Source organism: Spinacia oleracea, chromosome 3, assembly GCF_020520425.1.
Source record: "Spinacia oleracea cultivar Varoflay chromosome 3, BTI_SOV_V1, whole genome shotgun sequence".
Classification (NCBI taxonomy): domain Eukaryota; kingdom Viridiplantae; phylum Streptophyta; class Magnoliopsida; order Caryophyllales; family Amaranthaceae; genus Spinacia; species Spinacia oleracea.
The window spans coordinates 100,610,074-100,682,162 of NC_079489.1; the positions used below are offsets into that span (position 1 = coordinate 100,610,074).

At 37.1% G+C, this 72,089-nt stretch overlaps 3 protein-coding genes, 1 long non-coding RNA gene and 1 pseudogene across 10 annotated transcripts; 3 read left to right on the forward strand and 2 right to left on the reverse strand.

Annotated features, from left to right (window-relative positions):
• Positions 1 to 19,611: 19,611 nt before the first annotated feature.
• LOC110776660 (uncharacterized) lies at positions 19,612 to 23,967 on the forward strand. 7 transcript variants are annotated; one of them, XR_008930801.1, is made up of 6 exons: positions 19,733 to 20,464; positions 20,641 to 20,778; positions 20,855 to 20,925; positions 22,126 to 22,207; positions 22,436 to 23,431; positions 23,562 to 23,967. It is a non-coding gene; the product is annotated as an uncharacterized lncRNA (long non-coding RNA). The 7 variants fall into 7 exon arrangements; XR_008930798.1 differs by lacking the exon at positions 22,436 to 23,431 and adding an exon at positions 19,612 to 19,726 and having other exon boundaries at positions 20,369 to 20,464; positions 20,855 to 22,207; XR_002530225.2 differs by having other exon boundaries at positions 20,855 to 22,207.
• Positions 23,968 to 31,405: 7,438 nt separating this feature from the next.
• On the forward strand, positions 31,406 to 33,692 carry LOC110776658 (uncharacterized). Its single transcript, XM_021981208.2, has 5 exons — positions 31,406 to 31,900; positions 32,014 to 32,117; positions 32,198 to 32,369; positions 32,451 to 32,576; positions 32,861 to 33,692. The coding sequence occupies exons 1-5, from the start codon at positions 31,715 to 31,717 to the stop codon at positions 33,275 to 33,277; spliced, it is 1,005 nt and encodes a 334-aa protein (XP_021836900.2). The 5' UTR covers positions 31,406 to 31,714; the 3' UTR covers positions 33,278 to 33,692.
• A 121-nt stretch (positions 33,693 to 33,813) lies between these two features.
• Positions 33,814 to 36,311, reverse strand: LOC110776659 (homologous-pairing protein 2 homolog). The gene is made up of 6 exons (XM_021981209.2): positions 36,180 to 36,311; positions 35,968 to 35,993; positions 34,883 to 35,150; positions 34,654 to 34,724; positions 34,348 to 34,536; positions 33,814 to 34,266 (listed from the first exon to the last, which is right to left on the reverse strand). The coding sequence occupies exons 1-6, from the start codon at positions 36,205 to 36,207 to the stop codon at positions 34,168 to 34,170; spliced, it is 681 nt and encodes a 226-aa protein (XP_021836901.1). The 5' UTR covers positions 36,208 to 36,311; the 3' UTR covers positions 33,814 to 34,167.
• Positions 36,312 to 43,360: 7,049 nt separating this feature from the next.
• Positions 43,361 to 46,426, reverse strand: LOC110776663 (uncharacterized; annotated as a pseudogene).
• A 10,377-nt stretch (positions 46,427 to 56,803) lies between these two features.
• LOC110776662 (protein FAR1-RELATED SEQUENCE 8-like) lies at positions 56,804 to 58,653 on the forward strand. The gene is made up of 2 exons (XM_021981210.2): positions 56,804 to 56,866; positions 57,286 to 58,653. The coding sequence occupies exons 1-2, from the start codon at positions 56,804 to 56,806 to the stop codon at positions 58,651 to 58,653; spliced, it is 1,431 nt and encodes a 476-aa protein (XP_021836902.2).
• Positions 58,654 to 72,089: the final 13,436 nt, after the last annotated feature.

Here is a 72,089-nt window from a genome sequence, read left to right on the forward strand (position 1 = left end):
TCGAAAATCTCCGTGGGAGGCACCATTTTCTTCAAATAGGATAAGCGATAATTAAACTAATTACAACTATTTGATGGTACGCAGACCATATTTGAATTGAAAAACAATTTTGGTACTTTAGACCAATTACATTCAAATTAATGGTACGCACACCATATTTTCTATCCTGTTTGGGCCATACTAGTCACTTCATAACCTGCAAAACAGTACATATACAATATATACCATTCACCCATTCATTATCATGAATGGCCCACATAGCTGGTTAGTAAAACATGTTATGCATCACATAAATATTTGCAGAAATTAATCAAGGGCACCAATAATCTACAAATTATTCAGTCCTTATTAATTCTAATCAAGTTGTTTTAACCTTAAGGATTTGTAGACCTAATCAAGAGTTTATGACTAAAAGGGCTCCCACTTAAACCAATAAATTCATAAGCTTTACTAATTTTAAACATAAAAATATATTTCTAGTCTAACCGGAAACATACAAATTTAATTAAAATTTAAAGCTCATATAAATTTATAATTGAATCCACATATTTAATTTATTTTCAGTCGTATTTAAATTAATTCATGATTGTAATTTTAGTAAAATAATTAGAATAAATGAAATTTATTATAATTATAATATTCAAAATTAAAATCCAAGAAAATAATTTAAATTATTAATTTTAAAATTAATTCAAATTACATAAACTGAAAATTTCAAATTAAAATTTTAAAACGATCTAATCGTAACACAAGTTACGCAACATCACCATGCAACGCACAGCCATAGGCCACACGCACGCAGCCATCGATGGCCATGTGCGCGCAGACTATGTGCTGCGTCGCATCTGCTGCTGCTCACCATCGCAAGGCATCATCGAAGCACGCTCGCTGCTCACCATCGCTGGGCGCGCGCCAGCGCTCGTCGCACGCGAGCCAGCGCTCGCTGCGCGCGAGGATTCGATGCGGTCGTAGCGCTCGTCGCACGCGAGCGAACGCTCGCTGCGCGCGAGGCTTCGATCGTTGCGCGAGGCAGTGCGCGTTGCACGCGACTGCTCGCTGTCTTGCTCTCGCCCTTGCCCACTCGCCCATCACACAGCATACGACACAAGGCAGGGCTGCTGCCTTGTGCTCGTGCACCATAGCCTTGCTCATTGCATTCGTACCGCATGGGCGACGAGCTCCCTTGCTCGTCGTCGCATGCCCGCACTATACAACACCCCTTAAGGGTAACACGTAGCGTCCATTGCTTTGTGCGTGCAAGTTATATGAGCGAATCGCAAATTAATAAATCATATTAATTTCATAATTTTAGGGCGAAAAATCGAAAATTTATTAATTAAATGATTTCCGATTAACATGGATTCAAGTCTAGGTCATAAAAATTTAAAATTTAACACAAATTTACAATTTTTATGGTGGTTTTTAATTATAGGTATCTAATTAAATTATTAACTAATTATGAAAATCAAATCAATTCTAAATTATTCCAATTTTCAACAAATTAATCATAATTACAAATTAGATTGCATAATTAACAAGGCTAGGCATTCAAACTTGTTAAACATATACAGTAGGTCAATCAAAAATTCAAGATTTAATTACAAGAATCGCAAATATTTAATTTAACATCTTAAATTTACAAAATTTTGCGTTCGAAAAACTAAATTTAGTTAGGCTTCGAATTTGAGAATTCTGGGTTCGGCCGAAATATACTATTTTTGTCAAAATTTTAGAATGCCTTTTATATGCGGAATTGACACAAAAATCACTCGATTTGGATGAGTAACGAAGAAACTGCCGAAAAACTGCGTACATATAATTAAATAAACGCAATTTGCAATTAATTAACAATTACGAAAATTAATCACCCCTTTTAATTCTTGCAAATCTGTAATATGTAACCATGTTTATGCAATTTAGATTATGAAAATAATAAGAGGCTCGTGATACCACTGTTAGGTTATGATACATATGACAAAACATAAATCATGCGGAAAACCTTAATGCCGGGAAACATATTATTGACACATAATCATTTAGCATAATTTAGGAGCATACACTTTGTAGCGTGCCCTCCCTAGCTGCGCCCGAACCGAACAAGAACAATCCTTTAGGACTCCAAATGTCGTCCCTCCGTAGATAGTCCACAGTACGTCCGGATCCGCCTCAAGTTAGACCAACTAGAATCGCCCTTAAGGTTACTAGGAATTTCGGCTATTGTGTTTGCAAGTGTATGGCTGATTTTTCTTTCAAAAACATACCCTTTGAATACTTCAATTGTGTCTATAAATTATGACCCTAGGCACTTATTTATAGAGGTATGGAAAATGAATTATAATCCTATTAGGATATTAATTAGTTTAATTAGAATCCTGCTAGGACTCTATTAAATAATCATTATCTAATAGTTTTAGGATTTAATCATATTTCGAATCTCGATTGCTTTAGGATTCCCGCACGAGCATTGCACGAGCACCGTACACCCGCGCAAGCCTTGCGGCCCACGCTAGGCGCACAGCGCTCGGCCCACTGCTGATGTGCTCTCGCGCGCGCCCCAGGCCTTGGCTGGGCCTGGCCTTGCGCTGGGCCTGGTCGAGGCTTGGCGTGCGATGGTGCGTGTGGCTCGCTGGGCGATGGCCTGGCTTCGTGTTGGGCCTTCGTCTAGCAGGCCTCGTCCGATGCTAATTCGTACGATACGCTTCCGATTAAATTCCCGATTCCGGAATTTATTTCCGATACGAACAATATTTAATATTTCCGATTCCGATATTAATTTCCAGTTCGAACAAATATTTAATATTTCCGTTTCCAGAATTATTTTCCGATTCCGATAATATTTCCGATTCTGACAATATTTCCGTTTCCGGCAATATTTACGATTCCGGCAATATTTCCATTTCCGATAATATTTTCCGATACGTACCATGTTTCCGTTTCCGACAACATCTACGACTTGGATAATATTTATATTTCCGATACGATCCATATTTCCGTTTCCGGGAATATCATCGTTTCCGGAGTATTCACTTGCTTGTGACGATCTCAGCTCCCACTGAAACCAAGATCCGTCGATTCCGAATATCCATAGATAGAGTATTTAATGCCATTAAATACTTGATCCGTTTACGTACTATTTGTGTGACCCTACGGGTTCAGTCAAGAGTAAGCTGTGGATTAATATCATTAATTCCACTTGAACTGAAGCGGCCTCTAGCTAGGCATTCAACTCACTTGATCTCACTGAATTATTAACTTGTTAATTAATACCGAACCGCATTTATTAGACTTAACATTGAATGCATACTTGGACCAAGGGCATTATTTCCTTCAGGCTCGCCATCTTTAGCCGGCGGGGTCTGCGTCACTAACCACGCAGGTCCTTAGTCGCTGCAGCGATAACTTTTCTGGTTTTCCGTTTTTCCAAAAAAAGAACGATGTGAGTAGCTTTCCCTTTTTCCAAAGATTGGTTTTCCGTTTTTCCAAAAAAGAACGATGTGCTGGATTTTCCTTCGTTTTACGTCCCATAAAAACAAGGGGGTTTTCTCATTTAGCTAACCCTGAAAATGAGAATCTTTAAAAACATTTTTTACCTCGTGATTGGGCTTGGCCAGGCCCAATTACACTTTATAGCTTTGATTTCGAAAACATCTGTAGCTACTCCCAATGACAAAGTGAGGGAGTTTCTACGCACCTTTAGATCCTTCCAATGACAAAGTGAGGAAGTTTCTATACTATCCGTTGACAAATCCCAATGACACGTGAGGGATATGTCGACACTTCAAGTGATGACCCTTAAGTCAAATGTTATCACCCGGGGGCTCGTGAGACCCTCTCAAAAACAGGTCACCATGGCTTGTGCGACGCACTCCGTCTAATACTTTGACCATCGTCTTACTCCAAGACTCAGTCAAAGTGGGGGCTAACTGTAGACACCTACTTTTGTCCCCATTCCCGAAAGGGGAGGTTCGATGATGAAAGCATAAATCTCCACTTGACAACGCATCTCCTATAAAATAACGAATCTCGATCACCCCTTTTCATTTCACCCGAAACCTGCTATTTATAGAAACCTGCTATTTATGGAAACCTGCTAAAAATAGTAACTGCCGTAAAGGGTAGCTTCTAAAAGTGGCAAGTCATAAAAGATAGAAACCTGTCAGAATTAGGTGTTGCACTCCAACATAAATCCTAAATGAGATAGAGATTACGAGAGAATCCTATTCCTAATATGATTCGAAAATAAGAGTCACGTATTAATTAAAATCCTAACGAGCCTAGAGTTCGTAACTGGCCCAGACGCATTCCGTCACAAAGTTAATACGCACTAAAAGACTCGATTAAGTCTCAAACACTCCGGATTCTAGGAATCCGAATCTGACTAAGAAAACAGCCCAGATCCTATTTTCAACGCCTGGCTCTGGGCGCCGAAATCTTCGGCGCCCAGGCCTGGGCGCTGAAATTACCTAGGACGTGTTCTTTCCTAATTCCCCGTGGATTAGAGCTCTACAATTCTATCTTTCCACGAACTCTTTTCTATAAATATAGCCCAAGTTCGACGTGAAAAAAGGACACACAATTATTATTCCGAGTATTGACTCTAAACCCCTAAGCCTAAGCCTCACGCTGCAAAAACTGATCACGCGTTCTGTCGCAATCGATCCATAAATCGAACAGAACGTATCCTGTCCCATAACTTGAGATTCGTTAAATAAAAGGAGAAATAGCAAAGTCAAAGTGGTTAGTTTTCTGAGAACCGTGACGCACCTCTCAAGGGTGCGTCGTAATGTGTCCCTTTTCTATGATTTAATTGCTTTCCTCGCCCTTTTTATGAACTGTTAAACTAACTAAATCTGATTGTTCTATCATGCCTAATAAATATGATATTTTTGGGAAATTGGATTATCATGCTAGGTCCCTTAATACAATTTAAATCAGATAATCGCGCTCGATCTAGTACTATATGTTGCATATTGTTAAAATTAACTCAGATTAGTTTAATAGTTAACGCATGTCCCTTCAATTATTTATGCTGAGCTAGTAAGGATATCCTGCCTCTGGAGTTATCGAAGAGCGAGTACTCCTCTCGGTAGTTACAGTCCCCCGAACCCTCAATCTCTACCTTGCGGGTGTATGTTGAGAGATCCCCACACCAGGGATCACAAGGGAACCTACGGCCGTCGTGGTCAAACATAATTGCACTCCCTTTATGTCACGATAACCGGGTTTTGTCAGTTTTACTCATTGTCGTTAAAAACTGAATGGCGACTCCTATATTACTAGTCAATTGGGTGTAAACTCACAGGAAATCCAATTACACTTGATTTGACAAAAAGAAACGTCACACCCACGAGGGACAAGGTCACGCATTAGCCTCATGCTTTTTCGACCCCCTCACACCATGGGAGGCGCCATTTTCTTCAAATAGGATAAGCTATAATTAAACTAATTACAACTATTTGATGGTACGCAGACCATATTTGAATTGAAAAACAAACTTTGGTGCATTAGACAAATTACATTAAAATTAATGGTACGCAAACCATATTTTCTATTCTATTTGGGCCATACTAGTCACTTCTTAACCTGCAAAACAGTACATATACAATATATACCATTCACCCATTCATTATCATGAATGGCCCACATAGCTGGTTAGTAAAACACGTTATGCATCACATAAATATTTGCAGCAATTAATCAAGGGCACCAATAATCTACCAATTATTCAGTCCTTATTAATTCTAATCAAGTTGTTTAACCTTAAAGGATTTGTAGACCTAATCAAGAGTTTATGACTAAAATTGCTCCCACTTAAACCAATAACTTTATATGCTTTACTAACTTTAAACATAAAAATGTATATCTATTCTAACAGGAAACAAACAAGTTTAATTAAAATTTAAAGCTCATATAAAATTATAACTGATGGAAATAATGCCCTTGGTCCAAGTATGCATTCTATGTTAAGTCTAATAAATGCGGTTCAGTATTAATTAACAAGTTAATAATTCAGTGAGATCAAGTGAGCTGAATGCCTAGCTAGAGGCCGCTTCAGTTCAAGTGGAAATAATGATATTAATCCACAGCTTACTCTTGACTGAATCCGTAGGGTCACACAAATAGTACGTAAACGGATCAAGTATTTAATGGCATTAAATACTCCATCTATGGATATTCGGAATCGACGGATCTTGGTTTCAGTGGGAGCTGAGATCGTCACAGGCAAGAAATGAATACTCCGGAAACGATGATATTGCCGGAAACGGAAATATGGATCGTATCGGAAATATAAATATTATCCAAGTCGTAGATGTTGCCGGAAACGGAAACATGGTACGTGTCGGAAAATATTATCGGAAATGAAAATATTGCCAGAATCGGAAATATTGCCGGAAACGGAAATATTGTCAGAATCGGAAATATTATCGGAATCGGAAAATAATTCCGGAAACGGAAATATTAAATATTTGTTCGAAACGGAAATTGATTCCGTAATCGGAAATATTAAATATTGTTCGTATCGGAAATGAATTCCGGAATCGGGAATTTAATCGGAAGCGTATCGTACGAATTAGCATCGGACGAGGCCCGCTAGACGAAGGCCCAGCACGAAGTCAGGCCGTCGCCCAGCGAGCCAACGCGGACCATCGCACGTCAAGCCTCGACCAGGCCCAGCGCAAGGCCAGGCCGAGCCAAGGCCTTGGGCGCGCGCGCGGGAGCACAGCAGTGGGCCGAGCGCTGTGCGCCTAGCGTGGGCCGCAAGGCTTGCGCGGGTGTACGGTGCTCGTGCAATGCTTGTACGGGAATCCTGAAGCAATCGGGATTCAAAGTGTGATTAAATCCTAAAACTATTAGATAATGATTATTTAATTAGAGTCCTAGTAGGGTTATAATTAAATAAATTAGTATCCTAATAGGATTCCAAAACCCTTTCCATAACTCTATAAATACGTGCCTAGGGTCACATATTTTCATATATAATTCAAGTATTCAAAGTGAGTTTTTGAGAGAAAATTCAGACACATTTCTTGACTATAAGTGCCGAAAATCTTTAGTACCTTAAGGGCGATTCTAGTTGGTCAATCTTAAGGCGGATCCGGACGTGCTGTGGACTATCTACGGAGGGACGACACTTGGAGTCCTAAAGACTTGTTCTTGTTCGGTTCGGGCGCAACTAGGGAAGGCACGCAACAAAGATTATGCATCTAAACTATGCTATATGATTATGTGTAAATAATATGTATTCCTGGCTAAATGGTTTTTCCGCATGATTTATGAATTGTCATATGTATCATAACCTAACAGTGGTATCACGAGCCTCTTATTATTTTCATAATCTAAATTGCATGAACATGGTTAAATATTACAAATTTGCAAGAATTAAAAGGAGTGATTAATTTTCGTAATTGTTAATTAATTGCAAATTGCGTTTATTTAATTATACGTACGCAGTTTTTCGGCAGTTTCTTCGTTACTCATCCAAATCGAGTGATTTTTGTGTCAATTCCGCATGTAAAAGGCATTCTAAAATTTTGACAAAATTAGTATTTTTCTGCCGAACCCAGAATTCTCAAATTCGAAGCCTAACTATGACTTTTCGAAGGTTTTAGTTTTTCGAATGCAAAATTTCGTAAATTTAAGATGTTAAATTAAATATTTGAGAATCTTGTTGATAAATCTTGAATTTTTGATTGACCTACTGTATATGTTTAACAAGTTTGAATGCCTAGCCTTGTTAATTATGCAATCTAATTTGTAATTATGATTAATTTGTTGAAAATTAGAATAATTTAGAATTAATTTGATTTTCATAATTAATTATAATTTAATTAGATACCTATGATTAAAAACCACCATAAAAATTGTAAATTTATGTTAAATTTTAAATTTTTATGACCTAGGCTTGAATCCATAATAATCGGAAATCAATTGAATAATAAATTTTCGATTTTTCGCCCTAAAATTATGAAATTAATATTATTTATTAATTTGTCAATAATTTTTAAATATAAATTTTAAATTTTTATGCGATTCGTTCATATAACTTGCACGCACAAAGCAATGGACGCTTCGTGTTACCCTTAAGGGGTGTTGTATAGTGCGGGCATGCGACGATGAGCAAGGGAGCTCGTCGCCCGTGCGGCACGAATGCAATGAGCAGGGGCATGGTGCACGAGCACAAGGCAGCAGCCCTGCCTTGTGTCGTGGGCCACGAGCTATGGATGAATGGGCATGGGCGAAGGCAAGGCATGGCAGTCGCGTGTGGGCAGCAAGCGAGCTGCGCCACAACGCGCACTGCCTCGCGCAAGCGCGCGCAGTCTCGCGCGCAGCGAGCGCAAGCTCGCGTGCCACGAGCGCTGCGCCCAGCGTTGATCGCGCGCAATTGCTCGCGTGCATCAAGCGCTGGAGCGCGCGCGGCAAGCGCTGGCGAGCGCGCACAGCGAGCGATGGCTCGCGTGCGTCGAGCGCTGGCGCGCGCGCAGCGAGCACCACTTGTGCGATGGGAAGATGCAGCAGCTATGCGACGAGCGCATGGGCTGCGCGCACATGGCCAGCGATGGCTGTGTGCGTGTGGCCCATGGGCGTACGATGCGTAGGGTGTTTGCGTTGCGATTAGATCGGTTTGAATGTTTAATTTGAAATTTTCAGTTCACATAATTTTAATTAATTTTAAAATTAATAATTTAAATTATTTTCTTGGATTTTAATTTTGAATATTGTAATTATAATAAATTTTATTTATTCTAATTATTTTACTAAAATTAAAATCATGAATTAATTTAAATACGACTGAAATTAAATTAAACTTTTTGGATTCAATTATAAATTCATATGAGCTTTAAATTTTAATTAAATTTGTATGTTTCCGGTTAGACTAGAAATACATTTTTATGTTTAAAATTAGTAAAGCATACGAATTTATTGGTTTAAGTGGGAGCCCTTTTAGTCATAAACTCTTGATTAGGTCTACAAATCCTTAAGGTTAAAAACAACTTGATCAGAATTAATAAGGACTGAATAATTAGTAGATTATTGGTGCCCTTGATTAATTGCTGCAAATGTTTACGTGATGCATAATGTGTTTTACTAACCAGCTATGTGGGCCATTCATGATAATGAATGGGTGAATGGTATATATTGTATATGTACTGTTTTGCAGGTTATGAAGTGACTAGTATGGCCCAAATAGGATAGAAAATATGGTCTGCGCACCATTAATTTGAATGTAATTGGTCTAAAGTACCAAAGTTATTTTTCAATTCAAATATGGTCTGCGTACCATCAAATAGTTGTAATTAGTTATAGCTTATCCTATTTGAAGAAAATGGTGCCTCCCACAGAGATTTTCAAGACGGACTTTGAAGTCAAAGCTTCAAGATGAAGTCGGGCCATACTAGATCACATTTATCTTATGCATGCTTTAAGTTATTTATTGCTTTAAATATGTCTTAATTATGCATAAGATTGTGGCTTGATTATGTTGCATGATTAAGGATTTTAGTTCACTTAAAATCTAACCAACATAGTAAGAGCCTTAAGTTCCAAACTTAAAAATTGAGTTAAAAGGTGCCATGCCAAAATATACACTTGCTTGGATATCCTTTACATCAATCTAGTAATAGTTTTCGCTCAGCGAGGTGTTACTTATTGGTCCTAAAGGGGCAAGGTACACAAATAATTGTGAGTACATGTTAGTTTTGGTGAAACTCAACGATATAAGTAAGGAGTCCTTTTATGTCGTGGCAAAATCGATAGGTTTACCTAATAAGTTCTTAGACGTACCTATCAACCAAGAATAGTTTCTAGACTATTAGAAAAAGGCTTTTGCTTACCTAAGATGTTTTAGGATTAAGTCGACAAACTGTGCTTAGTTCTTCAATGATTTTAGGATCTTGGAATCATTTTATTCACACCTGCCGGAACACATAACTTGAATAAAATGCTTAATAAACATTGAATTATGCATGTATGCTAGAATTTAAGTTTATTAAGAGAAACTGTGAATGGTTATTTATTTGTTTATTCTTTTCAATTGTAGTTTTTAATATGGAAAACAACAATTCATTCAACATTCGGTCAATTCTCGAAAAAGAGAAGTTGAACGGGAAAAACTTCCTTGACTGGCAAAGGAACTTGCAAATAGTTCTTATGCAGGAAGAAAAGGAGTATGTCCTAGATGAGGCGATGCCCGAAGCTGCAGGCGACGGGGTCACTCAGGCAGCCCTCTATCGTTGGATTGATGCCAACAAGGATGTGAAATGTCTAATGCTCGCCACCATGAGTGCGGATCTGCAGAAAACGTTCATCAACTCAGATGCTTTCACAATCATCAGTGAGTTGAAGAACATGTTCCAAGATCTGGCTCGAGTCGAAAGATTCGAGACTCATAGGCAAATTCTTGAGACCAAGCTTAAGAAAGGCGAGCCCGTAAGTCCACATGTTCTCAAAATGATTGGACTCATTGAGAATATGAGTCGGCTGGATCAGCAATTTTCTCAGGAAATGGCTATAGACACCATCCTCCATTCTCTTCATAGCGGGTATGATCAGTTCAAACTGAACTACAGTATGAATAGTCTGGACAAAACGCTCACTGAGCTTCACGGTATGCTGAAGACCGCTGAAAAGACGCTCAAAAGTGATAAGCAGGATGTGCTTATGGTGCGTAGGGGCAAGTTCAAGAAATCTGGAAAGAAGAGAAATGCTAAGAAAGGTGGCGACAAGGCCAGCCCAACTAAGCAAACTGGCGCCAAATCTGTAAAGAGGAAGGTCAGTCAACCCACTTCTGAATCCGAATGCTTCTACTGCAAGAAGAAGGGGCATTGGAAGAGAGATTGCTTGAAGCTAAAGGAAGATCAGAAGAACGGAACAGTCGTTCCATCTTCAGGTATTTTCGTTATAGACTGTATACTTCCTAATTCAACTTCTTGGGTATTAGATACAGGTTGTGGCTCACACTTATGTTCCAATCCACAGGGACTAAGAAGAAGTAGAAAGTTAAGCAAGGGTGAAGTCGACCTACGAGTGGGAAATGGAGCACGGATTGCTGCATTAGCTGTAGGAACTTACTATTTGTCGTTGCCCTCCGGGCTAGTTTTGGAACTGGAAGAATGTTTCCATGTTCCAAGTCTTACTAAAAACATCATTTCAGTTTCTTGCTTAGATGCTAAGGGATTTTCCTTTTTAATAAAAGACAATAGTTGTTCGTTTTATTTTAAAGAGATGTTTTATGGATCTGCTAGATTAGTCAATGGACTTTATTTATTAGATCACGACAAACAAGTATATAACATAAATACCAAAAGGCCAAAAAGGATGATTCAGATCTCACCTATCTGTGGCATTGTCGATTAGGCCATATAAACTTGAAACGCTTAGAAAGACTTCAAAAGGAAGGCATTCTAGAACCATTTGACTTAGAGGATTATGGTAAATGCGAATCATGTTTACTTGGCAAAATGACAAAGCAACCTTTCTCTAAAGTTGGAGAAAGAGCAAATGAACTATTGGGTTTAATCCATACAGATGTATGTGGACCAATGAGTACAAATGCTAGAGGTGGTTTCAGCTACTTTATCACTTTCACTGATGACTTCAGTAGGTATGGTTATGTCTACCTAATGAAGCATAAGTCTGAATCCTTTGACAAATTCAAGGAATTTCAGAGTGAAGTAGAGAATCAATTAGGCAAGAAGATTAAGGCACTGCGCTCTGATAGAGGCGGTGAATATCTGAGCTATGAATTTGATGACCAGCTGAAAGAATGTGGAATTCTATCAGAATTGACTCCTCCTGGAACACCACAATGGAACGGTGTGTCGGAGCGGAGGAACAGAACCTTGCTAGACATGGTCAGGTCAATGATGGGTCAGGCCGAACTTCCATTAGAATTTTGGGGACATGCACTAAATACAGCTGCACTCACTATAAATAGAGCTCCGTCTAAAGCTGTCGAAAAGACTCCATACGAATTATGGTTTGGAAAGCCTCCAAATGTGTCTTTTCTGAAGATTTGGGGATGTGAAGTATACGTCAAACGATTAATTTCAGACAAACTTCATCCAAAATCTGACAAATGTATCCTTGTGGGCTATCCAAAGGAAACAAAGGGGTATTACTTCTACAATACATCTGAGAACAAGGTGTTTGTTGCTCGAGATGGTGTCTTTTTGGAGAAAGATCACACTTCCAAAATGACAAGTGGGAGAAAAGTAGACCTCGAAGAAATTCGAGTCGAACAACAAACTCTAGAGAATGCTCAAGATGACATTCAGGATGAAACTCAGAGATCTTTAGAAGAATCTAGTGAGAATCATGGTCAAACTAGAAATGTTACCCCACGTAGATCGCAAAGATATAGATCTCAACCGGAAAGGTACTTAGGTATTTTGACGAACGAGAGCTATGACGTTCTATTACTTGAAAGTGATGAACCTGCGACTTACAAACAAGCTATGACGAGCCCTAGCTCCAAGCAATGGCAAGAAGCCATGCAATCTGAATTAGACTCCATGTCTGAAAATCAAGTATGGGATTTGGTCGATTTTCCAGATGGCTACCAAGCCATTGGAAGCAAATGGGTTTTCAAACTGAAAAAGGACAAGGATGGGAAACTTGAAGTTTTCAAAGCTAGATTGGTTGCAAAAGGTTACAGGCAAGTCCACGGTGTGGATTACGATGAAACCTTTTCACCAGTTGCAATGCTAAAGTCTATTCGGATAATGTTAGCAATCGCTGCATATTACGATTACGAAATATGGCAGATGGATGTCAAAACTGCTTTCTTAAACGGCGTTTTAACAGAAACTGTGTTTATGACACAGCCTGAAGGTTTTGAGGATCCAAAGAATGCTAAAAAGGTATGCAAGCTAAAGAAGTCAATCTACGGATTGAAGCAGGCATCCAGGAGCTGGAATATACGTTTTGATGAAGCAGTCAGTGACTTTGGTTTCATCAAGAACGCAGACGAATCTTGTGTATACAAGAAGGTCAGTGGGAGCAAAATTGCTTTCCTAGTATTATATGTCGACGACATATTACTTATCGGAAATGACATTCCTATGTTGAACTCTGTCAAGATTTGGCTTGGGAAATGTTTTTCTATGAAAGATCTAGGAGAAGCACAGTACATATTGGGCATCAAGATTTACAGAGATAGATCTAAAAAGATGATTGGACTTAGTCAAAGCACTTATATCAATAAGGTGCTTGATAGGTTCAAGATGGCGGACTCCAAGCGAGGCTACCTACCCATGTCTCATGGAATGACTCTAAGCAAGACTCAGTGCCCAAAAACACTTGATGAGCGTAGACGAATGAATGGGATTCCATATGCATCATTGATTGGTTCAATAATGTATGCTATGATATGTACACGCCCGGATGTTGCGTATGCACTCAGTGCTACGAGCAGATACCAGTCAGACCCAGGGGAGGCGCATTGGACTGCTGCCAAGAATATTCTGAAGTACCTGAAAAGGCACAAAGATGACTTCCTGGTCTATGGTGGAGATGATGAATTAATTGTTAAAGGCTATACGGACGCAAGTTTCCAAACCGACAAAGATGATTTCAGATCACAGTCTGGGTTTGTCTTCTGCCTCAACGGAGGAGCAGTAAGCTGGAAAAGTGCTAAACAAAGCACCATTGCGGATTCTACAACTGAAGCGGAGTACATTGCTGCACATGAAGCAGCAAAGGAAGCTATATGGATAAGGAAGTTCATAGGTGAACTTGGTGTAGTCCCCTCCATTAAAGGACCAATAGCCCTGTATTGTGACAATAACGGAGCTATTGCACAAGCAAAGGAGCCTAGACACCACTAGAGAGTCAAGCATGTACTTCGTAGATTTCACCTTCTACGAGAGTTCGTTGAAAGAAAAGAAGTCGAGATAAGCAAGATTGGAACTGATGACAACATATCAGATCCATTGACTAAACCTCTGCCGCAGGCGAAGCACAACTCGCACACTGCAGCTATGGGAATCAAGCATATTGGAGAATGGCTTTGATGTCTCTGTTTAATGTTTTAAAGTTTTAGAGTTTAAATCTTTGTAAAACATTATTGGTTAATCATTCACAATAAATGAAAAGAATTCATTTTTCCATTTAATTTGTGGTTTATTAAATGATGAGTCCCTTCAATTTGACGATATATTCAAGATAGACTGTCAGGACCAGTCCTGTGACTAAGAAATGTCTATCAAGTGAACTTGAATGTCAAAGGTTGAAAAAGGTCCCTGGTCGGAGTTTTCTATAAAATTGGACGCATAGAAAACGTTAGACGATTAGAATGCAAGATGACTAGTAGTTCTGTTTCTTGAACTATGTGGACATGGCAATGTCATAATCATTTGCATAGATACTTACTTTGGGAAGACTAGTATCGGACAAGACCTATGAAACTTTACTGTAAGAGATGAAAATCTGTCATAAGTAAATTTCATTAAAATTATTAGACACTAAATCCTCAATACCTGAGTGATTTGAGATTACTTGTTTGAGAACTGGTTGCTTTGACGTTGACCAACCGTCGCACCGTAAAAGGAGGCTATAAAGGCAACGCTCAGGTAATCACCTATCAAACGAAGTCTAATCTCAAGATCACAAGATTGGGATTGTCCTCCCATAAATCGGGATGAGATGCTTAAAAGTTGTACAAAGGCCACTCGGAGAGCTAGAAACTGTGAAATGCATGGCCGTGCTCGGATGAATCATAGGCTATGATTATCTGTTTATTTGATCAGTTGAACTCTGAAACCGAGAAACACCTCTGGACATAATAAGGATGACAACTCTTACCTTATGTTCAAGAGCAAGCATCGAGCGACAAAGGAATTAGGAAATGCACACTTGTCCCTAAGGACAAGTGGGAGACTGAAGGAAATAATGCCCTTGGTCCAAGTATGCATTCTATGTTAAGTCTAATAAATGGGGTTCAGTATTAATTAACAAGTTAATAATTCAGTGAGATCAAGTGAGCTGAATGCCTAGCTAGAGGCCGCTTCAGTTCAAGTGGAAATAATGATATTAATCTACAGCTTACTCTTGACTGAACCCGTAGGGTCACACAAATAGTACGTAAACGGATCAAGTATTTAATGGCATTAAATACTCCATCTATGGATATTCGGAATCGACGGATCTTGGTTTCAGCGGGAGCTGAGATCGTCACAGGCAAGAAATGAATACTCCGGAAACGATGATATTGCCGGAAACGGAAATATGGATCGTATCGGAAATATAAATATTATCCAAGTCGTAGATGTTGCCGGAAACGGAAACATGGTACGTATCGGAAAATATTATCGGAAATGAAAATATTGCCAGAATCGGAAATATTGCCGGAAACGGAAATATTGTCAGAATCGGAAATATTATCGGAATCGGAAAATAATTCCGGAAACGGAAATATTAAATATTTGTTCGAAACGGAAATTGATTCCGGAATCGGAAATATTAAATATTGTTCGTATCGGAAATGAATTCCGGAATCGGGAATTTAATCGGAAGCGTATCGTACGAATTAGCATCGGACGAGGCCCGCTAGACGAAGGCCCAGCAGGAAGCCAGGCCGTCGCCCAGCGAGCCAACGCGCACCATCGCACGCCAAGCCTCGACCAGGCCCAGCGCAAGGCCAGGCCCAGCCAAGGCCTTGGGCGCGCGCGCAGGAGCACAACAGTGGGCCGAGCGCTGTGCGCCTAGCGTGGGCCGCAAGGCTTGCGCGGGTGTACGGTGCTCGTGCAATGCTTGTGCGGGAATCCTGAAGCAATCGGGATTCAAAGTGTGATTAAATCCTAAAACTATTAGATAATGATTATTTAATTAGAGTCCTAGTAGGGTTATAATTAAATAAATTAGTATCCTAATAGGATTCCAAAACCCTTTCCATAACTCTATAAATACGTGCCTAGGGTCACATATTTTCATAGATAATTCAAGTATTCAAAGTGAGTTTTTGAGAGAAAATTCAGACACATTTCTTGACTATAAGTGCCGAAAATCTTTAGTACCTAAAGGGCGATTCTAGTTGGTCAATCTTAAGGCGGATCCGGACGTGCTGTGGACTATCTACGGAGGGACGACACTTGGAGTCCTAAAGACTTGTTCTTGTTCGGTTCGGGCGCAGCTAGGGAAGGCACGCAACAAAGAGTATGCATCTAAACTATGCTATATGATTATGTGTAAATAATATGTATTCCTGGCTAAATGGTTTTTCCGCATGATTTATGAATTGTCATATGTATCATAACCTAACAATAATTGAATCCAATTTATTTATTTTCAGTTGAATTAAACGAATTTAAATTAATTCAAGGTTTAATTTTAGTAAAATAATTAGTATAAATTAAAATTTTATAATAATTATAATATTCAAAATTAAAATCCGAGAAAACAATTTAAATTATTAATTTTAAAGTTAATTAAAATTATTTCCGAACTGAAAGTTTCAAATTAAAATTAAAATGAACCAATCGGGTCAAGACAAGGCCATGGGCTTGCGCCCATGCCTCGTCAAGTCCAACAAGCAACAAACCCCTTGTCACTCGATTGATCGTACCGCAAAGCCGAAGCAACAACGCACCAATGCGTCAGGCCTAGTGAGCCACGCTTGCGCGCAGCCCACTCGCCCATCGCATTGGCGCGCTGTTGGGCAACGCTTGCTGGACAGGCCAGCCAACGCTGCCCGCGTGCACGTTGTGCTGCGCTTGTCGCTGCCTTGGCTACTGCCTTGGCGTGCTGCTGGGCGAGGCAACGCACGTTATGGCGCAGCATCCATCGCTGCCCACGCGTGCTTGTCTTGCTCGCTGCACTTGCTTTCCCATCGCCCCACACGCGTAGCACACAGCCCCTAGGCAGCCGTTGCCTTGTGCATGCCACGCTCGTTGCTCGCTGCATTCGTACCGCATGGGCGACGAGCTCCCTTGCTCGTCGTTGCGTGCCCGCACTATACAACACCCCTTAAGGGTAACACGTAGCTTCCATTGCTTTGTGCGTGCAACATTTATGAGCGAATTTTATAAAATTAAAACTTTTAATTTAAAATTAATGATAAATTAATAAATCATATTATTTTCATAATTTTAGGGCGAAAAATCGAAAATTTATTAATCAATTAATTTCCGACTTACATGGATTCAAATCTAGGTCATAAAAATTTAAAATTTATCATAAATTAACAATTTTTATGGTGGTTTTTAATCATGGGTACGGGGTACCTAATTAAATCATTAATTAATTATGAAAATCAAATCAATTCTAAATTATTCGAATCTCAACAAATTAATCATAATTACAAATTAGGTTGTATAATTAACAAGTCTAGGCATTCAAATTTGTTAAACATATACAGTAGGTCAATCAAAAATTCAAGATTTATCAACAAGAATCGCAAATATTCAATTTAACATCTTAATCTACAAACTTTTGCGTTCGAAAAACTAAAACCTCTGAAAAGTCATAGTTAGGCTTCGAATTTGGGAATTCTGGGTTCGGCCGAAAAATAGTTTTTTGTCAAAATTTTAGAATGCCTTTTACATGCGGAATTGACACAAAAATCACTCGATTTCGTTGAGTAACGAAGAAACTGCCGAAAAACTGCGTACATATAAATTAAATAAACGCAATTTGCAATTAATTAACAATTACGAAAATTAATCACCCCTTTTTAATTCTTTGCAAATTTGTAAAATTTAAGCAATTTATAGATTATGCAAATAATAATAGGCTCGTGATACCACTGTTAGGTTATGATAAATATGAAAAACATAAATCATGCGGAAAAACCTAGATGCCAGGATACATATTAATTGCACATAATCATATAGCATAATTTAGATGCATACACTTTGTAGCGTGCCCTCCCTAGCTGCGCCCGAACCGAACAAGAACAAGTCTTTAGGACTCCAAGTGTCGTCCCTCCGTAGATTGTCCACAGCACGTCCGGATCCGCCTTAAGATTGACCAACTAGAATCGCCCTTAAGGTTCTATAAATTTTTGGCTAATAAGGCAAGTAATATGGCTGATTTTTATGCTTAAAAATCCTAGTTTTGAATACTTGAAACTTGTATGTAAATTTGTGACCCTAGGCACATATTTATAGGATTATGGAAAAGGACTTATAATCCTATTAGAATACCAATTATGTTTAATTAGAATCATGTTAGGACTCTATTAAATAAATTCTATCTACTAGGATTAGGATTTAATCATAGAACGAATTCTAATAGCTTTAGGATTCGTATTGCACACAACCGCACACGAGCACGAGCACGAGCACAGCCCGCGCAAGCCTCGCGGCCCACGCGAGCTTCTCTTGCTCGCAGCCCATGTCCGTCGCAGCCCACTTGTTCCGCGCGCGCCATGCCTTGCTGGGCCTGGCCTTGCGCTGGGCCTGGCAAGGCTTTGGCGTGTGTGTTGAAGCGTGTGGCTTGCTGGACGAGGGACTGGCTTCGTGCTGGGCCTTCGTCTAGCAAGTCTCGTCCGATGCTAATTCGTACAATACGCTTCCGATTAAATTCGCGATTCCGGAATTCATTTCCGATACGAACAATATTTAATATTTCCGATTCCGGAATTAATTTCCGTTTCGAACAAATATTTAATATTTCCTTTCCGGAATTATTTTCCGATTCCGATAATATTTCCGATTCTGACAACATTTCCGTTTCCGGCAATATTTCCGATTCCGGTAATATTTCCATTTCCGATAATATTTTCCGATACGTACCATGTTTCCGTTTCCGGCAACATCTACGACTTGGATAATATTTATATTTCCGATACGATCCATATTTCCGTTTCCGGCAATATCATCGTTTCCGGAGTATTCATTTCTTGCCTTTGATGATCTCAGCTCCCACCGAAACCAAGATCCGTCGATTCCGAATATCCATAGATGGAGTATTTAATGCCATTAAATACTTGATCCGTTTACGTACTATTTGTGTGACCCTACGGGCTCAGTCAAGAGTAAGCTGTGAATTAATATCATTAATTCCACTTGAACTGAAGCGGCCTCTAGCTAGGCATTCAGCTCACTTGATCTCACTGAATTATTAACTTGTTACTTAATACTGAACCGCATTTATTAGACTTATCATTAAATGCATACTTGGACCAAGGGCATTATTTCCTTCACGAATTGTACGAAATTGGCACGTAGTGATTGCTTAGGGATTAAGGCTTGATTTTCGTCTAAAAACAAGTCGTTTTGAATTTCGAAAGCGTGTTTGGGCTCGGTTTTAAGGGTCGGGTCCCGGCATGCTCGGTTTTGTGGGTCGGCCCCCGAATTTGGATTTCTTAATGTCATGGAAAAGTCCTTGTAAAGCCAATGGAGAGGTCCATTGTGTGAGATTGTGTTTGTATTTTGAAATTGATTTTTGAGAATTGAATTTTGTACCGAGTTCCGTAATGGGAACGAGCTCGGGAATTGGACTTTGAATTTTGGATTTCGGAATACATTTTAGCAATTGGGACTTCCGCACGGAGTTGCACCAACAACCTAGCTAGGATAATGGTATCGTCATCATCCCATTAGGGGAGACATGATTTAGGTGTCTACAGTATGTATCATTTGCAAGTTGCAACCTTAAAAGTTGAAAGTATACTGCTTCTAATGATATTGATATTAGAACTTCAAATAAATTGGATATTGCCTTGCGCTCGATCTATTGTCATCCCGTACAAACTTATTCCTAGATTGTGTTATACTCGTTCAAGATTGTGAGCTTTTAATTGTATTTCTGATTTATGTGTAGTTATTAGCTTTCATTTGGTAAAATTTGGTGCTGATCTGCTCTTTAGCAATGTGTCTCCCTTTTCCTTGGTGATGTTTTTGGTGTTCATTTTGTATTTTGTACTTATTATTGCTTAGTTTGAAACCAAATTAAAAATGACTTTTTTGATCCACTAAGAAAACACATAAATACATGAACCATATTTCTTGAAATCTTTTTTGTTGTTCAATTCGTTTTTGTGGATCTTGTTTGTCTTGCTCAGTTCCAACATCTTGATATTTTTGGAGCCCTTTCCTCCTTAATCTGACACCTTAATTCGTATTACTTTGATAGGTTTGTTTTAATAAGGGGTGATTAGCATCTGTGATTTTTTTTAAAGGATCTGTTTGTATATGAGAATGGATGTGGTTAAATATTTTGTTAAAAACTTTCTTCTCCATAGTTGTCTACTTGTTTGTTTACTATAGTGTACTCTTTATATGTAAGATATTTATCTTAGGTGGAGGGAGAATCAAATTTGGTCTTTAATTTAGGATAGGATTGTGTGTTGCGGTCAACTGCTCATCATTCTTGATCCATACCTATGCATTGATTTTTTATTTTTCTTGTGATTTTGTCGCTACCTTAGGCTAACCAACATTTCTTGAAACACAATGATGCTTGGTCATGGGTACAAGATTCTACATCGATGCTATGTATGAGTAAGGAGGTGCCATTATACTTGGTAATATTGCTATCCTTGTTTTATTTGCCATTTAGTTTAAGCAGTTTGAAGTTTTTGGTTACTATTTCCCTTATGTGATATCAGTGCATTGTTATTAGCCGGGAAACACCCTTAGGATGCAGTGCATTAATATACACTGATTAATTTCCTTTACCTTTTTCCTTTACCTTTTTAAGGATGATGGAACGGGTCCTAAGTTTATTTTGGGAACACGAGGTGCCACTGGTCTAGAACTTACGGTTGGGAGTGATATTTTTGAGGAGTCAGGACGATCCCTTGTGCGGGGAACATTGGACTATCTCCAAGGTCTCAAGGTACATATATTTCCTATTTGATTGAAGGATCTAGATGCATTATTGTACCCTTGCTGATGACTAACTTACTTTTCAGATGCTTGGAGTGAAGCGTACAGAGCGAGTCTTGCTCTTCTGACTGGGACAACCTTGACTATTGTAGGGGAGGTATGATATACTATGTTGAGAATATCTTTTGCTAAATTTCTTGAGATGAACAACTCATGTCTACTTGATGCAAGTGGTGGTTCATTACACTGTAGAGGCTACATGTTTTCAATTTGTTTTTTGTAGTGACACTAATAAAACTAACCCAGGCAAATTGTTATTGAATTTTTAAGAAAATAGCAGCATACTGGCAACTGAGCATTAGCTTATGTCATTATGTGCTATAAATATGAATCTTAGCCTAGCTTTTCTATGTGTTTATTTGGCGTCCCAGTTTCCTGAGATTGGTGAAATATCATCTTAATTTTCATGGCCCATGGATTTTCTACGAGACGTCCTAAGGAACTTGGTTATGTGTAACACTGACCAGCTGAGTTCCTTTTCCCTTTTTATAAAGTGGCAATTAGGGGGAAAAACAACGGAAGTTTCTATTTGGAATATATGCTTTGTTTATAATCAATATGTAAGGGATCTAAGTTTTAGTGGCCGATGTTGGTTCCATTGTCCTCTAAACAAAGAAACAGTTTGGTACTTCAACTTGATCATGGGGGCTACCGGGCGGGCATCATCAGTTATGCGGAGTATATATCTAGCATTTTCTTCTCTACACACGTGATATTTTAAGACTTAAGTTTATCTTTGTTTTTATTTCAATCTCCCGCGACATTTATCTTTTTTCCTATAAATAGCATTCATCTTACCCTTGTTGGCAAGATATTAAAGACGATGTGGGGACACTTTGCATTCGGGGCCCTCACTAAGGGCCTTTTTATGTTTCTCCTAAAACTATCAATCAGGTAATTGCAAATCAGGTATTGACCTCTTTAATCTTTCTAAATCCTGTCTTACGCACCCTCGACTTATATGTAATTGGTGTATGCATCAGGTTGTATAAATATGCTTCTCTGGGATTCACTGTCTTTGGTGTCTATCTGATTGCTAAGCATGCTCTTGGACTAAAGAATAGTAGAATCACATACATTGACAACATATTTAATTATTCGACTCCAACAGATCATGAGAGACTGCAAAGAAGTTAGAAACTATTACAGCTACTACATTTCTTACTAATATACTTGTAATCCTTAAAGCAACCTACATCCATGCACCAATGTGTTTAGAAACTCCTAACATAATTAGGCACCTTATCTAACATCTAAATTACATTCACATGAGCTACACTATCACTCTGTGTTGTAGGGGCATCACCAAGTACAATCGCGCTGGTTATCTCAAGTACAAATATGAGAAGAGGATTTTAAATGATGGTGTCAATGCCAAGGTTTGTGAAGTTTGGTGCTTAATGTTTCAAGGGAACTTATGAACTTGCTTGTATCTCGTGACTACATTTTATTTATTATTCCCTAATTGTTTTGTTTACTTTTATGGTTCTGTGACCTATTATCTCAATTACATTGGTATTTCATGTTTAAGAAACACTATCAGTTGCAAACTTTAATGTATATGGATTTTGTCATGGTTAATAATCCTCTTTCTAATTTAATCACAGGTACCATCAGTCAATATTGATAGATGTTTGGGACTTTTGTGATAGACATTGTGGCAATCTATTGGGATGAGTACTTGAGTGTTCCTTTTTGTATATTGTTTGGCTGAAATATACTTGTGATTACTTGCCCGTATTAGGAGCGAAGTTAGGGACCCATTGGTGGCCAATATTGAAATCAAATTATATTGTAAAGTATAGTGTTTGGAAACCTATTGGATCACTATTTTACTGCCTAAAGAACTGCTCAAATTATTAGTTTTCGTGTAATCTACTTTATCGTTCTTAATAATGTACTGACATGTGGAATATATGAACATGGGACAGGGAACACACACACAATATGTACATGTGCATAGGTTAGAGTACAGTCATATTTAGCTGCACATGATGAACATGATATAAATTGTTTGTGCGAGCTTCTTCTGTACTTCTCTTCTTTTGAATGTAAAATTTACCTGCTAATGGTCAAATCAGTTTTCCCAATACAGTTGGCAGTATTTTGTTGCGTAATGTCATCTGTTTTCTTCAAAATTTTTCTTCTAATTTCGCAACTTCTGATTTGGGAAGTTGGAGTACCTGTTTCTTTTTTGGTGTAATGGGTGAAGTTGAGGTGTTTACAGTAATTTCGTGATACCAACCGTTTAGCTGATTCTTTTAGATATGTTATCCATTTTTATTTTTTAGAATTTGGTCAATCTTTGTGTCACACTGAAATAAGATGAGGGGAAAAGAAGGGAAAATGAACTTGTGTAAACCAACTTGGTTGTCATAGATGTAAGAAAAACTAATATCATTATTTAGGTCTCCTACTTATGAGTTGTATGAAAGGTTGGTTGGAGTATGGAAAGATGATTAATTTAACCACTTTTTTCAAGAGAACTTCATTTATCTTTAGATCAGCTTGACCTACTTCTTTTAGAAATAAGAGTGTGATAAGCTTGATTACTTCATTCATCCGTCTTTGATGTAATTGAGACTTGAGAGGCTAACCCTCAGGTGAGATAGTAAATTAATTTCCGTCCACTGTTGTTTTATTTGAATTATATGTTTTTCAACTGCCTTTAATTTTAGATATTTTAGATGATCAAACAGAGGGAATAATTATTTGGTTATTTGATTATCGCAGGTTGAAGCAATTTTATTGGCTCTATGAGGGTATGGGGAGGAATGATGTATATCCAAGACACAAACATTGGGAATCATTCTTAAATAGATATCACCAAAAGAGGAAAAAGTGGAGCTTTGATGAGTTAACTAGGTTTAATGTTTTAGAAGTAAGTGGTAGGGAAGTATGATTGAGTGATATATTTTAGTTACACTGTATAGGCACTTAAATTTGTGTAAGCTGCCTAAAATGATTTCGGTTACACTTTGAGGGTTGCTTGAAACAAGGTTCTTGAGTCTAATGTGACTTTAGCTAAGCTCACTCACTCTTGTATTTTTTTTTCCATAACCATGTACGCATTTTGCAAGCACTCATTGTTTATGGTGACATTAGTATCTAAAATATTTTGTGGTGATTCTTTTTTTAGAGCAACATACAACACTTATGATTTAATGTTTCAAGGAATACCCATTCTACCTTTTGAATCCCTTGTTAAAAACTATAATTTAGAAAAATCTAGGAACATGTAATTGTAATCTAGAAAAATCTAGGAGCATGTAATAAAATATCTAGACTATCCTAAACAAATATCTAAGAGTAGAAAAACCTAGAACTATCTACAATAGGAAGAAAGTAAAATAGTCTAGAATAGAATAGTCTAGAGAAGTGTAGTGGTGGAAACCACCAACATTGTACTACTATAAATATGTAGCATTGTAAAGCATTAGTCAATACAACAAGAACAATTCCCCACAAAAGTATCTTTGTAATTCCTCTTCCATACTCAAAGATCATCAACATTACTCAATCAATTAACCACAAATAAACTAAAGCCCACTACATCTTCCTAAATACTTCCAACATTTGGTATCAAGAGCCAATTATTCCAAAGCCTCCAATACTTCTTGCATACAACATAAACCACCACTTAAATATACATGGCCTCAAACACATTTAACTATCCCCAAGTTAATTGGGTACCTTTATTTAAAGGGGAAAAATACCAACAATGGTGTATGCAAATGAAATCTGTATTTATCTCACAAGATTTGTGGGAGCTAGTCCAAAATGGGTACGAACAACCCAAGGATGGCAATGAAGAAGCTACTTGGGATGAAGAAAAAAGGAAGCAATACAAACAAAATAGGATAAGGGATAACTATGCCTTATCCTTAATCTATCGTGGAGTAGATGAAACAATTCTTCCTACCATCATGGCTGCTACAACGGCCAAGGAGGCTTGGAGCATCTTGGAGACAAAATATAGAGGCTCCGAAAAGGTAATTCTCTTTAAACTACAATCTTTATGGGGAAGATTTGATACTTTAAAAATGTCTAGAGATGAAAATCTTCAATCATATTTTGATCAAGTCTCAACCACCGTTAATCAAATTCGATCTAATGGAGACACAATAGAAGATGTTAAAATTATAAGAAAGATATTAAGAAGTCTTACAGCAAAATATGATCACATAGTGGCTGCAATAGAAGAAGCTAATAAAGATTTATCAACACTCACTTTAACTGAGCTAATGGGTTCACTCTTAGCTCATGAAGAAAGAATGCGTAATTTTTCAGAAGAGCCACTAGAACAAGCTTTTCAAGCTAAACTAAGATTTTCTAACAATGGAGAAAATAAAAATGGTCACGGTTTAAATTATCAATCAAGAAGAGGAAGTTCATATAACCGTGGCAGGGGGAGAGGAAATTATAAAAATCAAGGGAGTCGAGAAAATAATCAATCAAGTTCATATTGCAATTTGTGCAAGAAAAATGGCCATAATACAAAAGATTGTCGGTATAAATGTAAAAGGTGTAACAAGCACACTCACTTTGAGAAAGATTGTTGGTACCGACAAAAAGAATAGGCTAATTTCACCGGAAGTAACACAAACGCCGATCAATTATTTTATACATGCTTAAATGCACAACATGAACCAAGTGATACTTGGTATATTGATAGTGGTTGTTCAAACCACATGACTGGCAATAAAAATTCATTTGTCAGTCTAAATAAAAACATAAAAACTCAAATTATACTTGGTGATGGAAGTAGCCAAGATGTTGGTGGCAAAGGGACTATTTTCGTTAAAACAAAAGACGGCTCCTCTAAATTCATTCATGATGTTTTCTATGTCCCTGGGCTTACACAAAACTTATTAAGTGTAGGCCAACTATCTCAAAGAGGTTATATGGTGAAATTTGATAATAATATATGCCTCATATATGATAAGAAAAATGGCCAAATAATTGCAAAAGTCCATATGGCTCCTAACAAAATATTTCCTTTAAAAATGCAATTAGAAAATAATATGACTCTCTCCTCCATTGTTGATAAATCCACACTGTGGCATCTAAGATTCGGGCATTTAAACTTTGACAGTTTAAAACTGTTAAAGAAAAAGGAAATGGTGGTTGGACTGCCACCAATAAATAATGAAAGAAAAATATGTGAGGGCTGTATATATGGCAAAATGCATAGATTGCCATTCCCTACATCATCCTGGAGGGCTAGAGCTCCGTTAGAGCTTGTTCATTCAGATATATGGGGCCCTACCAGAACTCCATCTCTCGGCGGAAAAATATATTTTCTATTGTTCGTTGATGATTTTTCACGCATTATGTCGGTATATATCTTGGAGCATAAATCAGAAGCATTCTCTCACTTCATGCAATTTAAAGCCCTCGTGGAGAGACAAATTGGGCATTCTTTGAAAATTTTAAGAACAGATCGTGGGGGAGAATTCACAAGTAGTGAATTCATTGACTTTTGTTAAAAGCATGGTATTAAAAGGGAATTAACAGTAAGACGCACACCTCAACAAAATGGTGTTGCGGAAAGGAAGAATCAAACAATTGCTGAAATGGCCCGTAGCATGATGCAAGGGAAAAATCTTTCTAAATATTTTTGGGCGGAAGCTGTCCATGCAGCTGTCTATATTCTTAACAGATCTCCCACAAAAGCAGTCAGGGAAGTCACCCCCTATGAAGCTTGGCACAAAAGAAAGCCAAGAGTTGAGCACCTTAAAGTTTTTGGGTGCATTGCATTTGCCCACATCCCGAAAGAAAATCGAGAAAAGTTGGATGTAAAAGGAGAGAAATGTATCTTTATTGGATACAGTGACGAATCAAAAGGATATCGTCTCTTCAATCCCGAATCCAAGAAATTAATCATCTCTCGAGATGTGAAATTTGATGAAGGAGCACAATGGAAATGGAACGAGAATGATCCAGAACTTTCTCAAGGAGACATTCTTCCACTAGGCCCAAATGGAGAAGAAGGCCCAATTCATCCAGCAACACAATCATCATCAAGTCCATCATCACCAAGGAGCCCAAGATCACCTTCCAGTTCACAAGGCACAACATCAACTTCAAGTTCTTCAAGACCAACTCAAGCAGTTCGACAATCTCAACGTGATCGGCGTCCTCCATACTACTTGGAGAATTATGAATGCAATTATGCTATCATGGCTCTCTTTGCCGGTGAACCACTAAGCTTTCATGAAGCAACACGAGAAGACAAATGGATCGAAGCAATGAACGAGGAGATTCGAATGATTGAGAAAAATAACACATGGGAGCTCGTTGACAAGCCTGAAGACAAGGAAGTGATAGGCCTCAAATGGGTCTACAAGATCAAGGAGCATGAAGATGGATCAATTCAAAAGAACAAGGCTCGTCTGGTCGCAAAAGGATACTCACAACAACCAGGAGTCGACTTCACTGAAACATATGCTCCAGTCGTCCGCATGGAGACGATCAGGTCAGTTCTCGCACTTGCGGCTCAACTTAAATTACAAGTTTTTCAATTAGATGTTAAATCTGCATTTCTCAACGGGGAGCTCAATGAAGAAGTATATGTTGAGCAACCTCAAGGATATGTCATCGAAGGCCAAGAAGAAAAGGTATATCGCCTTCGAAAAGCCCTTTATGGGCTCAAACAAGCTCCTCGTGCATGGAATAGCAAGATTGATGGCTATCTTCTACAAAATGGCTTTACAAAAAGCCCAAGCGAGCCATCACTCTATATAAAGACCCAAGGGTCACATGATTTTCTCATCTTGTGCCACTATGTAGACGATCTTATCTACATGGGCACTAACTCAAGAATGGTCGAAGAATTCAAGAAGGCCATGATGTCGGAATATGAAATGACCGACCTTGGAGAGATGAAATACTTCCTTGGGATGCAAGTCAGGCAAAGACCAGGAAGGATCTTCTTATCACAAGAAAAGTACGCAGACGATCTACTCAAGAAGTTTCACATGGAAGATTGCAAGCCATTTGTCACACCAATGGCACCCAATGAGAAGCTCTCCAAATATGATGGCAAGGAGAAAGTAGATTCCTCAATATATCGAAGCTTGGTCGGATCTCTCATATATCTTACACACACAAGACCCGACATCGTACATGCTGTCAGCATCGTGTCAAGGTTTATGAGAGAACCTAGTAAAGCTCATCTCGCAGCAGCAAAAAGAATCCTCCGGTATGTCAAAGGCACAAAAAGCTATGGAATATTATACAAGACTGAAGATGACTACAAGCTCACGGGATACACCGACAGTGATTGGGCTGGTAGTATCGACGACACGAAGAGTACAAGTGGCTATGTATTCCAGTTGGGAACTAAAGCCATTTCATGGTCATCAAAGAAACAAGCGACTATGGCTTTATCATCATCAGAAGCAGAATATATTGCAGCAACAAGTGCATCATGTGAAGCAGTCTGGCTCAAGAGAATTCTTGGTGATCTACGACAGCCGACAGAAGACCCAACAATAGTTTATTGCGACAACATGTCTGCCATAGCCATGACAAAAAATCCAGTCTTCCACAGCCGCACGAAGCATATCGAGATACGTCATCACTTTATCCGAGAACTAGTCGAGAAGCAGGAGATCGAGCTAAAATTCTGCAAGACCGGGGAGCAGCTCGCGGATATCTTCACAAAGGCAATCTCAACAGAAAAATTCATCCAATTTCGTCGACAACTTGGAGTTCAAGATTTTTCAGATTAAGGGGGAGTGTTAAAAACTATAATCTAGAAAAATCTAGGAACATGTAATTGTAATCTAGAAAAATCTAGGAGCATGTAATAAAATATCTAGACTATCCTAAACAAATATCTAAGAGTAGAAAAACCTAGAACTATCTACAATGGGAAGAAAGTAGAATAGTCTAGAATAGAATAGTCTAGAGAAGTGTAGTGGAAGAAAGTAGAATAGTCTAGAATAGAATAGTCTAGAGAAGTGTAGTGGTGGAAACCACCAACATTGTACTACTATAAATATGTAGCATGGTAAAGCATTAGTCAATACAACAAGAACAATTCCCCACAAAAGTATCTTTGTAATTCCTCTTCCATACTCAAAGATCATCAACATTACTCAATCAATTAACCACAAATAAACTAAAGCCCGCTACATCTTCCTAAATACTTCCAACATCCCTTATGTATTAGGCATATGTATGTAACCTACATTAAGTTAGTATCAATGTTTCTTATTATCTATTCACGCTTTCAACTATTTTCACAAATTAATTAGGCTTGTGATTTGCGTAGCTTTTTGAGAAATAGTTTCCTATATCTTCGGGGACCGTGCGCACGGTCCAACAACTAGTTCCTATACAAATGTATTTCCCATATCAACCAAACAAACACATAAAATGACTGCTCCGTATTACTCTTTACGTTCCTATTTGTTTGACCCATATTTTTTTTAGTCTGTTCCCTTAAAAAGTGTCCCATTTCCTTATATAGTAATAGGTTCTCACTATTTCCCTCACTTGCATACACTCATTAAGTAAAAAATACAATATTATGCCATTTCGTTTCAAAATTTAAATAAAGCACATTTTTTCTACGGCAAACAAATAGGAACATATGGACTATATTTTCCTTTTATTTTATACGGCCAGACTGCCCGAGTACTACATACTCCCTCCGTATTTATTTAAGGGATACACTCGCCTTTTCCGGCCGTATTTATTTAAGAGATACACTTGCCATTTTTAGTAACTTATCAACCCACCATCTAATTAAATAATACATATAATTTACCCTATCACCCACCATCATATTAAACAAATAATTTCTTAAACCCACCCCACCTCCCACCCATCAAAATGACATGGTCCCCACTTGTTTAATTATTAAAATATTTATCCAAACCCACTTGCTTTATTATTTTATTTCATTCAATTTTTCTTCTTAATACCCGTGCCTGGCCAAGTGTATCTCTTAAATAAATACGGAGGGAGTATGAACATAAGAAAACTAGTATTCTATGCACGCAATGCGTGAAAATATTTTTAAAAATCTGATTTGATGTATAAGCAAATATGTTCTAACGTTTTATAATTTTTTAACAAATTTTATAAGTGTATTATTTATATCATAGTGAACACCTAAGTGCTAAGTTATTAAACTAAAGTTTGATCATAATGAACTAAAATAATACTTCAATGACTTTCTTCTATAATTTGTTAATTAAAACATAGTCATATATACACGTTACACATTATTAAAAGTATGTACATTTTCTAAAACATGTAAGAAAATTTATTTAAAACTTAAGAAAATATATATATATATATATATATATATATATATATATATATATATATATATATATATATATATATATATATATATATATATATATATATATATATATATATATATATATATATATAATAAAATCTATTTAGGAATTAATGTAATAACAAATTAACTAAAATAAACGTAAAAAATTGTATTTTTTACTTGTTCATTTTTTTTGCGTTTTTTGCCGCAAAGTGCTTGTATAACCATATAAAATTAGGGTATGATTAAGAGTAACACTAAGTTTAATTTTGTAATAAAAAAATGCATGATTGAAGGGATGAATTCCAATTTTTTTAACTCCCTTAATAATTGATTTCATGTTTGCTATAGGAATTAAATTAAATTGTTGTTGACTTTTAGTTGTCACGTGCATTGAAATTTCATTTTTTACAATTTGACATCAATTATCAGTTTTTAGAATTATTATAATTAAATTAAATTAAAACTTATTAAGGGTATTATAGTCTATTCCATAGGGGACACCAAAAGGCCATTTACTAAAATGACCTCATAAATTCCCTTATGAAATAGAGTATATATCTTATATGCACACGATGCATGCGAAATTATTAAAAACTTAAAATTGTATTTTTACTTAATATTGATGTATGGGCGTAAGCAAAGATCTTCTACATACTACGTGCAACTATACTCTTATCGTCTTTTCTACATAATCATATCTTACCATTCTTATGGAAAATAAATGTCATAATAGTTTCCTAATTTTATAGAAAGTCAAAAATCTTCAAATATTAGATCATTAAATTTTACACTAAGAGAATTAGCCTTAATGCTGACACCAAAAAACTTTCCCGATTTGTTATTGATTTTTAGATTTTAATATCAATAAATAATTAGCTTTTTAATTGAATTTAATTGTGAAATTTTAGAGGGTAATTTAGTCTTATCCTAGGAGAACACTAAAAGTGGAATTACCGAAATATCCCTCCTCTCTTCAGTTGTATAATAGAGATAAAGGCAAAAACTTCTAGAGTATTATGTAAAATATACTTCGTATATAAAGTATTTTACAGGTGAGTGAGTCTTACAAATATATTGTAGCTCTTATTTATAGACTTGTAGTCCTATGAGACTTTGACTTATTTTAAGCGCGTTAACAAAATTTGTTAGTCACAAAAATCGGCAGGACCAACAAAAAGTATATATTTTTATTAAACAAAAAATATAAAAGTATATTTCATATATTTTTTTTCAATAACATAAAAAATATACTTGATATTTTATTCCATAAAATATTTGGAAACAACAGATTTGCAATGCTCTTTGGTAAAGTCGTAAGTGCTAACTACTACGGATTGGTTGGTGTATTGCTTTCTTCAACCCTAAGGAATCCAAAACCTGTTAGAAACACGGTGACCTCTTGAACAAAACCCTCCATATTTGATTTCATATCTTGTGTCATCACGTAAAGTTCCCAAGTAACTACATCTCCTTGTTCTCTTCCCCGCCAGCCAAACTAGCCGCCGTAGCAATAGCAGCAGCAGCAGCAGCAGGGGTACTGCTGCTTTCTCCCAGCAGCTTGAAATCTAAGAAGCTAAGCATGGGGAAAACACTGGATGTATTGTTAGGGAGAAGCTTTAAGGCCTCTAAGTTCAAGACGCTTGTAAACCTTGCCATCTCCCGTCTGTCTGTCCTTAAGAACCAGAAGCGAGCCAGGTGTTCCGTTTCCCGTTCCGATGTTGCTCAACTCCTCCGGGGTTCTGAACAAGACCGTGCTCTCATCAGGGTTACCTTCTCGATCTTCCCTTTTACCCTGCATAATAATATGTATATACCGCCTTCCACCGGGGATTCGATTATGATGGATCGTTTTCGTTTTACTTTCTTGTTTATTCATAGGTTGAACAAGTTATCAAAGACCAAAACATGCTGGATGTGTTCTCCATCATTGAGGGCTATTGCATTCTTTTGAGTGAGCGGATCAACCTTATCCAACATCAAAAGTACGTTTCCATCTCCCTTTTTCTAATTTAATTAAATATCTTTGTTTTTGGGTACACTTGTAAATATTTGGTATTTCCAGAACCTTCCCTGAGGAGCTTCAAGAAGCGATATCTAGCCTGGTTTTTGCAGCATCAAGGTGCGGTGAATTACCAGAGATACAAGAAATACGCCAGGTTTTTACATCGCTATATGGCAGAGAGTTCATCCTACGCGCTACTGAATTGCGTAACAGTTGCGGTGTCAACCCCAAGGTACGTACCACTTTCCACTTTCCACTTGTCAAGTCAGTGAATTGTACGAGTGTTTGAGTTAACAGGACTTTCTCCGCCCAGATTATCCAGAAGCTATCTACCAGGCAGCCAAGTCTGGATATCAGAATGAAGGTGCTGAAAGATATAGCCAATGAAAATGCCATCACTTTGCACTTGGAGGAGGAGGCTCCTTCAATGGCATCAGAGGTAGGGGCTTATTTCATTTGAATATCTCAAAAATGTTACCCCCTTTGTCATGAATAAGGACATATTTCTGTATTAAGCTGTCCCGCAATAATACACGAAGTTCACCAGACTTTAACATATTATTACCCAATTCCTCAAAATTGAACTTGAATCATACTCCGTATGTACCTTATAAATTATAAATGGGGGACGGAAGAAGCACCGAAAAGAAATACCAAGTAAGAATGTGCATTACATGTATTTTTTAACAGAGACCAACCATAGTATACTTTGGCTCTCTGCAGGAAAAAGAGGAGGACAATCGGGTTGCTAAGAACCTATCAGCTGATTCACGATCTAGTTCTAGAGATGATTTGAAAGACTTTTCTGAAGAAATGAGCAGAGTTGAGAGTTTGAGTCTTTCAATCAAAAGAAGAAAACATTATAAAGATGTTGCAGAGGCTGCCCAAGAAGCTTTCTTGTCATCAGCATATGCAGCTGCTGCAGCAAAAGCTGCAGTGGATCTCTCTAGGTCTGCTTCTGGAGGGCCACCAGATTACACCCTTGATTTTAACAACAATGAGGAAACCCGTCTAATTCAGATGACGGACATCAACCAAACAGACCCAATAAGCATTTCTTCAACTATTGCCTCAGAGGTAAATGAAATTCATCAAGAAAACCTAGAGTTCAATAAGGGTGAAGATGAAGATAAAGAGTAAAAAGACTTACCCAATTGGCAACAAAGATGAATGGGGAGAAAGAGGAACCAAGCTGCTTTACTATTCTCCTAAACAAACAGCTTCTGATTTTCAAGCTAATTCCGGGAAAGTTAACGAGGAACAGAATTCTGCAGGGCTCACTGTGAAGAACTCACAGAGGTTGAATACAATGAATAAGCCGTTTTCCATGAGAACCAGAAGATAGCATTGATAACCTTGGTTACTACTCAAAGTATCTGTAGATAACAAGAGCAATGTGCAAGGGATATCTATGACTTCTTTTATTTTTTGTTTTATGCAGAACGCAGCTAGAGGCAGTAATTATAGTGTGTATTTTTTTTTGATAGAAATTTTAGTGTGTATTATGTAAAAGATTCACCAGAGTATATTAGCAAAGATTTTGGTTTACTGAGCACATGCCTTAGCCTTACCGTCGTGAATTGATAGCAGGTCAAATTTCCAGTTTTCAAGCATTAAGCTGCAGAATTGATGGACATTAAGATAATTAATCTTGTTTTCACAAAACAATGCAAACGAGGCCGCGAGGTCATATAAAGTCTGTATTACCAGTATACTTGAACTTAAGTTGTATTGAAGGTACATAATTAGATAATGAAACCAGCTATATGAGAATTGATCCTTAAGCTACAACTGAAAGAGGTCTCAAATCGATGAATATTTGTGTTAAGTTTGATAAATATTAGCATGCATGAACATTTTCCAACTACAAGTCATAGTTCTTGTATATTTTGCTAACGTGGCCTAAGCTTCATCCACTGTGCCTGAACATTCTATACTGGTGCAATGCCAGAGAATTGCACAAACATATATACCATAAACTTTGTCGCTATTCACTAGTATTTCCTTCATCATCTATTACGTCTTGAACTTTACTGACCTCTTCCCCGCTTTTTACTTTGTGGCATCAAATCAGCATACAATTGCAAACTCTGACCAGCATCTTCGTCATATTCAAGGCCGAGTTCCTCCTGAAACAATTGGGAGAAGTTGAATTAGTTAAGGGAAAACAAAATATTTGGAGACCTGTAGAAGTGAGGAAGGAAAAAAACCTTAAGTTCTTTAAGATCCCTTGGTAAATTTTCAGTTATTGTATCCCATATATCTCTGAACATCCTTTTGCGCTTTCTCCAATGACTAACTGCAGTTACGTACAGGTCTTCAATAGCCTTCCTGTCTTCTGGTTTCACAAGTGTGACTCCTCCGCGCAATTTAGTCAACTTATCCTCCATTTCCTCCACCTATTTGAGATGTCAACAGAGAATTTATTAAGTTCAAGGTTCTTCCAAGTACAATGATGTATTGCAAAACATGTGAGATTACTGAATAGAAGTATAAAAAAGCTTTAATCCACAGACCTCTGTCTTAAGTCTTCCCAGTTTCATTCGCATATCTTCTAGTGTCAGATTTGACTGCAAGGCTCTGGTTTCTGAATACGAAAAATACGAGGGAGAACAAGGTAAAGTCAGCATACATCACTAGTGTTGCACCCAAAATTCTACTGCTTCAATCTTTATTTTCACCTTCATATAAATATGAAAGGGTGTATAAGAATCAAGTGTTCATTAAGGTGCATGGTTAGCATACCTCCCTCAAGCTCGCTAACTGCTCTCTTCTGTACATTTATTTGTTCCTGCAGCTTGCCATTCTCTTCCTTCATGTGACTAAGCTCTTCGCTGTTTGGAATTTCAAACTGGTCTTGACGTGCAATGTAGATCTTCTGCTTTCCATACTCTTTGAATGCAATCTTTCCACTATCAGCAAGTGAATCAAGAGCTTTCTGGACAGCAGTCTTTTTGAGATTGAACTTTTGCAATGCATCAGCAACATTCTGAGTGTTTAACGGCCTATTTTGCTGGTAACAGCCAATCAACATGATACTAATTAGTAATTAGGGAATTAATTAATGGATAAAATAAAAGAAAATGCTCTAAATTCCTGTTATAAATTCTAAACTGTGATCTTGTCTTTGCTCATTTTCCATTCAATAATCTGATCCGCTGCTAATAACTGACACGGAGAGGTTACTTTCCAAAAGCTAAATGAAATCTTTTTAACAATCTATCCAAGTTGCAAAACCTCACACTAGTTACAATATGATAACAAACCGCTTCAAATCAGACCAGCTGCCAACTCGAATCCACAAAAATAGACAGTTCTCACCATCGCATTCAGAAGCATACTAAAATGTTTCTTCGCAATACATTGAAAAAAATAGGGCCAAATTGTCAAACTCATTATTAACTTAAAATTTTATAGATCTTTTCTTTGATCCTTCCGAGATTATAAAACAAGCAGCATTAGTTGCCACTTTTAGACTCTAACTTCAATTCCATAAAATCATCAGATTATTGCAATTATCCATAGCAAAATCTTAATAATTACACCAAAAATTGCAGAAAATTGTCCTAATTGTAACTTTCAACTAAACCTGATAACCTAAAACCAACTATTTTGCTTTTGCAGTTCCTTCTTTATACAGAAAAATCCATGACACTCTGAAGTCTAAACAACTTAAGTTCTAAAATTACATGCTTAAACGTTGTTTATAATTTCAAAATATGAAAATAAAAATTTGACGACCATTACTTAATCTAAAGCGAGGATTTTACAGTGTAATTTTCGGATCCCCCCCCAAACCAAAAAAAGAGGGTTTTAAGAAAATCAATTACCTCGTTGACGAAGTTGAGTACTATACCTGAAGAAATAGGAAGAAGAATGAACAAAATTTAGAGAAATCAACACAGAAAATTGTCATAAGTAAGTGAAATTAAGATAAAATTGTATGAATTCAGCGAAATGAGTGCTATAATCAAATGTTAAACCATGAAAATCAGAAAAACAGTAGCTATTGAAGTAGAGGATGGATGGGAGAGAGAAATACCTTCGGCGCTGTCGGGTTTGGGGGCCATGGGTGATGGGAGGAGAGAGAAAAGTATGAGAATTTGGTGTGTGCGCGGGAAATTGACGAGTGGGGTGGAGGTAGAACTGTAGAAGCCACTCTTTAAATTGACGAGTGTGACATTTTCTGATTTTAAATTGTTACCTTTTGAGCGCAAATTTTTGGCTATACCCGGGTACAGCCAAAGCTGGCTGTACCCCCATCCAAAACGGTGTCGTTTTGTGTTGTTTAAAATGAACATTAATATACTGGTACAAAAATGAACATTTACTATTTCGAAAATGAACATTTATTTATTTATTGGGAATGAACATTTACTATTTTGTAAATGAACATTTATTTATTTATTTGGAAATAAACTACAAAAATGAGCATTTACTATTTCGGAAATGAACATTTATTTATTTATTTGGAATGAACATTTACTATTTTGGATATGAACATTTATGTATTTATTTGGAAATAAACAATATAGGCGCTTGTAAAAACATAAAAGACCAATGAAGTGAACAATTTCATTATGAACATTAACCATATATTTATTGTGAACAAACAAATAAACAAGAAAGAACAAATAATTCAACAAAAAAGAACAAACAATAAAAAAAAGAACATAAAATTCCAGAAAAAAGAACAACCAAAACAACAATTATGAACAATTTTATGATGAATTTTAAAGCCAACATGAAAGAACAAACAATAAAACAAGAAAGAACAAATACTGGTACAAAAATGAACATTTACTATTTCGAAAATGAACGTTTATTTATTTATTTGGAATGAACATTTACTATTTTGGAAATGAACATTTATTTATTTATTTGGAAATACACTACAAAAATGAACATTTACTATTTTGGAAATGAACATTTACTATTTCGGAAAAGAACATTTATTTATTTATTTGGAATGAATATTTACTATTTTGGAAATGAACATTTATTTATTTATTTGGAAATAAACAACATAGGCGCTTGTAAAAACATAAAAGACCAATGAAGTCAACAATTTCATTATGAACATTAACCATATATTTATTGTGAGCAAACAAATAATGAACAAACAATATAAAAAAGAACATAAAATTTCAGAAAAAAAAACAAACAATACAACAATTATGAACAATTTTATGATGAATTTTAAAGCCAACATGAAAGAATAAACAATAAAACAAGAAAGAACAAATACTGGTACAAAAATGAACATTTACTATTTCGAAAATGAACGTTTATTTATTTGTTTGGAATGAACATTTACTATTTTGGAAATGAACATTTATTTATTTATTTGGAAATACACTACAAAAATGAACATTTACTATTTTGGAAATGGACATTTACTATTTCAGAAAAGAACATTTATTTATTTATTTGGAATGAATATTTACTATTTTGGAAATGAACATTTATTTATTTATTTGGAAATAAACAACATAGGCGCTTGTAAAAACATAAAAGACCAATGAAGTGAACAATTTCATTATGAACATTAACCATATATTTATTGTGAACAAACAAATAAGTCAACAAAAAAGAACAAACAATATAAAAAAGAACATAAAATTTCAGAAAAAAGAACAAACAATACAACAATTATGAACAATTTTATGATGAATTTTAAAGCCAACATGAAAGAACAAACAATACAACAAGAAAGAACAAACAATAAAGCAAATAATTATTATGAACAAACAAATAAACAAGAAAGAACAAATAATTCAACAAAAAAGAACAAACAATATAAAAAAGAACATAAAATTCCAGAAAAAAGAACAAACAATACAACAATTATGAACAATTTTATGATGAATTTTAAAGCCAACATGAAAGAACAAACAATACAACAATAAGTTTGAAGAATGAATTTAAAAAACAACAAGAAAGAACAAACAATACAACAAGAAAGAACAAACAATACAAAAAGAAAGAATAAAAGATTAATGAAGAATTTAATTATGAACATTTACCATATGATTATTATAAACAAACAAATAAACAAGAAAGAACAAACAATATAAAAAAGAACATAAAATTCCAGAAGAAATAACAAAAAATACAACAATTATGAAAATTTGATGATGAATTTAAAAAACAACATGAAAGAACAAACAGTACAACAAGAAAGAACAAACAGTACAATAAGAATGAACAAACAGTACAATAAAAAAGAACAAACAGTTGACAAGAATGAACAAACAATATGAGCGCATCGTTTTTTGGGGTACAGCCAGAGCTGGCTGTAACCGGGTACAGCAGTTAGCGATTGCCTCTTGAGGTAGATTGGAATTTACTAGTCTTATATTTACGCGATGCGTACCAATTGCTTATTGGTTCGGTGGTGATTGGGGCTGAACTTGGTAGGGAGAACTCGTGTTCGATCCCCCGCAATAATAATGGGGAGGGGACTGGAACCGGAAAATACAATATTTTTGTTACTTGACCAACCGTCGGGAAAAGCAAATACAACGGGTACGCTAATCAGTAAGATTAATGAAGTAGCAATTAATGCAAAAACAGCCAATTGGTGGAACGAAAAGGACAATATACAGGATGGGAAGAAGGAGTTCGTATACTTGACTTGATATCCACAGCTAGACCTGTCAAACGGGTCGGTCGGGTCGGGTTGTAAAAAATTATTTTCGGGTTCGGGTTAGATCGGGTCGGTCACTTTCGGGTTCGGGTTTACAAATGCTTGTTCAAGACCCAGAACTTTCGGGTTCGGGTCCACCCAACGGGTTGAGAGATTTTAAAACGCGCATTATATTTTCATTAATTTAGGTGATAAATATACAAAATATGGGCACAAATTAACAAATTTTCCTACATAAGTTTATATTTAGTCAAATTCAACCGTAAAATGGCGTATAATTCAAATTAAAATCATATTACACACAATAATAGTAAAAAACAGCGTGTTTATTATGCTTAAATTTTCTCATAATCGCATTTATTACTATAAATACAACGATTTTCAATCGGTCGGGTCCAAAACGGGTTCGGTCGGGTTTTGACCCATTACTTTTCGGGTTGCTCGGGTTCGGATAAAATCGGGTTACGGGTCGCAAAATCTTGTTCAGGACCCAGTATTTTCGGGTCGGGTTCGGGTCGGTTTTCGGGTCGGGTCGATTTTTGACGGGTCTATCCACAGCCGTAGTCCGAGCCCACGGAATATGTATAAGAATCTACCAATTCTACCAATCCTAAGGATCCGTACCGTAGGATTAATTATAGATCCAAGACAATATATAGTAAGTTTGAGTTGTTTTTGCGTGCTCTACGTTTGGAAGATTTGCGAATCCCTGTTGCTTATGGCCCTGTTCGGCAAAATTAGCGGTAGCGGGTAGCGGTTAGCGGTTGAGTAGCGGGTAGCGGTTAAAGTAGCGAGTAGCGGTGAATAGTAGCGGGTAACGGTTAGCTGTCAAAGTAGCGGTAACTAATATGAGTGTTCGGTAAAAGTAGCGGTTGATATTATAAAAATAAAAATAAAAGCAAGAATATTATTTAAAACTTTATTATAAATTTGTCAAACGCTACCCGCTACCTTAAACGCTACTAATTTTAACGTTTGACAAAAGCTACCCAACCGCTACCTCAACCGCTAACCGCTACCTAAATCGCTACTTTACCAAACACTTACAAATTTTACAAGTAGCGTCTTGACTAGGTCAAAACGCTACCCGCTACCTCAAACGCTACCGCCGAACACGCCCTATGTAAAAACTTTCCAAGGCCCGCCTCACGGTATCCATTCAATTCTATTTGAATTTATTTATAAATTTTTAGTTCTATTTTTTTGTTCTTAATTTATTCTATTCTAACTTGTTATATTCTAGTCAATCAAAGCGGTTTAATTGTTGTTCATATTGAAATGAATCGAGATTGATAAGGAGTTGGTCAATGATACTCGAGCTAAAGAAAGTCGAAATGGACGCGGATCAGTTTCGAGTGAATGGATATTCTGAAATAGAGAAAAAATAGGATTGGTAAATAATACCACTCCTAGAGCCCCTAATATAAGACCCGACCCCAGAAAGACTAAAGAAAAAGCGATTCCCGTAGTAGCGGCGAGCGAAATGGGAGCAGCCTAAACCGTGAAAACGGGGTTGTGGGAGAGCAATACAAGCGTCAGAATAACCCAGTATCGAATACTGGTAATAATATCAGCAAAAGAACGTTCTCCTGTGCTTCCAGACATACTGAGCTCCACATAGTCTTGTACAGTCAAAGGCAAATCCGTAAAAGATGAACTCAGTAAATTTCTATTTACTTATGAATCATTAATCTTCCTTTCCTGGAGTTTCTACCTTATTCATATGATTCCATCTTTTTTAAAAAAAGAGAAAAATTCTTTAAATGTAATAACTGCACCAAGTGCTATTTTTACCCAAGGATTTGCTTTAATTAATTAATTAGAATTCTATAAAAAAAAGTATATATAATAAGTACAAGAAATGTAGAACTAAAAAAGAAATTGGATTTCTACATATAATATAGGATAATTGACTTTCCTTCGATTTATTTAAACCATGATCATATGCAAATGCATAAATATATTCCTGAAAGATAAGTGGATATAAAAAATTATGTTGCCAAGACCTGTCTAGTTCTATATGTCTTTGGAATTCTTCCTTGGGATGTATTAAATATGTATGAAGGGGGGAATAATAAAGAAATAAAAGTTTCTACCCAAATTTAAAAATGCAAATGCAACAAATACAAAAGGAATTGATAAAACATTTTTAATAAAAAGAATTCTGCTACTTAAATACTTAATTAGATTTATAAAATTTCGTTTAGTATAGAATATCAGTTAAATTTCGACTATTATTATGACATTACATATTTCAACCTGATTAAAAAACGAAATAGATACAGGATTTGATCCCTTCGCCGAGATAAAGACCTAATAATAAGAAATCATAAAGAGTGCATTTATTTAACCAATCTTTTTGGCTTAGCGGCCAAAAAGCACAAGCCCGAAAACATAATATGCGCTCCGGCCACACCTTCGTAACTCCAAATGCCAGGATCCGTTATAGTACCCCCTGTAATACTCCAACCGCCAGGTTTTACTACAATTACTTGAAATGCGTTTGGATAATATCCCTTTTCGATTGGGCATGGCTCCGACTATTCCTGGAGCCCGCCAATTAGTTAACCATAGACATATTTTAGTTAACGGCCGCATAGTAGATATACCAAGTTATCGTTGCAAACCCCAAGATACTATTATGGCGAGGGATGAACAAAAATCCATAGCTGTAATTCAAAATTCTCTTGATTTATCCCCCCGCGAGGAATTACCCAAACATTTGACTCTTAACCCATTCCCATATAAAGGATTAGTTAATCAAATAATAGATAGTAAGTGGGTCGGTTTAAAAATAAATGAATTACTAGTGGTAGAATATTATTCCCGTCAGACGTAGCCCACCTAACCACCAAGAACTCGCCCCAAATTAGGATTAGCCCTAAGGACGAACCGGGTGCTAACACCAAAAAATATTTATGCGATGCGTGCAAGATAATACTCCTCTATTTATTTAAGAGATACACTTGTCTTTTTCGGCCGTATTTATTTAAAAGATACACTTGTCATTTTTGATAACTTATCAACTCCACCATCTAATTAAATAATCTATCTAATATATTCTATGTCCCACCACCCTATTAAACAAATAATTTCACACCCCCACCTAGAGCTGTCAAAAACTAACCCGACCTGAACCGACCGAACCCGTAACCGACCATGACCCGAAATTACGGTAAACCAGGTAACCCGAACCTGTACCCGACCCGAAAAAACCGATAACCGATTTTAACCCGTTATTGTAACACCCGAACCCGACACCCGACCCGAAAATGACCGATAATCGAACTGACCCGACCGAACAATAACCCGAACCCGATTCGATACCCGACCCGATGTCAACCCGAAACCGATTGTAACTCGATGAAACCTGCTATTGACCCGACTTGTGACAACCCGCTACCCGATTTACCCGAGTTATCAATGACACGACCAAATATTAACTTCAACAATAAATATATTTTAATTATTTATTGCTAGATACTGAAAATTTTAACTCTAAAATAAGTTAAACAAAATTTTTTAGAATATAAAATAATTAAAATGTATAGGTTAATTATCAGACCCGAGTTTGACCCGTCCCTAAGAGTAACCCGACCTGAATTCTATTTGATCTGATTATTATCCGATCCAAACTAAGACACGAACCCGAAAACAACTGTGTTGCAAACCGACTTAAACCCGACTCGATAAGACCCGAACCCGAAATGACCTGCTGCAAACCGACTTAAACCTGACCCGATAAGACCCGAACCCGAAATCAAACCTGACCGAAATGTGACCCGACCCGAACCCGACCTGAACCCGGGATTGGAAAAAACCCGACATGACCCGACCTGAAATCGACCCGACCGAACCTGGACTCAACCCGGATGGAATATTGACCCGACACGACCCGACCTGATCATGACCCGAGACCCGGGATGACCCGACCCAAACCCGACCCGATGACCTGTTTTGACAGCTCTACCCCCACCCCTCTAATATGACATGGTCCCCACTTATTGTACTTATTAAAATATCTAACCTAACCTCACTTGTTTTATTAATTTATTTCATTCAATTCTTCTTCTTTATAAATACGGAGGGAGTATCAAAACTTTAAATTGTTTATTGCAATTATTCACCAGTATAAAATGCCACAAATTTTGTTCACAAAATTCATCTAAATACAAATTATACATAATCCCTATTTTTTGTTTGGTAAAATATTAAACATTATTACCACAAGGTAGTAAATAATCAAAATACAACCAGAGAAGCAAGAAACACCAGTTAAGGGAGCACAGTCTCACCCTCAACAAAACAAAAAACAAAGTAAGCTGCAGTTGAGAGCATAACTAAACGGGTCATCTTGTATATTGTCCATGTTGATACCCACACAACATTCTGAAGCAAAATATTCACCACCTAACAATTGTATCTCCCCTGCATAAATGTTTCAATTTCTTATAATAATGTTGCATACTCCCTGTGGTAATACACCTGACAAATCTAGCATTTGGCCATAGCTTACCAATATCATTGATTTCTGAAGTCACACACCCTAAATCAAGATCCGTACAAAGTTGCTCCTAATTAGTTTGCAGAAGAGAGAATGCCTTGATCAAAGCTATAGCATACGGGGCTCGAATAGAGTCGATTATCTCAAACCTCCCAAGGCCCCATAGAAGGTGACAATACATCTGCTGCTGTAAGTTCGAACCTTTAACAACTTCTGCAGGAGCAATGCACGTAGAAAGGAAATAAGATTATACCACTAATCACTTTATTAGTACTACTAATTACATTATTTATCATCAACCATTCCCTATTTCCTTTTTTCTAGCTTAAAAATTTCCATTTTCATCTTATTTTTACCAACAAAACTCTCTAACTCTAACCATTATTTCTCCACTTCCCAAAGTTCTCATCTTTTTCTAATTCATAACCCATTAAAAATCCAATCTTCATCCTTTTTTTCACAAAAAACATACATTTTCTGGGCAGAAGAATAGAGATTGCAACTTTCTTAATCTTTTTGCAGATTAATTAAGGAGTTAATTAATCATAGTCCCAGAATGTAATTAAGATCAGAAGCAATATGGGAAGATTCTAATACAAACTGGTGCGTAAGGCCCAACACGAAGCCAGGCCCGCACCTAGCAAGCACAGCGCGCAAGGCAACGCAGCAGCAGCCAAGGCACGCAAGGCCCAGCGCAAGGCCAGGCCCAGCGCGCATGGCAGCTGGCGCGCCCGTGGGCTGCGAGCAAATCGTGGGCTACGAGCATTCGTGGGCTCCTCCGCGCGTGCGCATGGCCTGCGCCCCTTGTGGGTCGTGCACGTGTGTGTGTTGAAGTTCGTGCATGCATCAAATCCTTAAGCAATTAGGATTAGATTAAAAGATTAATTTCCTAAAGTTACTAGTTTTAATTAAGGTCTAATTCTAATAGAATTAGATTACTTGAAACCTAGTAGACTTCTAATTCCATTATTCCTACCCTATAAATATGTGATGGCATTCACAATTTGTAACAACATAATCTCAAGTATTCACATAGTTTTAAGGATTAAAACTAAGATTAATTTGCCTCAAATTATTCGAATAACATAATACCTTAGGTGCAATTCTAGTTAATTAAATCTAAGGCGGATCCGAACGTGCTGTGGACTATCTACGGAGGGACGACATTTGGAGTCCTGAACTTATTCTTGTTCGGTTCGGGAGCAGCTAGGGAGGGCACGCTACAAAGAGTATGAATCCCAAATTATGCTAATTGTTATGTGGCAATTAATTTGGATTCCTGCCTTTATGGTTTTTCCACATGAAATATATATGATTTATATGTATCATAACCTAACAAAATGAACCTGGAGATTTTTTATCTCTTGTCATCACAACAGTAGGCAATCCAAACAACCCTCTTGCATTATGAAAGTTATCGATTTGCAAATCAATTGTAACTCGCTCTTCAAGGACATGGACCATTCTTGACAAACAAGCATACTGACCAATCTTTATGTCTGCACTAGGTTTAAGAATTTTGGTCGATAATGAATTTGTGGGTTCAAAAAATAACCGGCAGCATGTAATGGCCTGTGGCGTTGAGCTTCCCAACGCTCATCAATAATGTCCAACACAGTTTTGTAACTACAAGCAAAATATATAACCCATAAATAAGTTCTAAAGTATTTAAGGTAATGTAAAATGAAACGAAAGTAAGAAAAACAAACTGAAACTCACTTTTTTTCCACGTTGTTGAAGTTTTCTTTGACTTGAACTTTGGCTTGCTCCATTGCTTCATAAATGAATCCCATGGAAGGTTCGTCCGAGTCCACCATTCTCAGCACTTTAACTAAGGGAAGAGCAGCTTTCAAACACATTATTACACTACTCCAAAACCCAAGAGTATCCAAAAAAGATTCTTTGAACCTTATTTCCTTCTACAGAAGCAGCAAACTTAGATGATCTCCACTTTGAAGATGTAAACATGGCTAATAATGGACCTTTTTGCTCATTTAGACATCTTAAAGTCAAGTAAGAGGTAGCAAATCGAGTTACCCCAGGCCTTATTAACTCTCTTCCATTCGTGAACTCCTTTAGCCAAGTAAGAACCATTGTTCTAGAGTATATGAAAGTTGTTATTCTCCTGCCTTTCACAATTGTCAGATTATGCACTCTGATTTTCTTATCCAAATCTTCTAACATCAAATCTATACAATGAGCAGCACATGGAGTCCAAAACAATTTTGTCCTCTTTTCCATTAACAACTCTCCAACAGATTTGTAGTTTCCGGCATTATCGGTCACAATTTGCACCACATTTTCCTCTCCTACCTTTTCTACAACGGCATCTAGCATTTCTAATACTTTATCTGCTGTTTTAGAGATATCAGATGTGTCAACAGAAGATAAGAACACAGAACCTTTGGGGCTATTCACTAGAAAATTACAAATTGACCTTCTCTTTCAATCACTCTAGCCATCTGACATGATAGTGCAACCTGTTTGCTTCCATTCAGCTTTAAATTCTTCAAGCATATCCATTACACTAGCTACTTCCTTATTCAAAAGAGGCACCCTAATCTCATGATAACTTGGCGGCTTCAATCCAATTCCATACTTTGCAATCTTTTCAACCATAAAAACAAACTCTGGATTATTCGCAGCAGTAAAAGGAATAGCACTAGTATAGAAAAACCGTGCAATTTGTTGGCAAACTTCATCTCTTTCTTCCTCTTTTGTACTTTTGATTAAGAGTGGTTTGTACTGAACTCCTCTTTGAAGTCACATAAGAATCTATAGGTCCCTTACCCTTTCGTTGAGAAGCATTGGCTCCTTGGTGCACTTCAGTTTCGTATTCATCATCCTCACCAATATCAGAATATATCTTTTTCTTCCTTGCTGCTTCTTGTTCACTATTATGTAATAAAGCTCTCATTTCTTCTTTAACATCATTAGGGGCTTGAAGGCAAGGTTCAACATTAAGGTGAGTGCCAGCTAAGTGATGTTTTAGCCTGAAAATACCACTAGAACGCACAATATTGCAATATTTACACCTCACTTTCCTAGTGCTTTTATCCACCTCAATGCCATGTTCCCATCCTGGGTCTGATCTAGTTCCCGGTGAATTTTTCTTCTTTTTGGTTGAACTTGCCATATTCTAGAACCTGCAAATATGAAATATTGTAATCATTGATCACCAATTCACCATCATATACTACTAATATCCAAGCATTGATCACCAAGAAGTCAATCATTGATCACCAATTCACGATCATATACTACTAATTAAGAAACTGATCACAGAGGCATTCAAAATTTCAGAGTATCAGACATTCAGATTTAAGAGTGTTGTTAAGCAACTCCAAGTCTCCAATTATCACAAGCAACTCACAACAAAGTCACAACAATTATCATATGCCTTATTAAGGCTGAGTCTTTGCAAGCAGAAAGCAGCAACAAATTCACAATAAGTTCACAATTTTAAAGACAATTCACCCTCCTGCAGTCCTGCCTTATTAAGCCAGCAATTTTTGAATTTACATAAATCAAATTAAACTGTTGTCTGCTGCAATTTTTGAATTCAAATACATAAATCAATTTGAATTACCATTTCACATTTACACTGCTGCAGTTTTTGAAAATTAAATGATAAACATAAATCAAATTGAAATTTCGAAAATTAAAGTATGCAAATTGAATACATAAATCAAATTAAAATTTCGAAAATCAATTCATCAAAATCACCAAATCAATTGAAAGTATCAGTACTCAAATTGAAAGAAAAAATGAAGAAAAAATGAAGAAAAATGGCAAAATAAATTACCTTGTGTGGAGTGAGCAGCGATCTTCAATGAAAAAAGAAGAAGAAGAGTCGTAGAGGTACAGTAGCAGCGTGGGCATCAAAGTCGAGGGAGCAAGCTGAGAAGAGAGCTTCAATTCGAGCAAGAACATCTGACCACCGAGCTTCAATTCGAGAAGAAGAAGAGCCGTAGAGGTATAGTAGCAACGTAGGCATCAAAGTCGAGGGAGCAAGCTGAGAAGAGAGCTTCAATTCGAGCAAGAATAGCTAAGCACCGAGCTTCAATTCGAGAAGAAGAAGGTGCGCGAAGGAGAAGATGAAGTTGGGGCTTAGGGCATGAACGGTATCCACGGGGGGTTTGTGTTATTTTGTCTTAAGTGGGCTTCAAACACTGGGTTTTTAGTTTGGGCTTCATTTAAATGACCAAAAGCAGGATCAGTAGAATCGATTGTGGGATCGCGATTCTATACTATCCCACCGATTCTATACGATCCTGAACGATCCTAAATAGGATCCTGGAGTATTTGCGATTTTATCATCGATCCGGATCGTTTTGAAAATTCTGGATCGTAGGATCGTACGATTCTACGATCCGGATCGCGATCCTAATAACCTGTGGAACTATTGAGGTAGTGGATGAAGACAGTGAAAATGATGCAAGTGAAGGTGACGATGTAACTATTAGAATCACCGAACTGCCAGTTTGGAAGTGGACTCAAGATTATAAGGAATTTTAAAAAGAGACAGAGATCAAATGATGCAGCGAAATTAAATGATGCAGCGAATATTCAGTGCTAAGGAGTTCTTTGATTTTGTCAAAGATGCTTCAAATCAGGTATTGATGTACATTTCTCTATTTTCACCTATCGTGGAGTCTAGGACTTCTAACAGTGTGCGCCTCTCAATTTTGAGTTTCATAAATGTCCCAAAAGGCTGTGATTATTTTCATTCTGTGCTTATTGTGTATAAGATATTGCATTTGATGTGTTACTGTTGTTGTATTTCGAGTGATTTTTATTTCATCAAGTTGTAGTTAACAACTTAACCCTACATTTTTAAGTTGATAAATTCTTGAGGCATCGTATGTCTCTTAAATTTAGGTTTCATTGTATGTTGAGGGTAGGGAAGAGAGGATTGAGTATCGTATGGGAAAAAACTAAGCAGAACAATTAATTTTATTGGTGAATGCCGCGAGTGGCCTTGTTAGCTTAATAGGAGTTATAAACTCCTTAAATCGATATATTTCGTATAGTGCAACTCCTTTAACACCTAAGAAAACTTCAAAAATATTTTCAGCGGTAATGTGTAATGAACATGCCTAATAAAGAGATTTAGTTATTTCACCAGCGTTATGTGTGTTTAGTTTTGCAGTCGTTTAGCCGCTACATGCATAAGTCACACCTAACGACGTTTATGTTAAACTCTAATATGTAATATCATGTTTGGGGTTATCAGCTTTTCGCTGACAAGAGTCATTAACAAAGAGGAAAGTTGATTAGAAATTCTTAGCATTTCTTCTATTTCATTATTTAGCAGTATGTATTGGAAATATAAATGTTGACATTGAGGATACTCAACATTGTGTCTGTCACATTAGAAGGGATGGCTGAACTTTGAAGTTTCATCCTAGCGGTTTTAGATTTTGTTTATAGTTCTTGAATAGTGTGAATTTTTTTGGAGTACCTACTTTTCTGTGACTTTTTAACAACTTCCTAGGAAACGGAAGTTTGTTTTAGTTTAACCTCATGCCTCTCGCTTTGGGACTACTATGATGTAAAGTTAAGCAGTTGTGAACTTAAGAAGTTTGTCCGAGTCTATTAGCTTCCTCAGTTCCTCTTTGTTTATATGAGATGATGTGTTGCATTTAGAAACTTAATTAAATAAACAGGCCATGAAACTTGAAACATAATTCTTTGCGGCACAACCTCTTGCACAAAAGATCGTGGCTCCCTTGTGGAAAGAGCTTAATCCTGAAGATTGCATCTCGTGCTATTTTCAGATTTTGACTTTCTACTTGCACAGTTGTTGATTTGTCTGCAATATTAGCTGAAATTGCAATTGTAACAGCTCTACAAAGCCTTATATATATATATCAGGTGATTGAGTACCACCGTAGTGACATGTTTCTTGCTTCATCATTGATCAACTAAGTAATCATGGATCTTTTTTTGCAGAGTCGTATGTTGGCGCAAAGTGGAGCGAGGAACTATCACGACTGTTCTTTCTCCTGTTAGGCCGGTCGTTTTTAATTTTCCTAAACTTAGCCATGTAAATTTTTTATGCTTAGCCATGAATTCTATATATGTAAACTATATCAAGTAATTAGTCATGTTTCTTATCATCTTCGGAGTACTATATTCATGTTTTCAACTTTTTCTATAGAGTAATTAGGCTTGTGATTTGTATAGTGTTCTGGAAGATAGTGTTTTATACCTTGGGGGAACGTGCGCGCACGTTCCAACAACTAGTTATTTAAAAAGAGAGGAGTACTACTGTACTATTCAACTGCTAAAGTTAGAGGAAGTCTTTATGTATACTGAAGGAAATAATGCCCTTGGTCCAAGTATGCATTTAATGTTAAGTCTAATAAATGCGGTTCAGTATTAATTAACAAGTTAATAATTCAGTGAGATCAAGTGAGCTGAATGCCTAGCTAGAGGCCGCTTCAGTTCAAGTGGACTTAATGATATTAATCCACAGCTTACTCTTGACTGAACCCGTAGGGTCACACAAATAGTACGTAAATGGATCAAGTATTTAATAGCATTAAATACTCCATCTATGGATATTCGGAATCGACGGATCTTGGTTTCAGTGGGAGCTGAGATCGTCAAAGGCAAGAAATGAATACTCCGGAAACGATGATATTGCCGGAAACGGAAATATGGATCGTATCGGAAATATAAATATTATCCAAGTAGTAGATGTTGCCGGAAACGGAAACATGGTACGTATCGGAAAATATTATCGGAAATGGAAATATTGCCGGAATTTGAAATATTACCGGAAACGGAAATATTGTCGGAATCGGAAATATTATCGGAATCGGAAAATAATTCCGGAACCGGAAATATTAAATATATGTTCGAAACGGAAATTAATTCCGGAATCGGAAATGTTAAATATTGTTCGTATCGGAAATGAATTCCGGAATCGGGAATTTAATCGGAAGCGCATCGTACGAATTAGCATCGGACGAGACTTGCTAGACGAAGGCCCAACACGAAGCCAGACCCGCGTCCAGCAAGCCCAAGCGCCCAACACACACGCTGCCAAAGCCTCGCCAGGCCCAGCGCAAGGCCAGGCCCAGCTAGGCATAGCGCACGAGCTCGTGGGCTGCGAGCTACGCATGCTCGTGTGGGCGGCAAGGCCTGCGCGGGTCTTGTGGTAGGCTCGTGGTCGTACGACGTTTGTGTTCGAGACGAATCCTAAAACTATTAGAATTCGTTCTATGATTAAATCCTAATCCTAATAGATAGAATCAGTTTAATAGAGTTCTAATAGAATTCTAACTAAACTCATTAGTATCCTAATAGGATTCTAAATCCCTTTCCATGACTCTATAAATATGTGCCTAGGTTCACAATTTTATGGACGAGATTTTTCAAGTAGTTAAAGGTAAGATTTTCAAGCAAAAATCAGCCAAACACTTGCCCCTACATTAGCCGAAAATTCTAAGTATCTTAAGGGCGATTCTAGTTGGTCAAGCTTAAGGAGGATCCGGACGTGCTGTGGACTATCTACGGAGGGACGACACTTGGAGTCCTAAAGACTTGTTCTTGTTCGGTTCGGGCGCAGCTAAGGAAGGCACGCTACAAAGTGTATGCATCTAAATTATGCTATATGATTATGTGTAAATAATATGTTTCCTGGCACTAAGGTTTTCCGCATGATTTATGTTTTTCATATGTATCATAACCTAACAGTGGTATCACGAGCCCCTTATTAATTGCATGATCTATAATTGCTTAAACATGGTTAAATTTTACAAATTTGCAAAGAATTAAAAAGGGGTGATTAATTTTCGTAATTGTTAATTAATTGCAAATTGCGTTTATTTAATTATATGTACGCAGTTTTTCGGAAGTTTCTTCGTTACTCATCCAAATTGAGTGATTTTTGTGTCAATTTCGCATGTAAAAGGCATTCTAAAATTTTGACAAAAATACTAATTTTCGGCCGAACCCAGAATTCCCAAATTCGAAGCCTAACTATGACTGTTCGGAGGTTTTAGTTTTTCGAACGCAAAAGTTTTTAAATTTAAGATGTTAAATTGAATATTTGCGATTCTTGTTGTTAAATCTTGAATTTTTTATTGACCTACTGTATATATTTAACAATTTTGAATGCCTAAGCTTGTTAATTATACAACCTAATTTGTAATTGTAATTAATTTTTTGAAATTCGAATAATTTAGAATTTGATTTGATTTTCATAATTAATTGACAATTTAATTAGGTATCCATGATTAAAAACCACCATAAAAATTGTCAATTTGTGATAAATTTTAAATTTTTATGACCTAGATTTGAATCCATGTTAATCGGAAATTAATTGATTAATAAATTTTTGATTTTTCGCCCTAAAATTATGAAATTAATATGATTTATTAATTTGTCGTTAATTTTAAATTAAAAATTTTAAATTTTTATGAAAATCGCTCATGAATGTTGCACGCACAAAGCAATGGTCGCTACGTGTTACCCTTAAGGGGTGTTGTATAGTGCGGGCACGCGACGACGAGCAAGGGAGCTCGTCGTCCGTGCGGTACGAATGCAGCGAGCAACATAGCTTGGTGCGCGCGCGAGGCAAAGGTGCTGGCCGTGTGTGCTATGCGATGGCCGATGAGCGATGGGCGATGGACAAGGCACTGCGAGCAGTCGCGTGTGGGCAGCAAGCGAGCTGCGCCACAACGCGCACTACCCCACGCCAGCGAGCGCTGGCTCGCGCAGCGAGCAATGGCTCGAGTGCAGCAAGCGATGCCTCGCGAGGGAGAGCTGCTGCGATGCGATGCGGACGAGCAGGCTGCGCGCAAGCGTGGCTTGGCTTGCTGCCTTTGCGCGTGGCTGCGGCTACTCGTGCTTTGTGCAACGGCAGTCGAGGGGCGATGCGGCCTCGTGGCTCGATGGGGCTTGGGCGCAAGCCCAAGTGCCTCGTCTTGCGACGATTGACACGTTTTGTTTTTTAATTTTGAATTTTCAGTTCGGAAATAATTTTAATTAATTTTGAAATTAATAATTTAAATTGTTTTCTCGGGATTTATTTTGATTATTATAATTATTATAAATTTTAATTTATACTAATTATTTTACTAAAATTAAACCTTGAATTAATTTAAATTCATTTAATTCAACAGAAAATAAGTTAAATATATGGATTCGATTATAATTTTATATGAGCTTAAATTTTAATTAAACTTGTATGTTTCCGGTTAGACTAGAAATACATTTTTATGTTTAAAATTAGTAAAGCATATAAAGTTATTGGTTTAAGTGGGAGCATTTTTAGTCATAAACTCTTGATTAGGTCTACAAATCCTTTAAGGTTAAACAACTTGATTAGAATTAACAAGGACCGAATAATTGGTAGATTATTGGTGCCCTTGATTAATTGCTGCAAATATTTATGTGATGTATAACAATGTGTTTTACTAACCAGCTATGTGGGCCATTCATGATAATGAATGGGTGAATGGTATATATTGTATATGTACTATTTTGCAGGGTATGAAGTGACTAGTATGGCCCAAATAGGATAGAAAATATGGTCTGCGTACCATCAAATAGTTGTAATTAGTTTAATTATAGCTTATCCTATTTGAAGAAAATGTACATGATTCTTATAGATATATAAGAAGTTTAGTGGGAGTACATAAAAACTTAATTGGTCCTATGTGTATCACACACATATCTCTCTATTGTGAAATAACATTCAAATGCTAATAACTTAGGTTTGAAATTATTCATCAATGATGGACCAAGGCGAAACGTAGTACATACTGGGTATTAAGATCTATTTACAAAGATCTTATGATATTGTTTTGGATTAAGTAATGGCATTTACTAAATCAAACACGAAAGACTCCATTGGAGATATTCGATCCATATGAATAAATCTAAGTAATGAATGTTTGAACTATGTATAAGCATTTACTAAGTTAAACATCAAAGGATCTAAGTGAGATTCTTAACCTATATTATATGTCAAAGAATTTAGCTGAATTTAGTATCTACTGAAACTAGAATGAGCTAAAGTTACATGAATAGAATTCAATTGGGAATTATTCTGCAAAAGAATTCATCATGTATGATATAATATGAGGATCGCCAAAAACGTATCGTATGACTTTAGGCATGACGAACATATACCAATCTCTATTGATCTAAGTGAAGATCAACTAGATTGAGATCAAGAATATTTATGGTACTTGAAAAAGTACATAGGAATAGTTCTTGATTCAAGGAAATAAAGATGTGATAAATATTGATGCTACACGCATAAACACTGGCAAAGGATCAAGCATGATCCCTTTGGAGTTAACCATTGGCAAGGACGAGCTATAGAGCATCGTGTTTTGAAATGGCAACATGGATTGGAGACCATGAGTTGTTGCGTGGGAAATTAAATATTAATTTCTATTTTCTAAGAAACAGCTGGAAAGTCTTCCATATATCTATGAACTGCTTGGATAGGTAAATCCAAACAAAGCATCACTAGCAACCTATACAATTGAAGTAAAAGTACTTATTGCCTAAGAAGCAATAAAACAGAGTTGTTTATATTAATGAGTTCTTCATTGAACTTGGGAAGATCACATGTCTGTTGACTTAATGGTTCTTCATTGCAAAATGCGTAGAACCACCAATGTAGCAAGAAAGACTAGATCACAAAATAAACATATACTCAAAAGATCTTATCATCATATCTCGAAGAACATTCGATGAAAAGGATATTAAGATTGGTAAAGCATGATAACTAAACCTATGCAACAAGTGAGAAGCAACACTCACGTTGTAGCACTGGAAATCAAGCATAGCTTTGAATTCCATGAACTGTTTTAAAGATGGGTTTGAGGCCCATGGTTGTAAAACATTGGGGTTGAACATTTATCATATATGAAATGTATTTTCATATTCCATTTAATCTTGGTTTAGTATTCAATGATGAGTCCCTTCAAATTTGACGATATATTCAAGATAGACTGTCAGGACCAGTCCTGTGACTAAGAAATGTCTATCAAGTGAACTTGAATGTCAAAAGTTGAAAAAGGTCCCTGGTCAGAGTTTTCTATAAAGATGGACGCATAGAAAACGTTAGACGACTAGAATGCAAGATGACTAGTAGTTCTGTTTCTTGAACTATGTGGACATGACAATGTCGTAATCATTTGCATAGATACTTACTTTGGGAAGACTAGTATCGGACAGACCTATGAAACTTTACTGTAAGAGATGAAAATCTGTCATAAGTAAATTTCATTAAAAATTATCAGACACTAATCCTCAATACCTGAGTGATTTGAGATTACTTGTTTGAGAACTGCTTACCTTGACGTTGTCAATCGTCGCACCGTAAAAGGAGGCTATAAAGGCAACGCTCAGGTAATCACCTATTAAACGAAGTCTAATCTCAAGATCGCAAGATTGGGATTGTCCTCTCATAAATCGGGATGAGATGCTGAAAAGTTGTACAAGGCCACTCGGAGAGCTAGAAACTGTAAAATGCATGGCCGTGCTCAGATGAATCATAGGCTATGATTATCTGTTTATTTGATCAGTTGAACTATGAAACCGGGAAACACCTCTGGACATAATAAGGATGACAACTCTTACCTTATGTTCAAGAGCAAGCATGGAGCGACAAAGGAATTAGGAAATGCACACTTGTCCCTAAGGAAAAGTGGGAGACTGAAGGAAATAATGCCCTTGGTCCAAGTATGCATTTATTGTTAAGTCTAACAAATGCGGTTCAGTATTAATTAACAAGTTAATAATTCAGTGAGATCAAGTGAGCTGAATGCCTAGCTAGAGGCCGCTTTAGTTCAAGTGGAGTTAATGATATTAATCGACAGCTTACTCTTGACTTAACCCGTAGGGTCACACAAATAGTACGTAAACGGATCAAGTATTTAATGGCATTAAATACTCCATCTATGGATATTCGGAATCGACGGATCTTGGTTTCAGTGGGAGCTGAGATTGTCAAAGGCAAGAAATGAATACTCCGGAAACGATGATATTGCCGGAAACGGAAATATGGATCCTATCGAAAATATAAATATTATCCAAGTCGTAGATGTTGCCGGAAACGGAAACATGGTACGTATCGGAAAATATTATCGGAAATGGAAATATTTCCGTAATTTGAAATATTGCCGGAATCAGAAATATTATCGGAATCGGAAAATAATTCCGGAAACGGAAATATTAAATATATGTTCGAAACGGAAATTTATTTCGGAATCGGAAATGTTACATATTGTTCGTATCGGAAATGAATTCCGGAATCGGGAATTTAATCGGAAGCGCATCGTACGAATTAGAATCGGACGAGACTTGCTAGACGAAAGCCCAGCACGAAGCAAGACCCCCGTCCAGCAAGCCCAAGCGCCCAACACACACGCTGCCAAAGCCTCGCCAGGCCCAGCGCAAGGCCAGGCCCAGCAAGGCATGGCGCGCGCGCTCGTGGGCTGCGAGCTACGCATGCTCGTGTGGGCGGCAAGGCCTGCGCGGGTCGTGTGGTAGGCTCGTGGTCGTACGACGTTTGTGTTCGAGACGAATCCTTAAACTATTAGAATTCGTTCTATGATTAAATCCTAATCCTAATAGATAGAATCAGTTTAATAGAGTTCTAATAGAATTCTAACTAAACTAATTAGTATCCTAATAGGATTCTAAATCCCTTTCCATGACTCTATAAATATGTGCCTAGGTTCACAATTTTATGGACAAGATTTTTCAAGTATTCAAAGGTAAGATTTTCAAGCAAAAATCAGCCAAACACTTGCCCTACATTAGCCGAAAATTCTAAGTATCTTAAGGGCAATTCTAGTTGGTCAAGCTTAAGGCGGATCCGGACGTGCTGTGGACTATCTACGGAGGGACGACACTTGGAGTCCTAAAGACTTGTTCTTGTTCGGTTCAGGCGCAGCTAGGGAAGGCACGCTACAAAGTGTATGCATCTAAATTATGCTATATGATTATATGTAAATAATATGTTTCCTGGCATTAAGGTTTTCCGCATGATTTATGTTTTTCATATGTATCATAACCTAACATATACTAGGTATACCATTTAAATGGTATACTAGCAATAGAATAATAGTAATATCAGAAGTGGGGTCATTATAGTTAGAAAAGAAAAAGGAAATAGGGGATAAATGTTCGCGCCAAGTAATTTAGGTGAAATCGTAGAGAGAGAGTGAAAATTTCACCAATTGCGCCAATGTCATTGATGAAAATGTAGGCGGCAAAAATGGTGAAATAATTTGTATACTCAATTGTGTAGTTTTTTTTCCTACTTTGTTTAATTTCGTCCCCCCTATTTCCACCTTAGTAATTTTCAGATTTGGTTCTGCTTCATAAATGTTTGAAATCCGTATTCATGAACAATTCATCCACGTATGATTGTCGCCATCGAATGTGGAATCTGGGCTCACCTCGTATATGGTGTTTATCATGAATTAAGTGTGGATAAGTAGGCGATTGGGCAATTAATTGGTAGGCGGCGGTAATGAGAACTTCTAAGGAGGGTGAAGTGGTGGTCGGAAGCAAAAGGAGGTTGCAATTAGACCAGGTATGTTTCCAAGTTTTCGTAATTAGTTGTAATTAATAACCAATGATTTCATTAACTAATACAATTAATGCTTTCAATTATTAATGTAAATAAAATATTTCAAATAGTTATTTCAATTAGTTCATTCAATTCAGTGAGTAATCTTGAAATTAGGGTTTAAATTTGATTATTATCCATAATGTAAATGTTTTCCATTATGGAATTGAAAATGTTTGGGTCCAAAAATTAGGGTTTCAACGATGATTGGAATTAAAAAATTAAAAAATTGATTATTGTTATTTTGTGAAAATAGGAAAAACATTTTGTTAAAAGAGGAAAAGGCAATGGGGAACACGAACTGATTTATAAACAATTTTAAGGTTTGGTATCGGAAGCCTGTACCATACTCCAAATTAAACACAATAAATTTCATTCTGTAGGTTCTTGAAATGGATGGGGAGGAAGAGTTGTTGGATGAAGAAGGGGAATATTGTAGTGATGATGGGTTTGACGAAGATGATGGGATAGGTGATGCTCTAGAGTCTGAAGATGGGGAAGTTGGGGACGTAGAAGTTGGTGAAGAACGTTGGGAAGATGACGAGTATGATGTTGTGGATGATTATGATGAAGCATTAGATGCCGGAGATGAATTAGATGACAAATTGTGTATTGAAAATGATGATGACCTGAATGAGGATAATTATGAAGATGACACGAATGAGGATAATTATGATGATGCCGGAGAAATCGGAGTAGTGCGAAAAACTACTTGTATGGAGGATGAAGACATTGGCCCTGGTGATGGAGATGGTGTTTCAACCAATAACTCAGATATGTATACAACTCCTACGAAGCGGACCAAAGGTCCCGTTGTACCGACCCCTGCTGTTGGAATGACATTTGCCAATTTAGAAACATTGAATAACTATTATCGATCCTATGGGGAGGAACAAGGTTTTGGTGCAGTGTGTATGCGAGGGAATAAGAGCGGGGGGAAAGATAGTGAAACGGGGAAATCGAATTCCCTGAGGACCTATGTATGGAGGTGTGAGTGTCATGGAAGGCCTAAATACCGGCGGATGGTGAATGGCAGGGTAGTTACCTGTGTAGAGGAACCAATTCTTAAGAGGAAGACGAAGAAGTGTAGTTGCCCTGTTATGCTATATGGTGCTCTGACCAAAGAGAACTTATGGGTTGTGAAGAGTGTTGTTACTGAACATTTGATCCACATTCCCACTCCTAGCAAGTCTAACCATATATCCATGTTCCGGGTCAGGAAAATAACTCAGACAATCCTGAAACAGATTGAAAATGATCACGATTCAGGGGCACCCGTGGCACAGATTTTCAATAACTTAGCGGGCAGAAGGAATGGTGTAGAGAATATTGGTTTTACGAAGACAGACATTCATAATATTTTGAATAGGAGGATGCGATTGAGGCTACGAGATGGGGATGCTCTTGCAATGATAAATTATTTAGATAAAATGACAAAGGATAATCAAAAAAATTTCCATCTCCACCGGCTTGATAAAACAGGGAAGTTGCAGGATGTAATGTGGGTTGATGCTCGTAGCAGAGCTGCGTATCAGTATTTTGGGGATGTTGTTTGTTTTGACTCCACGTACTTGACAAATAAGTATGAGTTGCCATTTTCGAACTTTGTTGGGGTGAATCACCATGGGCAAACTATTTTGCTTGGTTGTGCATTAGTGTCCCATGAAACTGCGGAAACGTTCATTTGGCTCTTTAGGGCATGGTTGTCTTGTATGGGGGGTAAAGCTCCCGCTGCAATGATGATCGACTAGGATGCGGCTATGAGGAAGGCAATTAGAATAGCAATGCCAATGCCTAAAACCAGACATCGTTGGTGTATGTGGCATATTATGAAGAAGTTCAGCCGAAAATTGGGTTCGATGACTGATTTTCCCCAAATAAAAATAGCCCTACAGAATGTCATATACAACAGTTTGACCCCTGTTGAATTCGAAGAAGGTTGGGCTAGTGGTGGAAACTTTCAAGCTGAAGGAGGCTAAGCAATGCTACAAGTGGCTAGAAGGTATTGATCATGGTTTGGTACTACTATTTATTATAATCGTGATATGGTACAGTATACATTGTACCAAACTGCGTTTAGATTTTTGATTGGTACACGTTTAAAATGTAAACAACAATTAATATTTGATTTACATGTGCAATGCGGTTGTTATTTCATATATGGCAGTGTCTTTGGTGAAAATGTTTTCCATGTTCAATTCCGTTGTTGTTAATTGCAACCTAATGGTACATGGTCATGTTCTCATTTACCTAATGACCTTTTTTTTAATGTATAAGGGTTGTATAAACAACGACAAATGTGGATACCTGCGTATGTGAAGCATATTTTTTGGGCGGGGATGCAGACGACTCAGAGGGTTGAGAGTATAAACAGTTTTTTCGACGGCTACTTGAAGAAGAATACGAGATTATATCAGTTTGCTCCTAGGTACTGTAAGGCCATGGAGAGTAGGGCCAATGATGAAAAAGCTGTTGATGTGAAATGTTGCCGTTTTACTCGCTCTTTGGTTGGAGAGTTTGCTGTGGAGAGGAAGTTCCAGAAACTATATACGGATGCAAAGTTCGTTGAAGTCCAGATCCAATGTATGCGGGTATGTTACATAACACCTATTACTTCGAAAGTAGTTTCTGATCTGGAGGTTGAGCATACGGTGTCCAACAAAGTATGGGTATGGTCCAAGTTCCTGAAAAAGGAACTATCCTTGGCAGGCCGGAAGCGTGTATACGTCGTGTTGTTCAACTAGGACACCTCATTTGCAAAGTGTGAGTGCAAACATTTTGAGTGCCACGACATTATGTGTAGGCCCATCATTAAGGTGTTGGACGTGGAGGATGTGGAAAATGTGCCTGCTGGATATATAGTTAACCGATGGAGGAAAGATTTCAACGCAAGCACACTCTTGTGAAGGTTGCTTATCATGATCCGGAGAAAACAGAAGAAGTTAAGCGCTATGACCGGATTATGAATGCGGTGGAACCTGCTGCCCTCCGTGGATCACTGTCCGAGCATAAGTTGGATTTGGTCATAGAAGGTATTATGAATATTGTGTTACGTCTTGATGAGAGTGATGCGCTTTCAGCAGTTGGTGATAACGAAGCTGGTGCACCGACTTCCGGGGGGAACAGGATGGCGATTTTTGCACCTACAACACCAGGCTCTGTTAACAAACCTCCAAACATCGTTGGGGATGATACTACCACACTTACTCCCCCTGTAATGGTTAAATATCCTGTTCGGCGTGGCGGTATAAAGGCTCACGGGACTCGTGAAAAAAGATTTTTACAACCAGGTGAGAATAAAATGAAGGAAATAATGCCCTTGGTCCAAGTATGCATTTAATGATAAGTCTAATAAATGCGGTTCAGTATTAATTAAAAAGTTAATAATTCAGTGAGATCAAGTGATCTGAATGCCTGCTAGCTAGAGGCCGCTTCAGTTCAAGTGGAATTAATGATATTAATCCACAACTTACTCTTGACTGAACCCGTAGGGTCACACAAATAGTACGTAAACGGATCAAGTATTTAATGGCATTAAATACTCCATCTATGGATATTCGGAATCGACGGATCTTGGTTTCAGTGGGAGCTGAGATCGTCAAAGGCAAGAAATGAATACTCCGGAAACGATGATATTGCCGGAAACGGATATATGGATCGTATCGGGAATATAAATATTATCCAAGTCGTAGATGTTGCCGGAAACGGAAACATGGTACGTATCGGAAAATATTATCGGAAATGGAAATATTACCGGAATCGGAAATATTGCCGGAAACGGAAATATTGTCAGAATCGGAAATATTATCGGAATCGGAAAATAACTCCGGAAACGGAAATATTAAATATTTGTTCGAAACGGAAATTAATTCCGGAATCGGAAATGTTAAATATTGTTCGTGTCGGAAATGAATTCCGGAATCGGGAATTTAATCGGAAAGCATATCGTACGAATTAGCATCGGACGAGGCTTGCTAGACAAAGGCCCAACACGAAGCCAGGCCGTCGCCCAGCAAGCCACACGCATCCAACAACACGCCAAGGCCTCGACCAGGCCCAGCGCAAGGCCAGGCCCAGCCAAGGCTTGGCGCGCGCACTCAGCGATGGGCTGCGAGCAGTGGGCCTCAACGCTGTGCGCTCAGCGTGGGCCGCGAGGCTTGCGCATGGGCGTGCGGTGCTCGTGCGCTACGTGTATACGAATCCTAAAGCTATCGGAATTCGTGCATATATTAAATCCTAATCCTAAAAGATTAAATTAATTATTTAGAGTTTTAAAAGGATTCTAATTAATTAATTAGTATTCTAGCAGGATTCGAAATCCTTTCCAAGGTTCTATAAATATATGCCTAGGGTCATAAATTAAAAAAGAGTTTTTCAACAAGTATTCACACAATAAAACAGTGATTTTTGAGCAGAAAAATCAGTCACATTCTTGCCCATAATTAGCCGAAATTATAGTACCTTCAGGGCGATTCTAGTTGGTCAATCTTAAGGCGGATCCGGACGTGTTGTGGACTATCTACGGAGGGACGACACTTGGAGTCCTAAAGACTTGTTCTTGTTCGGTTCGGGCGCAGCTAGGGAGGGCACGCTACAAAGTGTATGCACCTAAATTATGCTAACTGATTATGTGTAAATAATATGTTTCCTGGCATTAAGGTTTTTCCGCATGATTTATGTTTTGTCATATGTATCATAACCTAACAGTGGTATCACGAGCCTCTTATTATTTTCAAAATCTAAATTGCATGACATGGTTAAATTTTACAAATTTGCAAAGAATTAAAAGGGGTGATTAATTTTCGTAATTGTTAATTAATTGCAAATTGCAAATTGCAAATTTCGTAATTTTCGTAATTGTTAATTAGTTTTACAAATTTGCAAAGAATTAAAAGGGGTGATTAAACGCAGTTTTTCGGCAGTTTCTTCGTTACTCATCCAAATCGAGTGATTTTTGTGTCAATTCCGCATGTAAAAGGCATTCTAAAATTTTGACAAAATTACTATTTTTCCGCCGAACTCAGAATTCCCAAATTCGAAGCCTAACTATGACTTTTCGGAGGTTTTAGTTTTTCGAACGCAAAAGTTTGTAAATTTAAGATGTTAAATTGAATATTTGCGATTCTTGTTGATAAATCTTGAATTTTTGATTGACCTACTGTATATTTTTAACAATTTTGAATGCCTAGACTTGTTAATTATACAACCTAATTTGTAATTATGATTAATTTCTTGAAATTCGAATAATTTAGAATTGATTTGATTTTCATAATTAATTAATAATTTAATTAGGTATCCATGATTAAAAACCACCATAAAAATTGTTAATTTATGTTAAATTTTAAATTTTTATGACCTAGATTTGAATCCATGTTAATCGGAAATTAATTGATTAATAAATTTTCGAATTTTCGCCCTAAAATTATGAAATTAATATGTTTTATTAATTTGTCATTAATTTTGAATTAAAAATTAAATTTTTTTATGAAAAACGCCCATAAATGTTGCATACACAAAGCAATGGAAGCTACGTGTTACCCTTAAGGGGTGTTGTATAGTGTGGGCACGCGACGACGAGCAAGGGAGCTCGTTGCCCGTGCGGTACGAATGCAGGAAGCAACCAAGTCATGGCGCGCGTGCGAGGCGAGGAGCCTGGGCGTGTGTGTTGTATTGATGGGCGGTGGGCGAAGGGGCGTGGCACAAGGTCGAGGCGCGCGCGCGGGAGAGCGCAAGCTAGGTCGTCCAGCGAGCACTGCTCCGCGCACCAACCACCGCTGCCTCCCACGAGAGATTGCTCGCGCCTAGCGAGCGGTGCATCTCTTGCGTGTAGCTGCTGCTGCTAGGGGTGTCAAATCGGGTCATCGGATCGGTTTCGGATCGGTTATAAACGGTTCGGGTCTTGTCGAAATCGGATAATGTCGGGTTAATGTTTCTATCCGGGTCAATTCGGATCGGTTCGGATAACTTCGGTTTCGGATGAAGTTGGTTAATATGATTTTCGGTTTCGAGTCGGTTTCGGTTTGGGTAATTTCGGTTCGGTTAAATCTCGGGTTCGGTTTGAACCGGTTCGGGTTTAAAACGGTTTTGTATCGGTTTAATTTGGTTCGGGTCTAGTTCGGTTCGGGTGTATGTCGGATACAGTTGTTATTTTTACCGGCTTACTGGGGGACGGGTGGTGTCCGGATCGGATAAGTCTCGAATTCGGGTGTATGTCGGATTCATTTACTATTTTAACTGATTTACAGCGAGAATGGGTCATGTCTAGATCGGATATAGTCTCGGGTTAGGGTTAAGTTTGATCGTGAGTCTCGGGTTCGGGTCAAGTTCGGACTGGTCGCACCTCCGATCGGGGTCTATTACAGATTGAGTTTGCGGTTTGTGGTTCGGGCTAAGATCAGGTTGGCAAGATTCTTATGTTGTATGGATCGAGTAGCTCTCGAGTTCACTATCAAATTCATATCACTTTATAATTCTAATATTAGATGTCAAATACTAATTTTTTAGAATTCTACTCCCTCGATCCAAATTTTGGTTGAAAGTCGGTTACGGGTTCATTCAGACCGGGTCAACACCAATCCGGGTTAAATCGGATATCGGGTTTTATCGGGTCGGGTCGAGTCGAGTAGTTATCGGGTAAAATCGGATTTCGGATTGCTACCGGGTCGGATGCGGGTTCGGTTCGGTTAAAACTAATCAGATACTAATCGGGTCACGGGTCTCCTCGGATTGTTAGCGGATCGGGTTCGGGTCTTTGATTTATGGGTCAAATCGGATTTCGGATCAATGTCGGATCGGTTCGGTTCGGTTTCAAGAGCCTCTACTTCTCGGATATATTCGGTTCGGATGTCGGTCGGTTTCGGTCGGTTTCTCGGATCGGGTCAATTTTTGACAGCCCTAGCTGCTGCATTGTGCCATGGCCGTGCGATCAGTCGTGCACTCGATGGGGCTTGGCGCAAGCCCAAGTGCCTCGTCGTGTTGCGATTGAGTTGTTTTGAATTTTAATTTGAATTTTCAGTTCGGAAATAATTTTAATTAATTTTAAAATTAATAATTTAAATTGTTTTCTCGGATTTTAACTTTGAATATTTTAATTATTATAGGTTTTAATTTATACTAATTATTTTACTAAAATTAAACCTTGAATAATTTAAATTCATTTAATTCAACTGAAAAATAAATAAATGGATTCGATTATAATTTTATATGAGCTTTAAATTTTAATTAAACATGTATGTTTCCGGTTAGACTAGAAATACATTTTTATGTTTAAAATTAGTAAAGCATATAAAGTTATTGGTTTAAGTGGGAGCCTTTAGTCATAAACTCTTGATTAGGTCTACAAATCCTTTAAGGTTAAACAACTTGATTAGAATTAATAAGGACTGAATAATTGGTAGATTATTGGTGCCCTTGATTAATTGCTGCAAATATTTATGTGATGCATACAATGTGTTTTACTAACCAGCTATGTGGGCCATTCATGATAATGAATGGGTGAATGATATATATTGTATATGTACTGTTTTGCAGGTTATGAAGTGACTAGTATGGCCCAAATAGGATAGAAAATATGGTATGCGTACCATTAATTTGAATGTAATTGGTCTAATGCACCAAAGTTTGTTTTTCAATTCAAATATGGTATGCGTACCATCAAATAGTTGTAATTAGTTTAATTATTGCTGATCCTATTTGAAGAAAATGGCGCCTCCCACGGTGAAATTCAAGAAGTTTCCAATCCATTTTCAAGACGGAGTTTGAAGTTGAAGCTTCATGATGAAGTCGGGCCATACTAGATCACATTTATCTTATGCATGCTTTAAGTTATTTATTGCTTTAAATATGTCTTAATTATGCATGAGATTATGGCTTGATTATGTTGCATGATTAAGGATTTTAGTTCACTTAAAATCTAACCAACATAGTAAGAGCCTTAAGTTCCAAAGTTTAAAAATTGAGTTAAAAGGTGCCATGCCAAAATAACACTTACTTGGATAACCTTTACATCAATCTAGTAATAGTTTTACGCTCATCGAGGTGTTAATTATTGATCCTAAAGGGGTAAGGTACACAAATAATTGTGAGTACATGTTAGTTTTGGTGAAACTCAACGATATAAGTAAGGGGTCCTTTTATGTCGTGGCAAAATCGATAGGTTTACCTAATAAGTTCTTAGACGTACCTATCAACCAAGAGTAGTTTCTAGACTATTAGCAAAAGGCTTTTGCTTACCTAAAAGATTTTAGAATTGAGTCAAAATACATAATGTGCTTAATTCTTCGATGGTTTTTAGGATCTTGGAATTATTTTATTCACACCTACCGGAACACATAACTTGAATAAAATGCTTAATGAACATTAAATTATGCATGTTATTAGCCTAACAAGGCGTTGCATTAGATAATCTAATGCGACGGTTTATCACTACCGTTACATTAGCCCAACTTCCAGGTGTGTTATGGAGGAAACCGTTGCATTAGCTCTATCTAATGCAACGGTCCTATGTGAGGTGTCGCATTAGGTTTTTTTAAACCGTCGCATTTGATTAGAAATGTAGTAGTGATGTATGCTAGAATTTAAGTTTATTAAGAGAAACTGTGAATGATTATATATTTGTTTATTCTTTTTCAATTGTAGTTTTAACTACGGCAAACAACAATTCATTCAACATTCGATCAATTCTCGAAAAGGAGAAGTTGAACGGGAAAAATTCCTTGACTGGCAAAGGAACTTGCAAATAGTTCTTATGCAGGAAGAAAAACAGTATGTCCTGGAAGAGGCGATGCCCGAAGCCGCGGGCGAAGGGGTCACTCAGGCAGCCCTCAATCGTTGGATTGATGCCAACAAGGATGTGAAATGTCTAATGCTTGCAACCATGGGTGCAGATCTGCAGAAAACGTTCATCAACTCAGATGCTTTCACGATCATCAGTGAGTTAAAGAACATGTTCCAAGATCTGGCTCGAGTCGAAAGGTTCGAGACCCATAGGAAAATTCTTGAGACCAAGCTTAAGAAAGGCGAGCCCGTAAGTCCACATGTTCTCAAAATGATTGGACTCATTGAGAATATGAGTCGGCTGGACCAACAGTTCGCTCAGGAAATGGCTGTAGACATCATCTGTTAGGTTATGATACATATGACAAAACATAAATCATGCGGAAAACCTTAATGCTAGGAAACATATTATTTACACATAATCAGTTAGCATAATTTAGGCGCATACACTTTGTAGCGGGCCCTCCCTAGCTGCGCCCGAACCGAACAAGAACAAGTCTTTACGACTCCAAGTGTCGTCCCTCCGTAGATAGTCCACAGCATGTCCGGATCCGCCTTAAGATTGACCAACTAGAATCGCCCTTAAGGTACTATAATTTCGGCTAATTATGGGCAAGAATGTGACTGATTTTTCTGCTCAAAAATCACTGTTTTATTATATGAATACTTGTTGAAAAATTCGTGTATAAATTTATGACCCTAGTCATATATTTATAGAACCTTGAAAAGGATTTCGAATCCTGTTAGAATACTAATTATTTAATTAGAATCCTTTTAGAACTCTAAATAATTAATTTAATCTTTTAGGATTAGGATTTAATCTATGCACGAATTCTGATAGCTTTAGGATTCGTAAAGCACACACACACGTAGCGCACGAGCACCGCACGCCCATGCTCAAGCCTCGCGGCCCACGCTGAGCGCACAACGCTGAGGCCCACTGCTAGCAGCCCATCGCTGAGCGCGCGCGCCAAGCCTTGGCTGGGCCTGGCCTTGCGCTGGGCCTGGTCGAGGCCTTGGCGTGTCGTTGGATGCGTCTGGCTTGCTGGGCGACGGCCTGGCTTCGTGCTGGGCCTTCGTCTAGCAAGCCTCGTCCGATGTTAATTCGTACGATATGCTTTCCGATTAAATTCCCCATTCCGTAATTCATTTCCGACACGAACAATATTTAACATTTCCGATTCCGGAATTAATTTCCGTTTCGAACAAATATTTAATATTTCCGTTTCCGGAGTTATTTTCCGATTCCGATAATATTTCCGATTCTGACAATATTTCTGTTTCCAGCAATATTCCTGATTCCGGTAATATTTCCATTTCTGATAATATTTTCCGATACGTACCATGTTTCCGTTTCCGGCAACATCTACGACTTGGATAATATTTATATTTCCGATACGATCCATATTTCCGTTTCCGGCAATATCATCGTTTCCGGAGTATTCATTTCTTGCCTTTGACGATCTCAGCTCCCACTGAAACCAAGATCCTTCGATTCCGAATATCCATAGATGGAGTATTTAATACCATTAAATACTTGATCCGTTTACGTACTATTTGTGTGACCCTACGGGTTTAGTCAAGAGTAAGCTGTGGATTAATATTATTAATTCCACTTGAACTGAAGTGGCCTCTAGCTAGGCATTCAGCTCACTTGATCTCATTGAATTATTTTAATACTGAACCGCATTTATTAGACTTAACATTAAATGCATACTTGGACCAAGGGCATTATTTCCTTCAGTCTCCCACTTGTCCTTAGGGACAAGTGTGGATTTCCTTATTCCTTTGTCTCTCGATGCTTGCTCTTGAACATAAGGTACGAGTTGTCATCTGGATTATGTCCAGAGGTGTTTCTCGGTTTTAGAGTTCAACTGATCAAATAAAAAGATAATCATAGCCTATGATTCATCTGAGCACGGCCATGCATTTTACAGTTTCTAGCTCTCCGAGTGGCCTTGTACAACTTTCAGCATCTCATCCCGATTTATGGGAGGACAATCCCAATCTTGCGATCTTGAGATTATACTTCGTTTGATAGGTGATTACCTGAGCGTTGCTTTTATAGCCTCCTTTTACGGTGCGACGGTTGACAACGTCAAAGTAAGAAGTTCTCAAACAAGTAATCTCAAATCACTCAGGTATTGAGGATTAGTGTCTAATAATTTTAATGAAATTTACTTATGACAGATTTTCATCTCTTACAGTAAAGTTTCATAGGTCTGTCTGATACTAGTCTTCTCAAAGTAAGTATCTATACAAATGATTACGACATTGCCATGTCCACATAGTTCAAGAAACAGAACTACTAGTCATCTTGCCTTCTAGTCGTCTAACGTTTTCTATGCGTCCATCTTTATAGAAAACTCCGACCAGGGACCTTTTTCAAATTTTGACATTCAAGTTCACTTGATAGACATTTCTTAGTCACAGGACTGGTCCTGACAGTCTATCTTGAATATATCGTCAATTTGAAGGGACTCATCATTTAATACTAAACCAAGATTAAATGGAATATGAAAATACATTTCATATATGATAAATGTTCAACCCCAATGTTTTACAACCATGGGCCTCAAACCCATCTTTAAAACAGTTCATGGAATTCAAAGCTATGCTTGTTTTCTAGTGATACAATGTGAGTGTTGCTTCTCACTTGTTGCATAGGTTTAGTTATTATGGTTTGCCAATCTTAATATCCTTTCATCGAATGTTCTTCGAGATAGGATGATAAGATCTTTTGAGTATGTTTATCTTGTGATCTAGTCTTTCTTGCTACAATGGTGGTTCTACATATTTCTCAATGAAGAACCATGAAGTCAGCAGACACGTGATCTACCCAAGTTCAATGAAGAATAATTCTTTAACACAAACAACCCTGTTTTATTGCTTCTTAGGCAATAATTACTTTTACTTCAACTGTTTAGGTTGCTAGTGATGCTTTGTTTGGATTTACTTATCCAAACAGTTCACAGATATGCGGATGACTTTCCAACTATATCTTAGAACATAGAAATTAATATTTCATTTCCCACGCAACAACTCATGGTCTCCAATCCATGTTGCCATTTCAAAACACGATGCTCTATAGCTCGTCCTTGCCAATGGTTAACTCCAAAGGGATCTTGCTTGATCCTTTACCAGTGTTTATGCGTGTAGCATCAATATTTAGCATATCTTTATTTCCTTGAATCAATAACTATTCCTATGAACCTTTCAAGTACCATAAGTATTTTTGATCTCAATCTAGTTCATCTTCACTTAGATCAATAGAGATTGGTATATGTTCGTCATGCCTAAAGTCATACGATACGTTTTTGGCGATCCTCATATTATATCATACATGATAAATTCTTTTGCAGAATAATTCCCAATTAAATTCTATTCATGTAACTTTAGCTCATCTAGTTTCAGTAGATACTAAATCCAGCTAAATTCTTTGACATATAATATAGGTTAAGAATCTCACTTAGATTCTTTGATGTTTAACTTAGTAAATGCTTATACATAGTTCAAACATTCATTACTTAGATTTAATCATATGGGTCGAGTATCTCCAATGGAGTCTTTCGTGTTTGACTTAGTAAATGACATAACTTAATCTAAAGTAACATCATAAGATCTTTGTAAATAGATCTTAATACCCAGTATGCACTAAGTTTAGCCTTGGTCCATCATTGATGAATATTTTCAAATCTAAGTCATTAGCATTTGAATGTTATTTCACAATAGAGAGATATGTGTGTGATACACATAGGACCAATTAAGTTTTACGTACTCCCACTAAACTTCTTATACATCTATAAGAATCATGTACATTTTATGAAACTAAAATGCTTATTAGCTTCACTAAAATACATTTCTAATTCCCAATTGCTTGCTTAAATCTGTACTTAGATTTCATAAGCTAGCATTCATTTCAAACATTATTTGGATCCACAAATCCTATGACATTCCATGTACATAGTTTCTTCCAACATTTGACCGGGGAAGATGTTTTATCATCCAATTGCCATATGTACCAATATGCAATCATTGCTTGAATTATAGACTTAAGCATTACGATTTTGCATGAGGTTTCAACACAATCCACGCCGTGAATTTGCTTGTAACCTTTAGCAACTAATCTAGCTTTGTGTGTGAAAACAATTTCATGTTTGATGGTTTTTATCCTTAAAACAAACTTGCAACCAATAGGTGTGAAACTATTCTTGCAAATCAACAAAATTTCAATTTTGTCATCAAAACATTGAGTATGTTTTATGGCCTTTAACCATCTAAAACATTTGAGTCTATTAATGGCCTCTAACCATTTTAGGGAATCCGGGTTTCGTCATAGCTTTCTTACAAGTCACAAACTCATCAATCTACATGATAATAGTTTGACTGCAAGTTGTAGGTTTCTTCAATATCTAATAGAAGAATCGCATAGTTTCAGTGACCTGGACTCTAAGTTTCTTCACTATCTAATAGAAGAATCTTATAGCTCCAATGAACTCTATGCCTACATGGGTATAGAACATCAAACGATAGAATATAAACATACACTTGAAAGTTCTTTGAATATTCTGTTCTCCTTGAAGCACTTGTAAAGTCTCCTAAGAGATGTCTATTCTTTAAAGCCACTTCTAAAGTCCTTAAGGAATAAGTGTTCGGATTTTCTGAATAACTTCGAAAAGCCTCCGAAATGTCCGTTTATGTTTGTTGTTCGCCTCGAAGACTTTCGAGGTCAATTTTCTCCCACTTGTCATTTTGGAAACGAATCTCCAAAAGGACATCATTTCGAGCAAACAAACATTATGTTCTCAAAAATTCGCGGTAGAAATAATACCCTTCTGTCTCATTTGAATAAATCACAATGAAACATATATCTATACTTGGGCCTCAGTTTGTTGAATAACAAACACTAAGCTTTGACGAATTTGGTTTAGTTTGGTGGTAGTTTGAGCATTTTGTTTTAGAAATTATAGGAAAAGTCTTTATGATTCATCATTGATCGAATCAAGTACTAATTGACTTCGATCATTCTAACTTAGATATGTCATATCTAATGGAGCTAGATCGTGAATACACAATCATTGATGATCATTTTTGGTGTCAAGTAATCATTAACATGATCTATCCTAGATCTTTATGATTTCTTACCAAGTGGATTTTATACTTCTGAATCTTTGAACTAGCCAAACAGATTCAAACTTATATCACATTGAGTAAATAAACCTATATTCACACAAATCTGTGTGAAATAATAAAGTCATAAAACCTTTCTTTAGTTTTGAACTCTATCGTCTAGGCGTTCTAACAATAGTTCATATCTTTTGTTACTTTCAACAAGTAAGACTAGCTTGTCTTGAATTGATCTAGAAATCAATCAACTTTCAAAAGTCCATCAAAATAGAGCTTATGAATGTTAACTTGTTGATATGGTCTAAGAAACAATGCCAAAGATTTGTGGAACTCAAATCAAGGGTTTGATTTGAACCTAGTAAAGTTTTTATTGTTAAAGAGTTGTTGGTTTAAATCAAGCATATTGAATCAACCCGTAAATGACCATTTCATTCAAATAAAAAAACAAACATTGTTTTTGTTCTTCTGAATGTGAGTCTTTCTGTGTTTGAAAACAGAAATTTAGGTATGCTGATTGTGGAACAAAATAGCCATTAAGTTCCAGCCTTTGAAAGGACTTAAAACAAACCAGATGACCCTACAACTAATGTAGCATTTCCATGCTTCATTTCCCACTTGTAGGCCATTAGTGTAGCCTAGCTTCCATTGTTTGAGTTATTACCAAAGTAAGAACCTCAAGCGGTATATGATACCAAGGAAGTTTGATTGCTAGATTACTTTTCTTTAAACATAAACTTAAAGGTAGAAACGGAATCGTAAATTCCTTTCCTTTGTTCCTTGTTTTCCTATTTCTTGTACCCTTTCTTATAGTCTTAAGAATTAACTTCTCTAGTGTTTGACTTTTATACTTTGTTAGACATGTCCGATGTCATTCCAACAAAGTTCTTACCATTTTATTTATGTTGAATATTTTCTTAAACTAGATGATCTTACCAGAAGCTTCTAAAGTTCTCTAAGCATCGATCTATTCGAATGTCTAGGGACTAGACTCATTCGAGAATTAAATGTACAAAGATGTTAGGTTGTTAACCATTGGTAAAGATGAGCGTTTAAACTCAATGCTTTATGATCTCAAAACTACATTGTATTTTGATTTCACAAGCACCAATCGGTTTTCCATTCCACTTTGATACTCGAAAACAACCATAAAAGTCGATAAAAGAAACGTACATTTTAAATTGCTCATTTTCTCTCATTTCCGTGAATCGTTCTTGGATTCATTATCAATCGAGGAAATTTACTGTTATCTTTCTAAAAGGATTTATTGCAGTGCAAGATATTTAAT

Coding starts and splice junctions, on each gene's coding strand:
- LOC110776658 (XM_021981208.2), top strand. CDS start 31,715: ATGGGGAAAACACTGGATGTATTGTTAGGGAGAAGCTTTAAGGCCTCT. Junction 31,901..32,013: donor AAGACCGTGCTCTCATCAGG/GTTACCTTCTCG, acceptor GTTTATTCATAG/GTTGAACAAGTTATCAAAGA. Junction 32,577..32,860: donor CTCCTTCAATGGCATCAGAG/GTAGGGGCTTAT, acceptor GGCTCTCTGCAG/GAAAAAGAGGAGGACAATCG.
- LOC110776659 (XM_021981209.2), bottom strand. CDS start 36,207: ATGGCCCCCAAACCCGACAGCGCCGAAG. Junction 35,151..35,967: donor TACTCAACTTCGTCAACGAG/GTAATTGATTTT, acceptor GGCTGTTACCAG/CAAAATAGGCCGTTAAACAC. Junction 34,267..34,347: donor GGGATCTTAAAGAACTTAAG/GTTTTTTTCCTT, acceptor CAATTGTTTCAG/GAGGAACTCGGCCTTGAATA.
- LOC110776662 (XM_021981210.2), top strand. CDS start 56,804: ATGAGAACTTCTAAGGAGGGTGAAGTGGTGGTCGGAAGCAAAAGGAGG. Junction 56,867..57,285: donor GGAGGTTGCAATTAGACCAG/GTATGTTTCCAA, acceptor TTCATTCTGTAG/GTTCTTGAAATGGATGGGGA.